This window comes from Cibotium barometz, chromosome 29 (genome assembly GCF_041138505.1).
Source record: "Cibotium barometz isolate CiBa-2024 chromosome 29, ASM4113850v1, whole genome shotgun sequence".
In the NCBI taxonomy this organism is placed as follows: Eukaryota; Viridiplantae; Streptophyta; class Polypodiopsida; order Cyatheales; family Cibotiaceae; genus Cibotium; species Cibotium barometz.
Window position 1 is genome coordinate 54,911,791 of NC_141074.1, and position 72,089 is coordinate 54,983,879.

Sequence of the window (72,089 nt, forward strand, 5' to 3'; positions counted from 1 at the left end):
AGTTTATTCAACTTGAGAATAAAAGAGTATTTGAGAATGACAAATAGTCGGGGATCAAAAGGAACATAGGCTAGAGCATGATTGATGTCTCAATTGATTTGTGACCCTAACAGAGTGAAGCACATGGATTCTCTCTCTTTTTTTTTCGTAACAAGAATATGTATTAATGAGAAATCACTATACAATGGCCACTTGGTCCCAACTCATCCCATGGATTCTCTCTCTCTCTCTCTCTCTCTCTCTCTCTCTCTCTCTCTCTCTCTCTCTCTCTAGGTCTTGTTTTATGGAAATATATATGTGCATAAGGGCCTACATACCAAGATAAGATACGGAGTGCAAGTTAAAAATGTCTTACTGGGGGGAGAGATATATATTTTCCTATTTCCATATGTGAGGTCTCATTATTCATTGGAACCATACGTGCCTTATTCTTGGGCCGTCATCATAATCATTACCTCATTAGTCACCAGTACTGGTCATTGGGTCTCATCATAAGCATATCCACCAATCTCACCCACTTCATGAGCTTCTTCATTACTATTTTATTGATGTTGTATTAATTGGAACCTCCTTGCATTCACTAGAATATTCTGTCACCTCCTCCCCTTCGTTCAAGCAGTTATCTCTTCCTATCACCACATGTCAACCATTTTTAGCCCACCATTGCCATGTTGTTCATGTGGTTGGCTCGAACCTCCAAAGATGTTCAAACGGTTGCCTTGATCTTCCCATGATCCATATTTGGAGCTCCTTAGCATCCCTTCAAACTCCCTTCTGTATGTCGTGATCTAACTTGGTAGCACAAGCATTCTAATCTCCTATCAACCTTGTTGCGCCCCATGTTAGAGCTCCCTCCTTTATCTTGAATTGATATTGTTACACCTTGCAATGAGGCCTCTAATTTGAAGGGTTAACCCATTATTTCTTGTCTGGGGGGTTCACTTTGAAGAAAACCAATAATCACAAGCGTTTAAGGGATATATTTCAAATCCCTTGTCTATGAATTTTGAGTATTCGAAATGAATGCTTTTCTTATACAAACTTTCAACTTTTTTTCTGATTTATAGAATTAAAATTTTGTAAAAATTTCCCAAAACAAGTCAATGAAAAAACATTTTTTCAACTCATGTGAATATATCGCCCTTGAATTTGGTTAAAATTTAGTGGTGAAATGGTGGGAGGCACATGTAGTAACCTTAAAAAAGAGCATGTAAAAAATTAAAGAACATAGGATTTTTAAAAAATGTGGAGGCTCAATGAACATTTGAGAAGAGTCTCATCGACCTTAGCAACCACTATAAAAGCATTCCTAGCAAAAGTGAGGCCTAGGGAGAGAGGAAGGGAAGGGAAGGGAAGGGGAGTATGAAGAGGAGGAAATGAAGGAGAGGAGCAAGGCCTAGAGGGAGAGGAAGGGAAGGCAATTACAAAAAATATCCTTTAAATTTGGGCTTTATTTTGAAGCGCAAATTTTTTCATGCTCAATTTGAAAGGTAAAATGCCTCAAGGAGGATTCTTAAGGTTGATTGCCTGTGTTTAGGCTCCCTCCTTTTAGTCCTCAGGAAGCCCATGTTAAAGCTCTTGAGTCTTGCGCCTCTCGATCCTCCTTGGCACTTCCTTCCTCTATCTTGAGGTCCCCTTTGAGTCTATGCATTACCCTACCTCCCATGTCCATTATCACGAGCTATTATGAGTACAATGGCATCGGTGCAAGTTGCGCTTGCTCTGGTGGTGGTGTCCTCTGGTCATATTTACCTTGTTGTTGGCTATTCGATTTCGCTAGTTAATAGTTGTTGCAGAGGAATCTCGTTAGAACTTGGATGTATAGTGGGACAAGGCTACATATGATTATGTGAGATTGAAGGAGTAGAAACTTGCCACGTTGAAGAGAGTGCTTGGCTAATTGGGACACCAATGGTGAGCTTTGTGTAGTGCTCGACGATCATGGCCAAGCCGCTATGGCAAAGAAAAGGATGGAAGCTCAATTGCCATTGCCACAATGGCACACTTGTCTCTTCATGTGTAGAGCATGTGGCACGATAGAGATTGTTCACACGGTTCCTGATGGCAACCCCCCATACGAACTATGCAAGACACGTGTGTGTGGGGGGGATGAAAACTCAAAATTGGCCAGGTATCAATGGGCAACAGGTGATTAAATGAGGGATCAGGAGGGCCGCAGTCATGGTTTTTTGTGCAAATTTATGAATATTTGAACATCGTTTTTGGGTAGAGAAGGGTAGCTATCGGCCCACAAGTTTTCAAGTCTTCTGAGGTTAAAGATATATAGGGTTTATTATTGCAATGGAAACAGTTGTTTCAAGTCCGACCAAATCTGATATCCTAGATTCAAGTGTGATACCTCGACCATCGTGCCCAACTATTTAATTTCTTATTGCCACCATCAACCCAACGCATACAACATACCCTTAGTAAGACTCGCTTCAAAATCGTCCGAATAGACGTTCAAGCCATTAACGTGGCATTATTAACATGGCATTTACTAACATGGATGTCCATCGAAAAACAATTCACATGACCTCGAAACGGACGCATATGATGTCCTCTCCGCCGAATAGATATTGTGTCCGACAAGACAAGGTCACCCATGAGATAAAATTGCAGAATTTCAAGCTCGAACCACTTACAGAATCTATTGCTCTAACCACAAGACCATCCAAACTCATATGAAGAAACATATCGACAAGATTCAAAAATAGCAAATCAAATAGCGGACACAACGACCACACAGCCTGCGCCAGTTTTTGAAGCCCCCTATTTACATTAATGTGCCAAGTAGAATGAATGCCATATGCACTCGGGGCCCTGTCCTTCATGTGTGCTCACTAAACCTCTGCATTACGTCTGAATCCAAGTGGCCAACCGCCAACAGGCAACAGATGAGGTGTGCCGTGCTAGTCGTCATCCTGTAGTTTTATTTTGCCCCTCATTCAAGGCATCGTTAGCGCTTGGCCATCACCTTGTTTCACTAACAACTATCGCAGCCTATCTCTGCTGCATATCGTAGTCCTAGCACTGAGTCTTATTAGAATGCCAAGCTCAATCCAAACAACCATCCATAGAATGAACGCAATAGAGTCTTGGAGATTTTATCAGAATGTCAAGCACAATTTAGACAAGGCGCATGGATGCACACAAGCACTGCCCTTGAAGATTCATTTATCCACGTACTAATATATCAACATATCAAGTATCAAGTATTTCAATGCCTCAAAAGGCATACATATGCACTTATAGAGATACATAGTATCACATGCTACATGCATGCATCACATCATGACTCAAATACCATCATGCTCTCACAGCTTTCTCTCTCTCCTATCAAAGCATTTAAGATCAAATATCATGTAATTGGATAAGGAAAGGATAAAACTAAAAAAATGCAGAACCTTCATCAAGGATAGTGCACATGCCTCTAATTGTTGACATATAATACTAAAATTGCTTTAACAATGCAGAACCTTCATCAAGGGTAGTGCTCATGCCTCTAATTGTAAGACATATAATAGTAAAAGTGCTAAAAAAAGAAGGGAATTTGAAACATATGTACATTGGAAATCAATCTAACCAAAAATTGTTCCTGGCTGCGCAGCGGCTGCACCCACTTGTGGCCCCTTGGCTTCTCTAGAGCTGAAGATGAAGTTGACACTATCCATCATGCTGCATCAAAAGAGGAGGGGTAAAGATCTAAGAAAAATGGCGAACATGGCTCATTATTGTGCTTTACAAGGCAGGTTTTGGCCATGGAATAGTTTGAAACAGGTTCACCCATGGGCCTCATAATACGAGACCACACACGGGTCCCACTGCCAGGCCGTAGACTGAAAACCTGGTCTCTTGTCACCTCTGTGTGCTTCATGGTCAACACACTAGCTTTGCCTCCTTTGAGTTGCCGAATTCCGCTGCAAGATGAGGTTCCTAGAGACCTCATTTGTGCACAAACACACACAGTTTCTGGGTTGCTGCAGGGCCCAGCCTTAATATAACAGGGGCTGGGCTTAATATAAGGATTAATCTATGGTATTAGCTGGCTAGCTGCTCAATGAATGAACAACTACAATAAACACAAGTATCACCATGCTCCCTAAACCAATTGAATAATTCCATTGCACTGGATTTCTAGTTCACAAGGCTTGTCCAAATTCTAGTATGCAAGGGCGGGAATTGTTGAGCAATTTGTACCATTCATCCACATCTGCTGCACACCGCTGATAGTGAGCATCATGATCTTCAAATGCAATTATCACTAGGAACAATCAGAAAGATTTTACCCGAACACGAAGGTCAACTTGGACTAACCTAAACAGTCGTACTCACAGTTGGCAGGTTCATCTAGGTCATCTTCTTCTTCGGAAGCCCAGCTTCGCCCCTTTATTTGCCGGCCACTCAAGGATGCCACCTCACTCACGGCATTACAGATGGCATGAGCATGTTCAACACTGTCCATTGTACCTCCACTTGAAGATGGTGAAACAAATCCTGCAATCCATATTAATGTCATTTTGGAGGTGCCATTTACAGCGCATGTTTTAATGGCAATTACAGACAGATCATGATGCCCACATATATATAAGGAGTTGGACGAGGACTTTAATCTTCCATAGTTTGTCCAAAACTTCTTGTGCTTTCACAAGTGCATCACAATTCGCATACATTTCTAGAAATGCATTGCCAACTGCAGCTTGCCAATCTGTCAACAGTCAAAGACTTGCTACAAATCATGCATATTTCCTACTGTGCCCAGGCATTAAATGAGTTGGACAAGAGGACTTGAATCTTCCTCCCAAGACGTCCCAAGCACATGCAACAGATTGTACATCAGAAGAGCAATATTGATGAGAGGTCAATGCAACATTGGCTTTTACTTAGCGTTAATCAAAGTTTAATTAGCAACAATTAATCATGCTCGACAGTCCATGTCACATTGGTATCAGAGCTTTATAGATTCCATACATCATTGACCAATAAAAATGAAGTATCCAGTGCAAGACAAGGTATTGAAACTCCTTAAAATCAGTGGCAAAATGCGATGTGTTTGACGAGAGGGAGCTGAATGTGATTCCACCCACATCATCACCAATATTCAACAAGGTACATGCATCTCAATTGCACACCACCAGTGCGTGAACAACATGAAATTGCAATCCCCAGATCAGTCCTCAAAAGCTTCTAAGTTGATGTTTCGGATCCTACCTTTGAGCTACGGGAACATGACTATTTCAGAAGGTTGATCGAAAAGCAAGGTTTCTCTGAGCCACACCAACACGACTGTTATAGGGGGCTAATGGTCAAACTAGCAGCATTCAAAGACAACTCACAGTGGACATAGAAAGGTGCGAACTGCGTCCCCCCCCCTCCCCCTCCTCTGCGCCTTCCTCCCCCTGCTGCGCGCCTCTCCCGGCCAGCGCCCCCCCCTGGTTGCGCCTCTCCTGCCAGCGCCCCCCCTGTTTGCGCCTCTCTTGCCAGTGCCCCCCTCCCCCCCTGCCTGCGCCTTTCTCACCAGCACGCCCCCGCCCTGCCCGCCCTGCCTGCTCGACCCCCCCCCCCCCCCCCCTGTTTTTCACTCTCCCCCCCGCTGTCCTCTCCGCCCCTTTTGCCTTCTGGTTTTCTTCTTGCCCTCCCCCCCGTTTCCCTTTCCCCTGCAGCTTGCAGCTTGCAGGTCCTTTTCCCCTCCAGGTGTTTTGGGCAGTTTGCAGCTTGCAGGTTTTTTTCGACGTGTTTGGCGTTTATTCTGGTCTGCCCCAGCAGGTGGTCTCCATGGAAGACTCCCCGTCATTCTCAACCAATTCTGGCCCATGCCTGGTCTTGAGCGTCAACAGTTATTACGCACGACAGTCTCTTCTCTCGAGGCGACTTGACTCTGGGTGGGCTTCTCATCTTCTGGGCAACGATTAATGTACTGCTTCATCCTATTTACACAGTCTCTAACACTCTCAGTCTCGCCTTGCTTGAAAGAGTAGATGTTTGCTACCGTGTCATGCTGAATCCCCATCAAGGAAAAAGCAGCAATGAATCTCTCTTCCAAAACTCGTAAAGAAAATTTGTCTGAAGCCTCTAGTGCCTGAAACCAAGCAAGGGTCTTTTCCTCAAGAGTGAGCCCAAATCCTTCAATTTGCGTATGCTTGTCAGTCACTTGCTCAGCTCAAACTGCTTGCCTAAATGCTGCTACATGGTCATATGGATCTCCTGACCCTTCGTACTTCTTTACCAGTTCTAAAGAGTTGATGGCCTTACTTGTCTTGAATAATCATAGGGCCTACGGCCTCTCACTCTCAGTGGTTCCTCTCTTTGGTAAGGTGGTCCATATGCATCCCAAATTGGTGTGGGTCCCCTATTACCTGCCTCACCAACCCCCTCCAAAGATCTTGTTACCCGCATTTCAGGAGGTGCATTTATGGGAGGCCGAGTTGGCTCCTCTACCCTCCAATTGTCACTGGTCTGCAAATTAGTGGGAAGCCGTCCAGCTCGAGGCCTTCTCCAAGATCTTCTACAGGGCAGCCTTATTGGCGAGCCAGGCTGGATCACGGACACTCAGCCTCTAGGTGACAGTTACTATCAGCTAGAGTTCGACTCCCTCAGGCGGCTACTCGAGTGCTGGCTCGGAGCCCCGAGCGTTCCTGGCGCGATGGAGTCACGGCTTTGACCCATCGACTGACCCGCTATCCGGGGCCACGGGCTTTCCAGTCACTATCTGCTTCCCAGGACTCCGAAAGGAGTACCTCCCTTTGCTACCGCTGTAGGGCCAGGAAAAATTTCCAATTGGATCGATTTCCAAGGTACAACCCTGCATTATTAGGCCTTTATGCTTTGTGGTTAAGCCATGAAAGTGTGTGAAGTTCTGCAATGTCCGACCAATTGTGAGCCAATTATTTCAGCTGTTGAATTCTGCATATCAACACGCCATTCAACAACATCTAGAGTGGCTCTTGTACTTGTGAAGTGATTCTACACATGTGAAATGGCATACACCTCCCATGGTTTATGGGTACATATTAAAAAAAAGAATGTTGATGTAACTATGCATGTGACCCTTGATGACTTCCTTCACTATGAGTAACCTGGTATTTGCCTAAAAGGCATCAAACGCTGACATATGGCTAGAATAAACTGTGAACCATCTCTTACGGAAGGCCAAGGCTACTGACGCATGGTAAAAAAACAAGAACTTTTAAAAAAGAAGAGAATGTAATTTGAGCAGATGCAACAACGATCGTTTGGAACGGTTGGAAGGAAGGAGACCCTTGGATTAGGGAGAGACGAAGGGAAGGGAAGGGGAGTATGAAGAGGAGGAAATGAAGGAGAGGAGCAAGGCCTAGAGGGAGAGAAAGGAAAGGCAATTACAAAAAATATCCTTTAAATTTGGGCTTTATTTTGAAGCGCAAATTTTTTCATGCTCAATTTGAAAGGTAAAATGCCTCAAGGAGGATTCTTAAGGTTGATTGCCTGTGTTTAGGCTCCCTCCTTTTAGTCCTCAAGAAGCCCATGTTAAAGCTCTTGAGTCTTGCGCCTCTCGATCCTCCTTGACACTTCCTTCCTCTATCTTGAGGTCCCCTTTGAGTCTATGCATTACCCTACCTCCCATGTCCATTATCACGAGCTATTATGAGTACAATGGCATCGGTGCAAGTTGCGCTTGCTCTGGTGGTGGTGTCCTCTGGTCATATTTACCTTGTTGTTGGCTATTCGATTTCGCTAGTTAATAGTTGTTGCGGAGGAATCTCGTTAGAACTTGGATGTATAGTGGGACAAGGCTACATATGATTATGTGAGATTGAAGGAGTAGAAAATTGCCACGTTGAAGAGAGTGCTTGGCTAATTGGGACACCAGTGGTGAGCTTTGTGTAGTGCTCGACGATCATGGCCAAGCCGCTATGGCAAAGAAAAGGATGGGAGCTCAATTGCCATTGCCACAATGGCACACTTGTCTCTTCATGTGTAGAGCATGTGGCACGATAGAGATTGTTCACACGGTTCCTGATGGCAACCCCCCATACGAACTATGCAAGACACGTGTGTGTGTGGGGGATGAAAACTCAAAATTGGCCAGGTATCGATGGGCAACACGCGATTAAATGAGGGATCAGGAGGGCCGCAGTCATGGTTTTTTGTGCAAATTTATGAATATTTGAACATCGTTTTTGGGTAGAGAAGGGTAGCTATCGGCCCACAAGTTTTCAAGTCTTCTGAGGTTAAAGATATATAGGGTTTATTATTGCAGTGGAAACAATTGTTTCAAGTCCGACCAAATCTGATATCCTAGATTCAAGTGTGATACCTCGACCATCGTGCCCAACTATTTAATTTCTTATTGCCACCATCCACCCAACGCATACAGCATACCCTTAGTAAGACTCGCTTCAAAAACGTCCGAATAGACGTTCAAGCCATTAACGTGGCATTATTAACATGGCATTTACTAACATGGATGTCCATCGAAAAAACGATTCACATGACCTCGGAACGGACGCATATGATGTCCTCTCCGCCAAATAGATATTGTGTCCGAGAGGACAAGGTCACCCATGAGATAAAATTGCAGAATTTCAGGCTCGAACCACTTACAGAATCTATTGCTCTAACCACAAGACCATCCAAACTCATATGAAGAAACATATCGACAAGATTCAAAAATAGCAAATCAAATAGCGGACACAATGACCACACAGCCTGCGCCAGTTTTTGAAGCCCCCTATTTACATTAATGTGCCAAGTAGAATGAATGCCATATGCACTAGGGGCCCTGTCCTTCACGTGTGCTCACTAAACCTCTGCATTACGTCTAAATCCAAGTGGCCAACCGCCAACAGGCAACAGATGAGGTGTGCCGTGCTAGTCGTCATCCTGTAGTTTTATTTTGCCCCTCATTCAAGGCATCGTTAGCGCTTGGCCATCACCTTGTTTCACTAACAACTATCGCAGCCTATCTCTGCTGCATATCGTAGTCCTAGCAATGAGTCTTATTAGAATGCCAAGCTCAATCCAAACAACCATCCATAGAATGAACGCAATAGAGTCTTGGAGATTCTATCAGAATGTCAAGCACAATTCAGACAAGGCGCATGGATGCACACAAGCACTGCCCTTGAAGATTCATTTATCCACATACTAATATATCAACATATCAAGTATTTCAATGCCTTCAAAGTTTAATTAGCAACAATTAATCATGCTCGACAGTCCATGTCACATTGGTATCAAAGCTTTATAGATTCCATACATCATTGACCAATAAAAATGAAGTATCCAGTGCAAGACAAGGTATTGAAACTCCTTAAAATCAGTGGCAAAATGCAATGTGTTTGACGAGAGGGAGCTGAATGTGATTTCATCCACATCATCACCAATATTCAACAAGGTACATGCATCTCAATTGCACACCACCAGTGCGTGAACAACATGAAATTGCAATCCCCAGATCAGTCCTTAAAAGCTTCTAAGTTGATGTTTCGGATCCTACCTTTGAGCTACGGGAACATGACTATTTCAGAAGGTTCATCGAAAAGCAAGGTTTCCCTGAGCCACACCAACACGACTATTATAGGGGGCTAATGGTCAAACTAGCAGCATTCAAAGACAACTCACAGTGGACATAGAAAGGTGCGAACTGCATCCCCCCCCCCTCCCCCTCCTCTGCGCCTTCCTCCCCCTGCTGCGCACCTCTCCCGGCCAGCGGCCCCCCCCCTGGTTGCGCCTCTCTTGCAAGCGCCCCCCCTGTTTGCGCCTCTCTTGCCAGTGCCCCCCTCCCCCCCTGCCTGCGCCTTTCTCACCAGCACGCCCCCGCCCTACCCGCCCTGCCTGCTCGACCCCCCCCCCCTTGTTTTTCACTCTCCCCCCCGCTGTCCTCTCCACCCCTTTTGCCTTCTGGTTTTCTTCTTGCCCTCCCCCCCGTTTTCCTTTCCCCTGCAGCTTGCAGCTTGCAGGTTCTTTTCCCCTCCAGGTGTTTTGGGCAGTTTGCAGCTTGCAGGTTTTTTTCGACGTGTTTGGCGTTTATTCTGGTCTGCCCCAGCAGGTGGTCTCCATGGAAGACTCCCCGTCATTCTCAACCGATTCTGGCCCATGCCTGGCCTTGAGCGTCAACAGTTATTACGCACGACAGTCTCTTCTCTCAAGGCGACTTCACTGGTCTGCAAATTAGTGGGAAGCCGTCCAGCTCGAGGCCTTCTCCAGGATCTTCTACAGGGCAGCCTTATTGGCGAGCCAGGCTGGATCACGGACACTCAGCCTCTAGGTGACAGTTACTATCAGCTAGAGTTCGACTCCCTCAGGCGGCTACTCGAGTGCTGGCTCGGAGCCCCGAGCGTTCCTGGCGCAATGGAGTCACGGCTTTGACCCATCGACTGACCCGCTATCCGGGGCCACGGGCTTTCCAGTCACTATCTGCTTCCCAGGACTCCGAAAGGAGTACCTCCCTTTGCTACCGCTGTACAGCCAGGAAAAATTTCCAATTGGATCGATTTCCAAGGTATAACCCTGCATTATTAGGCCTTGTGGTTAAGCCATGAAAGTGTGTGAAGTTCTGCAATGTCCGACCAATTGTGAGCCAATTGTGAGCCAATTATTTCAGCTGTTGAATTCTGCATATCAACACGCCATTCAACAACATCTAGAGTGGCTCTTGTACTTGTGAAGTGATTCTACACATGTGAAATGGCATACACCTCCCATGGTTTATGGGTACATATTAAAAAAAAGAATGTTGATGTAACTATGCATGTGACCCTTGATGACTTCCTTCACTATGAGTAACCTGGTATTTGCCTAAAAGGCATCAAACGCTGACATATGGCTAGAATAAACTGTGAACCATCTCTTACGGAAGGCCAAGGCTACTGACGCATGGTAAAAAAACAAGAACTTTTAACAAAGAAGAGAATGTAATTTGAGCAGATGCAACAACGATCGTTTGGAACGGTTGGAAGGAAGGAGACCCTTGGATGGTAAATATGGCACAAAGTCGAGTGCTAATGCAGAGATAGATTTCCTATTTAGGCATGGCTAATCAGAATGTAGATGCTACTTCTCTTGGAATGACAGGCTAATGCAATGTGATAATGTATGGAAAGAATGGCACGTTCGATGCAATAAGTCGGACAATTGCATGTGCTATCTTGAACATTAAGAGCTGAGGTAGATGAGCGACCAAAGAATTTGCAATAACTCTGTGTGTGTCTCTGTGTGTGTGAGATATATATATATATATATATATATATATAGAGAGAGAGAGAGAGAGAGAAGAGATAAGAGGAAGACAGAGAAAGAAAGAAAGAGAGAAAGAAAGTTATATTTACGTCTTACTAAAAGGCCCGATGGGCCTATGAGACAAAAGATGAGTACAAGTATCCATGGAATATCATCCTCATGGAAAACTGGAAAGGAAATATGAAACAAAAATGAAGCTGAAACTGGAAACCTAGTAACTGAAGATGAGTCCTAGGTAAGAGATAAATGCAGTATGCTGTACAGTATACAAGAATGAACAATGCATGCCGGGATAGCTTGCTTTTGCACATTTATGCAGATGATATAACCCATCCTTATGTGGTCAAGCAAGCCAAGCTCAAGTGGCAGACTCTACAAATAGGCATCTGGGATGCTCTGGAGCGCTTTTGCCCTAGGTCCGACTGCCACTAATCGCCCTCCAAACCGGCGCCGAAGTTCTCACGAGCACGGGAAAGCAGCCCCTACAAGTCTTCACCATCCGGATTGTTTCCGGGAACATCTGAGGTCTTGGAGGAGCCCGCATCTATCGTCAGCGTGGCCTCATTCCTCAAGGGCTTCAGAGAGCAGTTTTGGATGGGACATCCTGTTTCTCTAGGAACATCACCTCCCGACAGGCAAAGCGAGATGTTGCGGGAAGATTCTCCCGAGTAGGAGCCACATGTTTTGGTCTGCAGCTTTTGGCCCCTTGGGCAATCAGGAGAGAGTGTGCATCTCGATCAGCTTCCAGATTTGATCGACTCTGGCACTCCTCCTTGGATGAGCTCAGTGGATCATTCTTAGAGTTGGGGACTCTTGCATTGGTTTCCTCAACTTTTATGCCCCTTTGATTGCTTCTAAAACCAAGTGCAACGCTGAAGAATCGCTTGTGGGAGTTGTCATGGAAATGAAGATACTTTAGTACCTATGGAAGTCTCAATTCAAATTATTATGTAATGTACATAAGAATCATTTGTGAGAGCCAAACAGCTCAAGGGAGATCTCTATGAGGTATCTCACGGCCATACCTCTGGGGATCCACTGAAAAACCTCAACTGGACACCAAGTCGGAGTGGTCGTAGTGGCCACCTTGAAACCTGTCACGTAGGCTGTAACGCCTGTGTCCGACGGCGGCAGACCGGATGGCCAAGGACGTGGCCAACCGGGGTTCAATGGGAGAGGACGCCCATGCGGAGTCATGGGCGGCCAGGCTAGTGTGGACACGGCAGGCCACACACTATATAGCCTGGGGGATGAGGGGCAATCCTCATTCTTCCTCTATGGTTGGGTGGTGAGCCAAAGGCCGTCCCCTGCTGTGGTAGCGCCCGTAGCGGCGTTACGGGTATCTAACACTGGTATCAGAGCGTCGGTTCGATTGGGTCGTCAGGGTCCGCGCGTGACCGGGGGACCGGAGCCCACTGAATGGTTTTCAACCATTCAAAATCTCATCCTTATCTCCACAATGGAGTGTGTGGAGGGAGGCAGCCATAATTGAAAGGAAGAACTCTCTCTCTCTCTCTCACTCTCTCTCTCCATCGCACACAACAAAGCGAATTGCAAGTAAGCATTTCGTTTTTTTCCTGCTTTGAAGCTTGTCTGTGAAAAATGGTGGAGAGACTGTAACATGAGTGCCGCTGGAGCCTACATTGTGCAGAGGGGGGGGGGGGGGGGGGGAAGAATGCTGCTGTGGGCATTGGCCTACGTTGTGCAGCATAGTAGCGCAGGCTTAAACCTACGCTGAACAAAGGAAGGCGTCATGCTAGACCACCGCGCACGTCGTATGTCGTGCTGTCAAAACGATGCACGCTGGTCTCCGTTAGCCGCCAAGGAGAAGCTTGCTGTGAAGGACCCTCTGTTTGGGGGGGGCGAAGAGAAGCTCAGGCGGCCAGGAAAAGCTCAGGCAGCCAGGCCATACCCGGCCAGCCAGGCCAGCACAGCCAGCGCGGCCAGCGTGGTGAGCCAAGCGGCGGCGACAGCCAGCCAGCCAAGCCAGCGTAGCAGGCGGCCACCAGAGGAGAAAAAAAAATATTTATTTTTTTAATATTTTAATTATTCATTTTTAATAAAATTAAAAATGAAAGTAAATTCAACGGATCCTCTCTCTCGGCTGGGGAGGGATAATCCTGGCAAGGGATAATCCGAGTGTTTCAGGCAGAGCCTCCCGAGCAAATTAATTTTTGTTATGAGTTGCAGGCATTTTTTCTCTTGGATCGGAGCATTTTTTTTGAGTTGCAGGCATTTTTTTCTCTTGGATCGGAGCATCCCAGAATGGCGACGCTTGTAGAGGCTCGCAGCGCAACACAAATCGACAAGCGACCGTAAAGGGGGGTGACTATTCTCTCTCCACCACTGCTCATTTTATTAGAGTTTTTTTTGTAATTTCCGAGTTCTCTCATTGTTTTTTGCAAGAATTAAAGATGTCTGCTAGGCGTAGTGTGTCCCCACCGCCTTCTACTTCTCTAGGGTTTTCAGGTCTCTTGTCCTCGGTCGCGGGTTTGACCCCGATCGAATTGTCAGGCCGTACACGCCCGACCATTGTCCGGTCCGGAGTGCGCACATCGATCACGCGTGATCCGCCAGCGCCCTCCTCGTCTATTGATCCCGCCTTAGGACCCAGCGAGCCCGCAACGGCCGCATTGGCAGATGACCCCTTTCTGGCCGATGAGCCAGAAGACATGAACACCGACGTCACCGAGGGAACCGAGAAGGACCTCTTCGATTATGACGACGACGATTATGACCTATTGGACCCTGCCGACGTCCTGACAGAGACGGAGCTCTCTAGTGGACTTTTTAAATATCTTAATGCCAAACTAAACAATATGGGTAAAGTCCAGGCTGACTTAGTCACGATGCTACATAGCATCTCCACACGGTTAGATGCACTAACAGCCGCCTCGGCTAGTACTCCGACTCCTCGTGGTAGCCGAGCTCCTGCGGCACGGGTGAGTGTAGCCTCGCCAGTGGTTGCAGGAGTACAGGCTGATGCGTCTGCGGGGCCGTCCGTAGCGACAGCTTCGTCGTTATTAAAAGACTTAAAGCCGCCTAGTTTTGGTGGCGAGGAGAAGGAGAGAAACAAGGACTCGGTCAATATGTTTCTAGCAAAATGGTCAGATTTGCACGCGCTGCGACAGCAGCCTAGCCGTATACAGCCCGTAGAGGCTAGCCTCTCATTAACCGGCAAAGCGTACAAGTGGTGGATGAGTTTGACAACTCATCCTGCCACTTGGACGGAGTTTGAAACGATGTTTCAAAAAGAGTTTTTGCCTGTTAATGAGGCAGAGAGAAGCTGGAAGTTATGGAACAAGTGCTCGATGGAGAACCAGTCCCTAACTCAGTACATCTCAGACTATAGGGAGATAGTACTCAAGCTAAAGGGAATCGATGCATTCCAGACATTGCGAGGCTTTAAAAGAGGCCTCAAAGATGATTACCTTGAGTACGTAGAGCCCTTACAGCCTAAAGACTTAGCAGAGGCAATTAAGTATGCGAGAATATTTGATGACATCAAGCACCGTAGTGCGCGTGGTGGTTCTAGTAGGGCCGAGGGTAGTGAAAAGAGAAGGTCAGGTCTTAAAAGAAAAGGGTTCCGCAGTGATAAACAAGGGGATAGGACGGACCAAGAAGGACAGGGCGGTCATTGGTCTAAAAAACCGCAACCATCCAAGAAGAAAAGAGACATCGGAATCCAAAAGAAAGAGCAGTATATTAAAGCGCGAAAGGAAAATCGCTGCTTTAATTGCAATGATGTAGGGCACACGAAGGCTGAGTGTCCAAACCTAAAGCCAACACGAGGGCAACGAGCCTAAAAAAGATGGTAAATCCTCTAGGCAGTTGCATACAGTGCAGAGACTCCCTCTCAGTTCCGCAGAGTTCAGAGAGGTGACAGTGTGTCATTGTGATGAGCATCACGCTTGTTCAATGACACCAGCGATGTGGCAGCCTACTGTAGGTCCGCATGACATGGTGCGCATGTATGGCACCATAGGTAGCCGTAGAGTCACAGTTTTTATTGATGATGGAGCTAGTCACAACTTCTTGAACTACTCGTTAGTCAAGAAGTTGGGGTTGACTGAGACCCGGAGTGATCATGAGTATACTGTTGGCCTAGCCAACGGATATGACAAAATGGTATGGAATACCGTAGTATTGGGGGTCCCATTATCTATGCAGGACTACGAGGCTCCGCTTGACTTTCAGGTCATGCACTTAGCCAGAGCAGACGTACATCTAGGCAGAGAGTGACTGTATGGCTTGGGCCCTAGTCTAGCTCGGAATTACTTACATAATACGCTATGTTTTGAGCATGGAGGTAGAGTCATTACCTTGCAGGGCAACCGTACTATCCCAGCCACACCACTTATTTCCTCCATGGAGCTGTGTACAGCGGTCCGCAGAGACCAGATAGCAGAGATATATGCTTGTTACCCTCTTTTGAATTCTGTTTCCGTAGATGAAACAATAATTGATGTTTGCGTAGACAAACAAGGAAAACAAAATGGCCTTGGACGAGACCCACTGTTTGAAAACCCTGTTTGGCATGCATGTGATTCAAACAAGAAAAAATCCAAGGTGAAAGAGACATTAAAGAAAAAGTACGTAGATACTTTAACGAATTTATTAGAGGAATTTTAGGATGTTTTTCCTGATGATTTACCATATGGTTTACCACCATCTAGAGAAGTAGACCATGGCATCGAAGTTATGCCAGGATCAAAACGTATAAGCAAACCTGCTTATAGATTAAGCCACTCCGAGGCACAGGAGGTGGAAAAACAATTAACGGAATATTTGAACAAAGGCTTTATTCGGCCTAGTTCAAGTCCATGGGCATCGCCTATTCTTCTAGTAAAGAAGAAAGACGGATCTATGCGGATGTGCATAGACTATAGGGCTCTTAATCAGATAACGATTAAGAACAAGTATCCAATGCCACGCATGGATGAGTTGTTTGATCAACTCTATGGATCGAGATACTTTACAAAAATAGACCTGAGATCAGGATATCATCAGGTTAGAATTAAACAAGAAGATGTTGCGAAGACAGCATTTAGGACCCATTTCGGGCATTTTGAGTTTTTGGTTATGCCATTTGGGCTAACCAATGCTCCAGCGACGTTTATGACGTTGATGGACAGTATTTTACGTCCATATCTGGGAAAATTCGTAGTAGTTTTCCTAGATGATATTCTTGTGTACAGTAAGACACAAAAAGAACACATAGAGCATTTGCGTCTCGTGTTCGACTGGTTGCAAGAGCACAAACTATTTGCAAAGAAAAGCAAATGTGAATTTTTTGAAACAGAAATTCACTACCTTGGCCATATTATATCCGCTGATGGTACGCGGATGGAGCCAAAAAAAGTAGAGGCTATTCTTAAATGGCCAGCGCCGAAGAATCTCGAGGAACTGCAGATTTTTCTTGGCATGTCGGGGTTCTACCGACAGTATGTGAAGGACTACGCGAAGATCGCAGTCCCGTTGAGACTGACCAGTTACGGTCAAAAACTAAAAACATTAGTTGGGGGGAATCTCAATAGAAGAGCTTTGATAAGCTCAAGGTGACGGTAGCAGCTGCACCTGTTTTGACTATTGTTGATCCAAATGAGCCGTTTGTTTTGGAAACAGACGCTAGTAATGAGGCCATTGGGGCCATACTTATGCAAAGGGGACGCCCAATTGCATTTGAGAGTAAAAAGTTAGATCGTGCGTAGCGTAACTACTCGGCTTATGAGCGAGAGTTACTAGCGATAGTTCATGCACTGAAAAAGTGGAGACACTATTTATGTGGTGCTACTTTTGAGGTCCGGACAGACCATGAAAGTCTGAAATGGCTTTCAAGTCAAAATGAACTGAAGGGTAGAAAAGCTCAGTGGGCGGAGATTCTACAGGAGTTTGACCTTCAGATACGTTACCAGAAAGGTAAGTATAACGTGGTGGCAGATGCACTTAGTCGCATGCCACAGATTAATGAACTTAGTTTCACAGTCTTCAAGAATGATTTCTTGGAGTCACTACGTGGTTTATGTGAGCATGATCCATCTTTTGCAGAGGTCTGGCGCGCTGTACGCGTACACTTCTTCACAGACGCGACCACCTCCCTCGTTGGCACACGGATTGCTAGTCCGGAGAGACTGGCCGAAGGTGCAACGGGAAGGGAAGTGAGAGTTAGTTCGGAGAGACTAGCTGTGTCTTTTGGGTATAGTTTGGAGCCGGAGAGCTCTGACGTAGGCCCTTCATCACCTTTGACTGCCACGGCTTCAAAGGGGAGTGATAAACTTCGTCGAGGGGAGAAATATACTAATTACTCCATTGACGACGGGTACTTACTTTACAAGGGTAGAGTATGTGTACCAATTATTGGTGACTTTCGGGTCCAAATTCTTAAAGAAAGTCATGATAGTCCAAGTGCAGGTCATCCAGGGATTCAAAAGACCTATGCACTAGTAAAAAGATAGTTTTATTGGCCTAGTTTGTTTAAGGACGTCCAGACTTATGTGCTGAAATGCAGTAAGTGCCAGGTCAATAAACATGAACGTCTTAAGGTTGGAGGACTACTCCATCCGCTGGAGATTCCTCAAGAGCAATGGGAAAGCATTTCCATGGATTTCATCACCGGTTTACCCAAGACGAGTCGAGGGAATGACTCGGTGTGGGTGGTAGTGGACAGGTTAACTAAAATGGCAAAGTTTATCGCCACGAAGAAAACTGTTAAAACGCCAGAGTTGGCAAAACTCTTTATTGAACATCTCTACAAGCTATATGGCCTCCCTGCAGATATAGTGTCGGATAGAGATAGAAAGTTCAACAGTCATTTTTGGAGGGAAGTCTTCAAAAAATTGGATACTACTCTGAGTATGAGTATGGCAGATCATTCGGAGTCTAATGGTCAAACTGAAAGAGTTAACCAAATTCTAGAGGATATGTTGCGTTCTTATGTTAGTAAGAAGCAATCTAATTGGGAAGAGTACTTGCCCTTATTGGAGTTTGCCTATAAAAGCTCCAAACACTCAGCGACTTGATTTACACTATTCATGTTACTGTATGGATTCCAGCCAAGATCTCCGATGGCTGTAGACCTAGAAAACGAGAAGATTCAATCTGTCAAGGATTTCCTTGAAGATATGAATGATATGCTCAGAGCCGCACGTGAGAGCATTCATAGCGCTTAGGATCGCGCTAAAACTTATGCGGATAAAGGACATAGAAAAGTGACCTTTGCAGAAGGTGACTTTGTATTCCTCAAGGTTCCTGCGCAGTCAGAAACCATGAAAACGGGTAAGTGTGATAAACTTTCTCCGCGATATTGTGGTCCTTTTAAAATCCTTAAGAAGATTAGGGACGTAGCATATAAACTTGAGTTACCGGAGAGTTCTCAAGTCCATCCTGTCTTCCATGTCAGTAAACCGAAGAAATCAGTTCACGGGTTAGAGAACGCAGTTTCTCCAGAGATTTTGGTGGACTTGATAGAACCACCAAAGATACCACATGAACCTGAAAAGATTCTAGAGTATCGTGACAGACAAACCCGACATAAAGTGTACCAGGAGGTACTTGTTAAATGGACAGATAGGAGCTACTTGGGAACGCCGTAGTGCAATTTCCAAGAGGTTTCCCCAGTTTGTTTTCGAGGACAAAAACTCTTCTTAAGGGGGGGGTAATGTCACGTAGGGTGTAACGCCTGTGTGACCGACGGCAGACCGGATGGCCAAGGACGTGGCCATCCAGGGTTCAATGGGAGAGGACGCCCATGCGGAGTCATGGACAGCCACGCTAGTGTGGACGGCAGGCCACACACTATATAGCCTGGGGCATGAGGGGCAATCCTCATTCTTCCTCTATGGCTGGGTGGTGAGCTAGAGGTCGTCCCCTCCTGTGTAACGCCCGTAGTGATGTTACGATAATCTAACAAAACCACAGGACTTGTATCAGTTAAGAAAGCCTCGGAAGCATATGCATAGATATTTAATTAAAAGAAAAGAGAAATTTTTTATAAACTTATTTTTATGCGAAAAGAAAAATTTTCATGATAATTGAGATCCAAGTAATTAAATGATAAAAGAGAAATTTTTGGTATATTAAAATAATGGATTCTTTTATTTAATTTAAAGAAGAATTTTAAACAAATTTATTTTATGTATAAGAAATTTTTAAGTGATAAAAGAGCACTTCTTATGATATTCAAAATTCAATCATTTAAATATAAAAAGAAAAAATTTAAGCATATTAAAAAAATAGATATTTGTATTTAATTAAAAAAAGAATTTTTATGGTATTTTAAGTAGAGAAAAGTTTAAATTAAATTTTGGTGACAAAAGAGAAATTTTCACCATAATTTCACCTAGAAAATTAAGGTTGATAATAAAATTGGTAGAAAGAATATTCTTACATATTTTATGTGGATAAATCACTAAATTGATATTTACCCAAAATCATATTAATGAAAGAAGAGTATTTTTATAAAAACTTGATATTCTCGTATAGAACCATTTCTTAATTTATTATGGTTAGGAAGTAATGAAATTCATAAAGTCAGAATTTTTCTTATAGTTAGAAGTACAGTAGATGTTTATCTGGAGAAAATCTTTCGGAATAAAAAATAAAAGTAAACCGAATAATTTTGGTTAAACCATGACTGTAAGAATGGTGGCCAATAAACTACTTGCCCATCTCTCGATCTGAATCAAGCAAAAATCTCGTGATCAATTCCAATTCTTGATACAAAGAATAGACTACCGCTGAATTAGCGTAGTTTTTTCTTAACTGAAATCACGAAGAATCTAGTTGAAAATTCAGTCAAATGATGGGTAGATTACCTTGATGAGAGATCAATGACTCTCATCAAGAAAATATGGATTAAGAAAAAAGAGTTTTGTGAAACCAATCTCCTACTGGGAATTCTACTTGCGTAGAACCTCTGTTTTTTTTTTAAGGACTGTTTTACGTCAGAATGATGGAGGAAGCATTTGGTATGTGTTTAACTAAGAAGAGACTCGTTGCAACAGGTGGCGGGGAGTCGTCGAGGGATGTCGCTCGCGACAAATCTTACCGAGGTCTTGACCAACCTCATATGATTAAAATGGTGCGCTTTCGGTACAATAGGCGAGGATCGAAGAAACGGTCCCTGAGTGAAGTGCTAGGACACCTAAGTAGGATCCTAGAGGATTCTGACTAGGTGATGCACTGGCTCGCGGTTGCTAGGACACCCATGCGTACTCGAGGAAGATACGGATGAACTGAAAAGAATTACTTTTGTGAATTGAATTTTGATATTGGATCTCGTTGGTTGTCTAGCTGGTCTTCAACGGAGAGTCCAGATGATAAATCTTTGTAAAACAACTGACTCAATATTTTGAAGGATTATGATCAGTAATACTATGATTTCATTGAAAGATTTTTTTAAAGCCAACCACCTGAATCTGTTAAAATGGCAATTTCATATTGGTATGACTACTTTAAATTTTACTTGAACCGCCGGTTAGGGAGCATGGGAACTCTTTTCCTCGGTACCCGGGTAAAATATAACCAAATTTTTATGAAGGAAACCCACGAATACAATGGCGGTTGGCTCACCCATGGGTCGGTTCGGGTTAGGCTGAATCGGGGGATTCATGCATACAAATAGTTACGATTAAGTTACGTTAGTTAGATTAAGTCTTAGGAAGACCCTTGTTCTGTGTGGGAAGGAATCAGGGACTGTGCATCGCTAAAGGAGGAAAAAAGCAGTGATTCTGTGGACTAAGTGCAAGTCTCTTCCGTGATCTGACTATGTGACTTTCGAGTTCGGTTGGATTAGTTTGGTTAGTTAAGACCTTGACTCGTTAGATCAATTCTCCCGTTAGATGATTTTCCTGGTGGAATCGCATGTGCCTTCAGGGTGAGGGAAGTTTTTTCGAGCTCAGTTTCGGAGGACCCACCGGGCTAGTCTCTTGTCCGGATATCTTGGGCGAGGCCCCGAGTGTGGATCGTTGTCCCGCACGAGAGACTGACGCTGCTTCCATTGCCAGGGTCCTCGGAGGGGGCATCACGGAGGGGGCGAGGATCTCAGAGCTCGTGTTAGAGCTTTGTTGAAAGCTAATAGGAAAAAATGAATTCTTATAAGAAATTTATAATAAAAACTCAAAAAGAGCATTTACATATTGTAATTTCATTCTTTAAGCTTCATTAATAAAAATTTTTAATCAAAGAATTTAGTTTTATAGATGGAAGTTCTATGCTTATCCAGTATTCCCGATCTCACACAGTTCACAAGATATGATTGCTTTCGTCTTCGAGCATATTATCTCTTCCGCTACTACAACTCGAACGAGCCGAGCCAGACTCGCAAGCCATTTCGAGGATTTATATTTCTCAGACCAGCGAAGAGATGGTAGCACAAGTGGTTTGCAGGGCAGTACGTCCACGCCTCTTGTGACCAGCACGTGATGCTGTGGAAAAATATCTCGTTAGCCATGATTCTGATGAGACTAAAAGTGATTCATGGTGTTATTTTATATGAACCTCGCCTCGAGATTTCAGACTTTCCTACCATATCTACAAACTTCTTAGCTGCTTTATTCCAAAAAGGATAAGATAGCTCCCTTAGCAGTGAGAGAACGTTTGTATCGGGGCATGTCTGTAGCCCCAGTATCGCTGTCTTATACATTTCTTGAGAAGATTTTGACTTTGTGAAGTTGAGATACTATATGTATATATTGTAACCTTTATATAAATAAAGAAATGTTTTGTGAAAAAATTCTCTATTATATAAGTGATTGTTTATTATATGACGAATTGAAGAAGCAAGATTTATTACTCAGACATTCGTCACATATCTCCAATAAGATCGTTTATCTTGTTTAAGTAATTATTTTCCGAACCTCTTAAGTCTTAGGATCTTGTTGACGAAATCAAAATAAAAATTTAATAATGTATCATTTTTGAAAGAATTATGAGGCGAGTAAATTGTGGCCGACAACCAGATCCTCTCACTGATTGTGGAAGAGCTTGACCCCGACGTTCGCAAGGCTCTTCTCAGAACTCAGCCAGGACCCTTCAAAGGTGAAGGAGAGAACTTGGGCGAGACTGCGGAGAAGTGGGTTAAAGCCATGGAGGAATATTTTGATGTCACCGGATACAACGAGAGGAGCAAAATGGCTCTCGCTAGGCTGAAGATTGTGGAAACAGCCAAGGTAGCATGGAGAAACCATTGCGACACTAACCATCTGGATAGGAATTCCCAATCCTGGAATGATCTCAAAGCTTATCTAAGGAAGAGATTTTATCCCCCCAAATTTTTAGAAATAAAGATGAATGAATTCTTAGAGCTTAACCAAGGGTGCAAAACTATTGAGGAATATCATCAGGCATTTGCTCTTCTCCTCAATTACTCACCACCGCGCTAGACGAAGAGCAACTTATGGCCAGGTTCATTTGGGGAATAAATGAACCTTTAGACATCCTGGCCAAGAATGCCAAGCCAGTTTCCATGGCTAAAGCTGTACGAATGGTGAAGGACTTCGCCAAAGCCTTCATCGTCAAAGTCCCGCCAAAGCCAGCTCCCTCATCCCCTTAAAGAAATTCCAGACATCGAGAAGTTCTTCCAACTTTCCGCCTCCAAAGAGACACCAAGGTCCCAACCAGAATCTGGAGTCCGGAAGTTTCAAGAATGAAGTAAGGCCTTTTCCTTGAAGCTCTTTCTTAGGAACTCCGACTCTTTCAAGAATGTAGAGGGAAGAGCTTCGAAGTGAGAAGAGGTGCTTCGGATGTCACGGGTTTGGGCACCAGATCAAAAATTGCCCATCTCTTTCTATGGACCAAGGAAGCCACGGTCCCAAAGTTCAGAGACAGACTCCTTCGTATGGATTTGCACGGAGTCTCTTGAGGGCCTGGGAACACCTTAGGCCGGCACTTTTTCAGTCACCTTCCTCGATCGATGAGGACAGTCCACTAGTGTGGAACCTCCTCCTTCTCACTCCCAACGGACACATGATGGGAGCACGGCCGCATCTTTCTGGGGGCCTTTGAGCACCAGCCCAGCTTCTTCCCTCAACAAGTGGTTCTCCTTCCACAACAGCTTCCCTCCATGGATTCAAGGTTTGACAGGGAGAGAGATGATGTGGGCAGACATCCAATCAGCCATCCCACAGGACTCCTGTCCCGGATCCCCTGCCTTCCCAGTGGCTTATGGCCTTCACTCGACACAGGATCTTGCTAGCGGTCTCCGAAGTGGGCGAGAGGACTATGCTCCTTTCTTTCTCGGTAGTAGGGGAGGCTCGCAGGATGCAAAGAGTCGCCTCGTCTCTGGAGTACCAGTGCTGCTTTCTTCAGAGGGTGACAGTCATCGGTTTTCATGGGCATCAGTGGCATGTTAACCATCCCCCTAGTGTAGTAGAGGCGAAGGACACGAGGACACCTGGACACTTTGGACTTGGGCGCGGCACCCCCTTCGCCGGTTGCGATGGGACCCAAGGGAGTGGTTTTGGAGGGACCCCTCGACCGCCCCAGCATCCCATTCTTTCAGTACTCCACACGGCTGGGGAGAAGAATTCAGTCTCAAAGGATTGACAACTTTCCTATGGCTTGCGCTGCACAACGGACTGGCAATTGGAACTTGGCTGGCCCACAGTAGGCATCCTCCTGACTATCCCTGGTGCAGTTTCAGCGAGAAGACTCAACACCATTGTCTAAGGGATTGCCTAGAGGCCTAGCAGGCTTACCAAAGAGCTCTGAGGATGGTCTTGGTGGGTACTTCTGACACCTTGACCGTCACTTGGGGTGCAGTTGCATGGGCAACATCTAGCGGCACGGCACGTAGTAGGATTGGGCTAGGAGCACAGCACTTCAGCTCTCTGAGGAAGCTCTCTCCAAATAATTTCTACCCCGGATTTCTCCTCAACGGTTTGGAACCCTTAAGATGTGAGCATTGCAAGTTGCCTCATTGCTTGGCACATTTAGCGGGGATGCTGCAGGGAGGCCATGGAGTAGTGGCCCACTCCCCTTGTAGAGGCGGTCCGAGCAGTTTGGCTAGAAATCATCCACACCCTTCATGGTCACTGGGAGCGACTTTAGAGAGATTTAGACAGCATGGAGAAGCGCTGCAAGACATTTTTCCGGATCTGGCACCCCGGTCCCTTCTTCTCTCGCGAGACGAAGGGCAAGGGCATTCTTTGGTATTATAGGCCTTCCGTTTGCCCCCCGCCCCCGCCGCCCCCTCCCCGCCCTTCCCAACTCGTTGTACGAGAGGTAGCTATTAGAGAGGGAGCTCACAGGCTATGGAGGCTCATAGATTGAAACCATGGCTTATGGTGATAAAGCAGTCGCAGTGAGATAGAGAGAGATAGTGAGAATTAGAGAGAGAGACTATTGAGCAAGTACACGACTCAATGATAATGATGTCGATTGATTTCTTCACATGAGTACAATACTTTTATAGATTCCAAGGTACAACTCCTGACATCATTGCTTATGTCACATCACATAAATATTTAGATATTATTGTGACCCCTCTAAGAGGTGGTTCACACACAAGTGTTCGCACCTCATTTAGAGTCGGTTCACATACACATGCACAGGTAAGACCTTGATTCCCAACAATCCTCCCCTCAAGGGATTACTCCATAATGTGTCAAAGATGAATCTAGGCACATGGTTGCCGGTTTTCTTAGACAAGGATAAATCACATGGCTCTAGTTTCACAAACCTATGGGATCCGATGGATAGAGTACACATAGGATCAGGTCACAAACTCACACACTAAACCAAGTATATGCCAATATTTGACCAACCAAGAGATATGACCAATCCAACAAAACCCCCTCAAGGACTATCTCTCCTACTATTGTGTGCAAGGGTGTCACTTGGGTAGGGACCTTCCTCAAGAGATATCTCTCCTCACCTGTGTCATGAGTTTTTCTCAAAATGGTGAGTGGCCCTACATGAGAAGGTCAACCAAGGAAGAAGAACCACAAACTCATATTCATAGCACGACTCATATTTGAATAGTACACAACACATAACTACACAACACATAACTGAACACAACACAACACACAACTTGGATTTTAATAAGCCGGAACATATTCACAAACACAACACACTTATTTTCTCACTTGTCTTGGCAAGTTCGAGAGCCCAAGCTGACTACCCACACTTCACATGACATTGCGTACTCATATAGGCCGCAGATACACATGACATTGCGTATTCATATAGGCCGCAGATACAAAACATGTAGCATTTTTTTGCACAAATTTGTGGAATCCATGATATGCTTTGATTTGGGAAGGTCTTAAAAAGGAATGTACCACTGCCAGTGTCTAGTCCCGCACAGATGAAGCCCAGAATTTAGGGTTTTCAAAAAATTAGGGTTTTTTAATTTGATGATACAAGGGGCTATAGTAATGCTTCAATGCTTGTAATGCATCATCAATTTCAGAAAATATCAAAGTAATTAAGTCTGATTAGGCAGGAGTTGCAAAATTTGAAAAGCTCCAAATTGATTTTACCTCTTGATGCTTTTGATGCAAGCTTTCTCCTTCTGGGCCTATGACGACGATGATCTCGCACTCCTCTTCTTTCTCCTTTCATTTATGCTACTGCATAGATGAGATGCTAGCGCAGGACTATGCACCACCTTCGTCGACTGGTACTTCTTCACAGATCCGCCGCCTCCCCTTCTTCTCTTTCACGCACTGGTCTGGTTTGCTGTGCATAGAAGCAATGCGAGTGTCTTTCGTGGACGCGGCGCACTGAAAATGAAAAGGCTTTTAATAAGCCTTAATTATAAGGATAATAAAAGATTTACTAAAAAACCTTTAAGCCTAGCGCATTCACGATGGCGGGCTGGCATCGTGGACACAAAACGGGGGCGAGCAGCTATATGTGCAGCAACAGCACGTGGCAGCGCAGACGGGAAGCTCTTCACGGCAGCTATGGTGCAGGCTGAACGAGTGTGGGTAGACAACGATGAACTAGGGCTTAGTCACGAGGTAAGCTAAAAGATACATTTACATGAAGGTAAAAATTTAATTATTTGCCTATCATATAAACATTAGTAACTTGAGTAAGAACATCATTTCTATCATAACAATGAGATTAATGCTTACTTGAAGCAAAAGGACACTTCACAAAAGTACCATAGATGTTAATATTTTATTTTCAAAAGAAAACAAGGTATCCTATCAATAATTTGAGAAATATAGCAAAGTTGGGTTCTAGGGGCTTCATGAATCAGTGGAACATATAGTAGTTATACCATGTTGTTTTGTCATAATAAAACAACATCGATTTTTTAAGCATAATAGTGGAATAAGCCAAATCAAGGATTACAAATTGATGAGATAGTAATTAATATCATAGATTGAACATGGAATAGAGTCGAATAGTAAACACGAAAATTGAATAACCAAGAGACCCATAACACCAAAGTTTTTAGTATTTCTATATCAAGGTAATTAGCTAGAATATAATAAAGAAAAGTCAAAGTTTTAATAAGGTAATTACTTATCATAGAATAAGTAAAATATTTTTTAAAAAATTCTCTGCAACATATTATGACAAAACTAATAAAAATGTAAAATTATAAATAAGAGCACTGGTGCTAAAATAACTAGATTTTTTGTGCAAATTTAAATGTAATGCATAAGTTTTTGGATTACTTTTCTCCAATAAAATTTTTTTAGATTACTTTTCTCCCATAAAAAAAATATTAAAGGAGTAATTAGATTAATGTTGCTATCATTTGTTGATTGCACTATTTTAGGGTCTGACGTGGCTTAAAAATATGCATCAAATCTCAAATTTTTCATTGCAATATAATGATGGGTTTGGTGTATATATATATTTCACACAAAATTAGGCCAAAATAATATGGGTTTGTGTATATACATATTTACACTGATCATATCACACAAAACTAGGCCATAATATTTTTCCGATGTATCATCTCTGTATTATCTTAAGGAAGAGTTTCACAAAGCTGCCACATGGTAAGAATTTGGAGGTTCGGAGGAGAGAAGGAGGTTTGGGTAGAATTTGATTTTGGAAACCTCAAAAGACATTATTAATCCCATTTTGGATTAACAAGCATGATCCTTTAATCGAGGACATTAATAATTGTCATAAAATGGCACTATAAAAGTTGTACATTATGAGATATTGGCCACCCAAGGCCTAGTAAGTAAGTTTTGGGTGCGCCGAAGTGTAAATAAGGGCCAAATGTATATAAGGCATTTTCTCATAATGTAAAGACACAATCCCCTTTGTGCTATAGAGAGTTTTCCCTTGTGTCTTGAGAGAGATTGAGAGAGAGGGAGAGAGAGGGAGAGAGAGTTTTCCCTTGTGTGTTGAGAGAGATTGAGAGAGAGGGAGAGCATTCTAGCATTGTTCCTCTTTTATACTTGTATGAGAGAGTGAGAGAGTGAGTGATTACCTTATGCGATGGTGTGATCGGCTCTAGGCGGTGACATCGTGGAGATGGAGCTTAACAAGCGAGCTTGGAGACCTTAAGGGACTCAAGTTTGAAACATTGGTAAGTACCCTACGACAGTTGTGATCTACTACTCATCCTTAGGTGAATGTGTAGAGTTCCCTCTTAGAGGTGTGGTAGCCCATAACTTTTTTGGCACCGCTCCCAGGGAAACACTTTTGTTTCTTCCATCCCCTTGGAGTTTCAGCTCCCATTGCATAAGTTTCATTATTGCCCTTGCATTTTGGTAGTGCATTGTGTGGAAAATGAATGGATAAGATGTGTTTGGTAGGAAGAAATTGTGAGAAATTGGTTGTGAAGCAATGCCATATTAGAGAAATTGAAAGTAAGAGAGGGAAGAGAAATATATGGGCATGGGCCTAATCATCTTTACCTTGGCAAGGAATTGGTGTGGTGCTCTATGTGTAGATTAAACCACACTACATCGAGTATCCACAGTTAAGAGCAAGACCATTACTCTATTATGCTCACTATGCAAAATTAGGAAATCATGACTCTTCAATGTCCAAGACTTCAAAATGTTGCACAACTACCAGCACTTAGAGCCCCATTGGCCTTACCTGTGCCACCTGTATAGATCGCTGCTAATGTTGGACAACCCAACTCTTCCTCCTTACCTAGGGGGATGTTTCAAATACAAGACACTTCACCTTTGCCACCACCAGTTCTACCACCACAACCACCACAGGCTAAGATCAATCAAGTATTGATTGAAGAGCTGACAAAAGATGTTGATATGGTGCGAGAAGTAGAACTTAGCAAGGAGTACTATGAGGAAATCGCTGAGGTTATGCCAGAATATTATGTCCCATAGAATAACATGCGAATACTTGTGTTTCAAACCACGGTACAATGGAAAGGAAAGGACATGAACTCAAATATGAGAAGGGGACCGCTACAATGCTTTAGCTATACAGAGGGCCGCATCGAGTCGCCGAGTGCCCAAACAAGAATATGGCTCATACACACCAACCCCAACAAGTGGCGGCTCCACCCACCAATGACATGCTAGTACTCGCATGTACTAAATGTGGGATTGATCATTTGATCAAGGATTGTCCTTACTGCGCAAGTGGTTTGACTTTTAATGCCAACAATCAGGCCACCATCGACGAATCATTAGTGTACAGCCTGGAAATATCACACCACTCAATGTCCTCACAAGAGCTCAAGCTCAATTGGGAGATAAGGGGAAGAATCGAGCGGATGCGACTGTTTCCAAAACTGGCCCGCCGCCACAAGGGAAGAGTGAAAATAGTGGGTAAGGGTGACATTAGAGTTACAATCCAAGATGGATCCGAAGAAGATACAGTAGACATCGGATCAAGGGATCAATCACAAAGGGTCACACCAGGAAGAGCAAAGGGAGAAACCAACAACTCCTAAGGGGGTTGGTGAATATCCCAATGTCGACGAGGAACTAAGGAAGCTCAAAGATGCCAGGGCCTTAGTCGAAGAGCGCCAACGGCTTCATGAAGCCAAGCTGAGAGCCAACCAAGTCAGGGATACAATTTATCCATGAAACCAGCCAACCTGAGATAGGGAATTGGACGTGCCCACCCCAATTCTGGAAGAAACGGAAGATGATTCCTAAGCAAACACATTGACTGGAATATTTGAGGAAAATGGGGGGTCCATGCGTTCCTTCCCTATGGAGGAATACGGGACACATACATGGGAGGAACCTTCTATCTCCAAAGAACCCAGGGACATAGGGAGTCTCGTGGTTGTGCTGTCCACAATTGTACAAATGCCATTAGGGCAACTGTTACGCATTTCACCAACCCTATGGTGGACAGACGTAAAGGAATGGGTAGAAGGCAGCCGATACTATAGATGAGGCTCTACCACCTCTGGCAAAAATTACCTTGAGGCATACTAGGAAAACTAGAGTCATTAAGATACCAGTTAATCAACCTGCACACTACTATGAAAGCGACGACACAAATGCTACAATCTTGATTCATCATAATAGGTACCAGGCGCACTGGCTATCCTGGATGGTGGGGTAGGGGTTAGTATCATCACAAAACGTTGTTGGAAAAATTAGGGGAAGCTTGATCTTAAAAAAATAGATCTAATCATTAAGATGACTGACGGAACATCCTCGAGGCCCATTGGGCTTCTAGAGTGAATGTTAAATTCAAACTCTTTACGTTTTGCTACCATCATACATTTGTGGTTATGGACTTCCTGTGCCAACCAGATTCATATGACAATATTGGGGAGATCCTTCATGAGGGAATCCAAATTGGTGCATGATTGGGCTTAGATCACATGTATGTATGTAGGGATTTGCAAATCTTAAAGATTGATCTGGGAACATGGGAAGCACACCCCATGGAGGGGCAATTGTTTGGTAATGATTCGATCACAAAGAAACGGACCACCTCTGTACATATATGCCAGCCCTTGGTGGGAGATCCCAAGGATGAAGAGGAAATGGAAATGTATGCGTCACTTCCTCCTCCGGACTTCAGTGAAAATTGGATGCATGTGTTGGCACCATTGATGTATTGCAACCTAGGGGGGCCCGGTATGTGGAATCTGGAACCGTTCCCACAACCTCTAACTATATAGTAAATTGGCAGACCATTGATGAAGAATTAGAAGAGGAGACATCAAGTACATAAGGTACCATAGCACAAAGTTGGACCAGTGCTCAATGCCTCATATGGTAAATTGGTAGACCATTGATGAAGAATCAGAAGAAGAATCAAAAGAGGAGACATCAAGTACATAAGGATCGAAAATCACACCTCGGGGTTCTGTTCAAATTGAAACAATTGATAGCATCCTAATGGAGGTTTATGTCAATGGAAGTAAACTAAAAAAATATTTTGGACCACTGACCCAAGAGATGCTCTTACAAGAACATCTCTTAAAACAATAGAAACTGCTTATAAAAGAAAAAAATCTAGCAAGCGTAAGAAGAGGCTAAAGGTAGGGAGCAAAATAATTAATGCACAAAACACTGATACATGTCAACATGGTTTGTGTGACCTTTTTGGATGAAGGGGAACTAAACATTAGGCCAGCATGATTCAAGGTGGGACTTACTATAGCTAAGAGCCATGCAACAAGTATTGCATTAATAGATATGGAGTCAAGTCATAACTTGATCTCATATGAAACTTGGGTAGCATTAGATAAAAACCACACCTTGAACCCAGTGATGCGCAAGTTCGTAGTGTTCACTTGACAAATCACAAAAGCCGAGGGATATTTAAATGTTAATATTTCCATCAAAAATAATTCCTTGGTCGGAAAGGTGTTTGTCATGCCTATAGTTTCCATGGAAGAAGAGATGATACTAAGATGATCCTGGATCTGTGCCAGTAAGCACAGGCAAGAAGGTCATGTATGTACCCTTATGGAACTCGACAAACAAAGGGAAGCACATCATGATAAACAAAAAACAAGTGTAGAGGCAACACCTCATAGAAAAGAACCAGCACCCGCCGTTCCGTGGAGCTTGCCCACACAATAAACCCAATATCTAAGGGTACACAGAATTGGGTGCCCAAGAATCAACTTAAAGAGCAACCAGACAAGAAGGACACCATGAATAGTATAAAGTCCCAAAGAAGAACCTGCACACAATTCAAGAGTCAGACCTTGCCGACACGAACCAAGTGTTAGGACTCCAAGCATCCGAAGAGAACTCAAAGATTCCATAAGCAATGTGTCCAAAAGGACTTACTGCAAGCACAAGGCTACTATCAAGGCAATGCAACAATATGGGTACCTAAACCTAACTTAGAGGGCCAATACCACAAATAGCTTGAATCATCAACAAGAGGGTGGTAAGAGCGCGTAACATCAACTCCCAGCTCAAGTTAGCATCACACCAACTCTTGTGTGGATGTAGGATCCCTATCCCCACCGCGCAACGAATTCAGGGGTGCTAGTAGTGAAAGTAGCACTTCTTGCATGGGGTAGGGTCCCACACTCGGGGCCTCGCCCACGGATATCTGAACAAGAGACTAATCCATTGGTTCTTCCAAAACCGAACCCGAAAAAACTTCCCTTGCCCGGAAAGCACGGGCCATTTCTCCAGGATAACTTTTCTCTAACATAGTCAAAAGCCTTAACTAATTGAACTGATCTGACCAAACCTGTAAGTCCCATAGTCAGATCAAGGAAAAGATTGTACTTCGATCATAGTGACCAACACTTTTTTCCTCATTGAGAGGCAGAGTCGTTGATTCTTTTCCATAGAACAATTTTTGTCCGGGATTTACTTCATCTATCAAACAAGAATAGAATTGAGTCTCAATTTACTTCATCTATCAAACCAGAACAGAATTGAGTCTCAATTTAGGGATCCATCAGTCCAGCCTAACCCCATCCAGTCCTATGGGTTACCCAGCCCCCTAGCCGGATATTCATGCAACATAAAACTAGTCACACCACTTACACACCCAATATGAACTTGTCTTTTTCACAGATTCAACAATCTTTAAAACAATCATTTAATGAAACCATAGTGTTACTGATCATAATCCTCTAATTATCCAGTTGAGTCCTAATTTCCAATTCATTCCTTCATTGGTGTACCTATGGCATCATTGGCAACCAGAACGCTCACCACCTATTCATTTAGGGGCCTTTTCAATAGTTCCTAGCTCATAGTACCCGGCAATATAATCACATAAAAATATCGAGATGGAATCTCCGTTGAAGATCAACAAGATCAACCAACAGATCCATATAAAAGAGCCGTGGATTCATCCGTTGAGGACGAGTAAGGTCAATCAACCAGATCCATGCCCGAATTTAGAAAACAACTCTTACTCCTTGTTCCAATATCTTCCCCAATGTACTTGTGGGTATCTTCGGCGACCCAGAGCCCGAGCACCGCATGGTCAGCACCCTCTAGGATCCTTCGCGCAGGAGGTCACCTAGCGCTTCACTCATAGGCCTCTTTCTTGGTCCCTCATCCCAGTGTACCGGAAGCTCACCATTTAAATCAAACCGAGGCTGATCAAGACCTTGGCCGACCTTGCTACACGAGACGTCCTCCATTGACTCTCTGTCTCACAGCAGCAGTTACAACTTTAACAGATAGGTCTCCACGACCTCATTCACAAGACGGTCGAAATGCTTTCCCAGCATTCTCGACATAAAACAGTCATTTAAAAATAGATTTCATATATAAATATAGTTCTAACAATATTTCCATCTTTTCTCATCACTCCACATCCTTTCACACATTAGTCTCCATCTTTTCTCATCTTCCCCCAATTTTTTTCTTCATCGATCCCTATCACATCACATCAAATCACATCCAATCGCATCATCCACACATCAATCCACATCGTGCATACATCCATCCACATCATCCATACATCCATCCACATTATCCACACATCCATTCACAGCTTCCATACATCCATCCACATCAATCCACACGTCAATCCACATCATCCATACATCCATCCACATTAATCCACATTATCCACACATCAATCCACATCATCCATACGTCCATCCACATCATCCACATCAATTCACATCATTCACTCATCATACACACACCAATCCACATCATCCACATCAATTTATATCATCCACACATCAATCCACATCATCCACATCAATCCACATCATTCATACATCCATTCTTATAATCCACATCAATCCACATCATTCACTCATCATACACACACCAATCCACATCATCCACAACATCAATTTATATCCTCCACTCACATCAATCCACATCAATCCACATCATTCACTCATCATACACACACTAATCCACATCATTCACTCATCATACACATACCAATCCACATCATTCACTCTCATCATACACACACCAATCCACATCATCCACACCAATCCACAACATCAATTTATATCCTCCACTCACATCAATCCATATCATTCATACATCCATCCACATCAATCCACATCAATCCACATCATCCATACATCCATCCACATCAATCCACATTACCCACACATCAATCCACATCAATCCACATTCATTTCATAAGTATTCCCATTCTCATCTAATCACATCTTTTTTTATCTCATCACTTATTTCCTCATTTTTTCTCATCAGATCTCATCCACTTGCATCTACCCATACATCTCATCACTTCACATACATTAACATCTATCCAGTTTATATCACATTTACGTCACATCTTATCACGTCCATTTCACATCACATCTCATTCATTCACATCCCGATTCACTAGCTAACACATTCATTCATGTCCCTTATCGTTCATTCACATCTCGATTCACATCTTATCACGTCCATTTCACATCCCTTATCATTCATTCACATCCCGATTCACATGCTATCACATTCATTCACATCCCGATTCACATGCTAACACATTCATTCACATCCTATATCATTCATTCACATCCCGATTCACATGCTAACACATTCATTCACATCCTATATCATTCATTTACATCCTATATCATTCACATCCTATATCATTCATTTACATCCTGATTCACACGTCATCACATTCATTCACATCCTATATTATTCATTTACATCCTGATTCACATGACATCACATTCATCTATTTATTCACATTTATATGATTCACATCACATCTATTTACCTCTCATTCTCATCACTTCTATTCTCAATTTATTCTCATCTATCTAATTCATATCACATCTTATCACATCTATTTACCTCTCATTCTCATCACTTCTATTCTCAATTCATTCTCATCTATTGGATTCATATCACATCTTATCACATCTATTTATAGAATGTAAGAGAATTCTTATTTTTGATACATATCACATCTATTTACCTCTCATTCTCATCACTTCTATTCTCAATTCATTCTCATCTATCTGATTCATATCACATCTTATCACATTTATTTATAGAATGTAAGAGAATTCTTATTTTTGATATAAAGATTCTTTACGCATCTATTTATGCATAATTTTAATTTTAAGGAAAATAACACTTTCGAAATAAAAATAAATCTTTTATGCATCTTTCTATGCATAAAATCAAAATTGATGAGAATAACTCTTTTGAAATAAAAATAAATTTCTTTATGCATCTTTGTATGCATAAAATCAAAATTGATAAGAATAACTCTTTTGAAATAAAAATAAATTTCTTTACACATCTTTTTATGTATAAAATCAAAGTTGATGAGAATAACTCTTTTGAATTAAAAATAAATTTCTTTACGCATCTTTCTATGCATAAAATGAAAATTGATGAGAATAACTCTTGAAATAAAAATAAATTTCTTTATGCATCTTTCTATGCATAAAATGAAAATTGATGAGAATAACTCTTTTGAATTAAAAATAAATTTCTTTATGCATCTTTCTATGCATAAAATCAAAATTGATGAGAATAACTCTTTTGAATTAAAAATAAATTTCTTTATGCATCTTTCTATGCATAAAATCAAAATTGATGAGAATAACTCTTTTGAATTAAAAATAAATTTCTTTATGCATCTTTCTATGCATAAAATCAAAATTTGATGAGAATAACACTTTTGAAATAAAAATAATTTCTTTATGCTTCTTTCTATACATAAAATCAAAATTTGATCAAAGTAATGCTTTTATAATTAAAAAAAATCTTTTATACATCTATTTATGCATAAAAATTAATTTTGATGAAAGTAACACTTTTATAATAAAAATATTTCTAAATATGCATCTTTCTATGCATAGAATTTAAATCTAATTAAAATCACACTTTTAAAATAAAAAAATATCCAATATGCATCTTTCTATGCATAGAATTTTAATCTAATGGAATACACACTTTTATAATAAAAAGAAATTATCCAATATGCATCTTTTTATGCATAGAATTTAATTTTAATAAAAATAATACTTTTATAATAAAAATATTTCTACTATGCATTTTTCTATGGCTAGAATGAAAATAACACTTTTAGAATACACAAACGGTGGGGATTACTCTTTTTGAATAATAAAAGATAAAACTTATTTCACAAAATTTAAGAAAATTTTGCCATAACCTCCTTTGTATGGCTAACCATTTTTGAAAATTTTCTATCCTCAAGTTACTTAAAAATTATCCCAAATGGATTAAAGCATTCTAAACTAATCAAATTCCACTTTTAAAAGAGAAATAATATGAAAAGTTTAATTCTAACAATTTGATTACATAACTAGGATAAAGAAAGGCTGAATTCAAGAATGAAGAGAGGGGGAAAGCCTTTCCAACAAGGCATAACATCATTTTTCATTTTAAAGAAAATAAAAATTAGAAAACCATTAAATGGAATAAGAAAAAATAGGATTTCTAGCTTACATGAATTTTTGTAAGCTTTCCTTTGGCTTAATGATTTGAGAGATCTACTCTTGTTTGCAACAAGAGTGGCTACCAATTCTTTTGAAGAGGAAAAGGTCAAAAACTAATGAATTATCAACGCTTTTTTCCCTATCAAGAGACACAGCCGTTGATTCCTATCCATAGAACAATTACTATCTGGGATTTACTTTATCTATCGTAATAACAAAAATTGAGTCTCGATTTACGGATCCATCAGTCCAGCCTAACCCCATCCAATCCTATGGGTTAGCCAACCACCCAACCAATGTAGTGATGGGATCCAATTTAGAATTTGATTTTTTTATCCCGGGTACCAGGGAAAAGAGTTCCCAGGCCCCCTAGCCGGATGTTCATGCAAAAATAAAACTAGTCACTCCACTCGCACACCCAATATGAAATTGCCTTTTTACAGATTCAACCAGTTTTAAAACAACCCTTTAATGAAACCATAGTATCAATGATCACAATCTTCCAAATTATCCGGTTGATTCTTAATTTCCCATCATTCCTTTATCAGAGTATCTATGGCATCATTGGCAACCAGAACGCTTACCACCTGTCCACCCAGGAGTCTTTTCAATAGTTCCTAGCCCATAATACTCGGCAATATAATCACTTATAAAAATCAAGATGGACTCTCGTTGAAGATCAACAAGATCAACCAACAGATCCATATAAAGAGCCATGGACTCATCCATTGAAGACCAGCAAGGTCAATCAACCAGATCCATGCCCGGTTTCAGAAAACAACTCTTACTCCTTGTTCCAATATCTTCCTCGACGCACGTGTGGGTATCCTAGGCGACCCAGAGCCTGAGCACCGTATAGTCAGCAGTCTCTAGGATCCTTCGCAGGTGACCTAGTGCTTCACTCATAGGCCGCTTCCTTGGTCTCTCATCCACCGTATCGGAAGCTCACCATTTTAGGTTGGTCAAGACCTCGGTCGACCTTGCTACGCGAGACATCCTCCATTGACTCTCCGTCAGCAGTTGCAACTTTATCAGTTAGGTCTCCACGACCTTAATCACAAGACGGTCAAAATGCTTCCCCAGCATTCTTGACATAAAACAGTCATTTACAAACAGCATTTACAAACAGTTTACAAATACAGTTTCTATATTAACACTCATTTTTCCACATTATCCCTCATCAATCCACATTACTTATTCCACATTCCATTTATATGTGTACTCATCCCATCATATCATTTTTCATCTCCTCACTTCAGATTCCTTCACATCACATATCATATATCACATCCATATATATATCCACATCCACATCCACATTCACATCCATACATCCATATATCACATCCATATATATATCCACATCCACATTCACATCCAAACATCCACATCTACATCCATGCATCTATTTTCACATCCGCATCTACATGCACATTCATGCATCCTCATCCATACATCTACATCTACATGCATACATCCACATCTACATCCGTGCATCTACATCCACATCCTCATTCACATCCATACATCCACATTCACATTCACATCTACATGCATACATCCATACATACACATCCACATTTACATCCATGCATCCACATCCACATCCTCATTCACATCCATACATCTACATCTACATGCATACATCCACCTCCACATTCACATCCACATCTATACATCTACATCTACATGCATACATCCACATCTCCATGCATACATCCACATCCACATTCACACTCACATCCATACATCTATATCTACACGCATACATCCACATCTCCATTCACATCCACATCTATACATCTACATCTACATGCATACATCCACATCTCCATTCACATCCACATCTATACATCTACATCTACATGCATACATCCACACCTCTATTCACATCCACATCTATACATCTACATGCATACATCCACATCTACATCTACATGCATACATCCACACCTCCATTCACATCCACATCTATACATCTACATGCATACATCCACATCTCCATTCACATCTACATCTATACATCTACATCTACATGCATACATTCACATCTCCATTCACGTCCACATCTATACATCTACATGCATACATCCACATCTCCATTCACATCCACATCTATACATCTACATCTACAAGCATACATCGATACCTCCATTCACATCCACATCTATACATCTACATCTACATGCACACATCCACATCTCCATTCACATCCACATCTATACATCTACATCTACATGCATACATCCACACCTCCATTCACATCCATATCTATACATCTACATCTACATGCATACATCCACATCTCCATTCACATCCACATCTATACATCTACATCTACATGCATACCTTCACACCTCCATGATTACAATAAAATTCTTTTAATTAATCTAGGATGATAGTTCCTAGAATATGGTAGGAAGTCCTATTTTCATGCTATGAATGAAATTATCTTATGGATAATTTTTATAAAAATTTTGCTATAACTCCGCTGCTATGACTGATAAATCTCAATTATCTAAAAAGATAAAGCTTATCATTAAGAAAATGATTAGAATGATTAGAATGATCCCTAATTAGATCCTTAACCCATAATGGATTGAATCATCAATATTCATGAAATACATAAACTAAAAGCATAGGGAAAGCCATTAATTTGGTCTTAAGCAGCATAGATTAATCTTGAATTAAGAAAAAGCTTTATGAAAAGCTTCGTTTGGATTGAGAATATGTCATGAGTATGACCATTTCTTGAGTGTGAGAGATATTACATAAAAACCATTAGAATTAAGCATAAATAAAAATTTATGTAATTCTTTACTATCATTCATTAATTACTTCAATAGCATTTAAAAAAACCATTTCAATTAAGCTTCTCAAGCTTGAGAGGGATTGAGAAGAGAGAAACATTGAGAAAATATAAAAAAGATCAAAATTCACTACACTTACCGTACAAATTGCTTGATTCTTTGTTCACGGTAGAGGCCCCCAACCAATCAATTGGTTTAGTATGTTGATGGAGCCACCAATGGAGATTGAAGAAAGAGGGAAGCTCTAATTTCTTACAAATTGAAGAGAATAGTAAATACTAGCATTATTTCAGTATAGTTCTAGAATAATAAAATTCTCCTCCTTTTTTTTTCAAAGGACTCATGTTCTATTTATAGGAGAGGGAGGCTCTAACTAAGGCTAACTGATTTCTAAAATTTTTCAGATTCAATTTGGTTGAATTTAGACTAGATTTGGACCTAGTTTGGTTCCTTTTTTATTCGGTTTAGTTCCTTTTTTATTTGGTTTGGTTCAAGAGAGAGGAGAGATAAAAATATCACATTATTTTTTAGTTTAAAACTCATTCAAGCATGTGAAATATGCAACTCCTTTAATGGACTCCCCTTCCTTACATATGTGTCAAAATGAAACGATTATACCCAAAATATCTCATATTTTTAATATTGCTCATAGTTTTTTACTAATAAACCTTGTACATTTTCAACTCTTCATCTGATGTGAGCATTTACTTATTTTTGGATATCCAAAATATCTCATATTTTTAATATTGCTCATAGTTTTTTACTAATAAACCTTGTACATATTCAACTCTTCATCTTATGTGAGCATTTACTCATTTTTGGATACTCAATTTATCTCATTTTTTTTATATTACTCATAGTTTTTTACTAATAAACCTTGTACATATTCAACTCTTCATCTTATGTGAGCATTTACTCATTTTTGGATACTCAATTTATCTCATTTTTTTGATATTACTCATAGTTTTTTACTAATAAACCTTGTACATATTCAACTCTTCATCTTATGTGAGCATTTACTCATTTTTGGGTATCTTCTTTTACAAATTGGATTTATCTCCTCCCTACACATGGATTGATGCTATTGGCCCATAGGAACCTTAATTGGACCATAATCCAAGAATTTCTGAAAATCTAGACTCTTAGACTAAGGTTCTTTATACCCTTAGACTAAGGTTCTTTATACCCATTTCCAATTAATTCCAATTGCACATTGGAAAGTTCTTTTTGAATTTCTGTTTTAGGAAAACTTATTTTAATAATATGAGAAATTTTTCTATCTAAAAATATTCAAAATCTAAATATTCTCTCTCTAGAATATTTTCTCTCTCTAGTTTCAAACAGTTATAAATAAGATCTTTTATATTTCTGAAGAGGGATTTAATTACAGGGAAAGATGTTGGACATCTTGAGAGGCTGGGGAGGAATCTTACAATTACAAATAAGCATAAAGATTAACTTTCTCTTAATTAAACATTAAGACTTTTAGAAAAAGCTTGTTTTGAATTAAAACAATCATTTAGAAAACTTCTCAAGCTTGAGAGGGATTGACAAGAAGAACGTTATTGAAATAAATTGGAAAAAAAACTATATAAATCGACTTTACCTCCAAGTTTGGCTTGATTCTCTATTTAGCACTTAAGCCCTGACCAATCAATTGGTCCACCAAAAGGAGAAGAGCAACTCCAAGAGTTGTTTTAGAGAGAGAGAAGCTCCAAGCTCCCAAGAGAGAAAAATTTAAGGGATAATAGAAAATATGATTATTTTAATATAATACTGACATGATATAGTTCCAATATGAAAATACAAAGAAATGAGGGTCTATTTATAGGTGAGGGAGGCCACTAACCAAGTCCAACTAGGTTTTAGATATTTTCAGGTTCAGTTTGACTCAATTTGGACAAGATGGAACATGGCCTGGTTCTCCCCAATAAGCTTTGCTCCCAAATTCCTTGGTACGTTTAACCTTCACTGGCTCTTAGTAGAGACTTTGAGGGCACGGTTAGCACCAAACACAGAGAAAAATACTAACCACACTAGGAATAACTTCTTGAGCATGGTCAACATATACATGCTTTGTTCCTGCTATACACAAAACTTAAAGAATTCTCTGAATTTAAATTAAAAAATTTTAGATTTACACAAATGAGAAAACATGAGGGCACCTGGTACAACAAGTACAATCTGGTACAACAGGTACTATTCTCAGCAAGTACAATCCAAAAACCCTTCCACACATGTGAAAAAGGCACCTACCTCAAAGGTTCCCCTCTCCTTGCCAAGGTGTCAAAAATACATCATTTCTCCAAAATATCTCATTTTTTTAGTAATATCTCTTAATTTTTAACTAATAAACCTTGTACCCAATCAACTCTTCATCCTATGTGAGTATTTTCTCATTTTTTTGTATTTTTTTTAATTCTTTGGATTTATCTCATCCCAACACTTGGATTAATCCAATTGGCCTATTGGAATCTTAATTGGACCATAATCTAAATTTTTTTGAAAATGCAGACCCTTAGGCTAAGGTCCCTTATACCATTTTCAATTAATTCCTAATGCACATTGGAAAGTTCATTTTGAACTTCTGATTTAGGGGAATCTATTTTAGACACTAGGAGAATTTTTGTGTCCAAATATATCTCAATTTTGAATTATCTCTCTCTAGACATTTTCTCTCTCCAGGCCAAAACAGAGTAAAACAAGATCTTTCTTCTATTTCAGAGAGGAGAATAATTACAAGAACAGAAGGGAAGGTTCTTATACCTTTACTCCTTAAAAGTTGGAGGGAGGAATCTTATATCCTACCCCACTTAAAAAATGCGAGATGTCCTCATCTCGTAGAAGGATAATCTCTTAGTTCTCTTTACTTCTTTCTTCAAGGGTGGAACTTCTGAAGTTGAATTTCAAGGGATTGGGTTCCAAGAGAAAGACCTTTCTTCCATTCTGAAACTTCCCATATCCTGAGTTTGACCTTGTTGTCTCTTAGGCGGTCGAAAGTTGGAGTCATCTTCTGTAGCTAGAAATCTTGATGATGGTGCTGGCTTTGGCGGGACCTTGACATCAAAGGCCTTGGCGAAATCCTTTGCCATCCGCACTACTTCGGCCATGGAAATTGGCTTGGCATTCTTCACTAGGACATTCAAGGGTTGGTTCAGTCCCCGAATAAACCTGGCCATCAGCTGTTTACTAGGACATTCAAGGATTGGTTCAGTCCCCGAATAAACCTGGCCATCAGCTTCATCTAGCAGTGGCGCGAGGACTTGAGGAGGAGAGCGAATGTTTGGTGATGCATTTTAATAGTTTTGATCCCCTAGGTTAACTCTAAGAATTCATTCATCTTGGTTTCCAAAAATCCCAGAGGACAAAATCTCTTCCTTAGGTAAATCTTGAGATTATTCCATGTCTAGGTGTTCCGATCCAGACGGTTTGTCTAGTGGTTTCTCCATGCCACTTTGGCTGTTTCTACTATCTTCAGCCTTGCAAGAGCCATTTTACTTTTCTCGTTATACTCGGTGACATCGAAGTATGCTTCCATTGCTTCGATCCACTTCTCCACAGCCTCACCTAAGTTTTTCCCTTCACCCTTGAAAAGGTCTAGGTTCTGATCTATGAAGAGTTTTACAAACATCCGGGTCGAGCTCTTCCTCATCAAGTTGGAGGTTAACATTCCCACCACGATGACCTCGATCCATGATCCCATTAAGACGAAAATTCTTGTTAAGTCTCCCTTTTTTTTTCCAAATTAACAAAAACGCTTAGGTCAAAAGACCACTTTATTTATAATTCAATTTTGACTTTAGGTCTAACTGATTATGGGGTTCTTTATAGTTTGGTCAGCCCCCCATAGAATCCTAGGATAAAAATCCCTTCTACAAGGAGAACATTTTGAACTCATTACCAAAGAATAATTCATTCATATTCTTAACACAATAATGGCCCATCACGCCAAAAATTTCATCTGAACATTCCTCCATGGAAATTTCAGTTATGCAAGTTCTCAATTTGTCATCCCTTAATTAGATCCACTTGGTCAAAGGTCAAACAACACCAATATGTCAGCACAATCCACTAATCTCATAGTGATTTGCTGAAGTCATAATCGTCTTTGAGTTACTAACATCATCACTGGGATTCGTCCCATTCATCCTCATTGTGGCTTTGTTCAACTTATCTTCTTTCAACTAGAATTCAAAAATCATCATCTTTCAGTTAGAATCCAAATCAATTCATCAATTCTCAACGAGAATTCAAAAATCATATCAACCAGCATTCGAATTCATTCTTTGAATAGCATTTTTGCTTATAACTTCAAGGTCTTAGATTTACTACGAATATATTGTAAGTAAAGAGCTGCATATATACCCACGGTATATACGGGTAGTCACGGTCCTTAGAGCTATAAGGTAAATACTACCATATCTAGGCCTCAAGCAAGTCAAGGATTCCATACAATTGTGGTACTTCCATCTGAAGACCCAATTTCCAATTTATAAATCTTCATAAATATGAATATCAATTTGTATGAATTTCATCACACAATTATAATCTTTTACTTGTATTTCATAAATTTTTGACATTTCTTTCTTCTCGGTTGATCCACTTTAGACAATTCTCTCTAATACCATAGCTGAAAGATCCTTGCCCCCTCCGTGTAATGAATTCCGAGGTGCTAGCAGAGCGAAAGTAGCACTTCTTACGCAGGGCAGAGTCCCACTCGAGGCCTCAGCCCACGGATATCCAGAAAAGAGACTAATTCCTCGGTTCTTTTAAAATTGAGTCTGAAAAACTTCCCTCACCTAGCAAACATAGACAATTCCACTAGGAAAAATCTATTCTAACGTGTAAACAGCCTTAACTAACCAAACTGATCTGACCAAACTCATAAGTCACATGATCAGATCAAGGAAGAGACTTGTACTTGGATCATAAAGACCAACGCTTTTTTCCTCATCAAGAGACACAACGATTGATTCGTTTCCATAGAATAAGGACTATCCGAGATTTACTTCAACTATCGTAACTTAACAGAATTAAGTCTTATTTTCAGGATCCATCAGTCCAGCCTAACCCCATTCAATCCCATGGGTTAGCTAACTGCTCAACCACTCTAGTGATAGGATCCATTTAGGAATTTGTTATGTTTTGCCTTGGGTGTACCAGGGAAAAGAGTTCCGAGGTCCCCCTAGCCGACGCTTCAAGAAAACTTCAAGATAGTCACACCACTTACACACCCAATATGAAATTACCTGTTTCATAGATTCAACTGTCTTTTAAAAAATCTTTTAATGAAATCATAGTATCGTTGATCATAATCCTCCAAAATATCTAGCTTGAATTCTAATTTCCAATCATTCTTTCATCGGTGTACCTATGGCATCATTGGCAACCAGAACGCTCACACCACCTGTTCACTCAGGTGCCTTTTCAATAGTTCCTAGCTCATAGTACCTGGAAATATAATCACTCAGGTGCCTTTTCAATAGTTCCTAGCTCATAGTACCCGAAAATATAATCATATAAGAAAATCTAGATGGACTCTCCATTGAAGATTAGCAAGATCAACCAATAGATCCATATAAAAGAGCCATGGACTCATCCGTTGTTGAGGACCAGCAAGGTCAATCAACCAGATCCATGCCTGAGTTCAAAAAACAACTCTAACTCCTTGTTCCATTTTCTTCCCCGACGCACGCGCGGGTATCTTCGACGACCCAGAGCTCGAGCACCGTATGGTCCAGCACCCACTAGGCTCCTTCGCAGGTCACCTAGCACTTCACTCATAGGCCGCTTCCTTGGCTCCTCATCCACCATACCAAAAGCTCACCATTTAAATCAAACCGAGGCCGGTCAAGACCTCAGCTGACCTTGCTATGCGAGCCGTCCTCCATTGACTCTCCGTTAGCTGTTGCAACTTTATCACTTAGGTCTCCATGACCTTATTCACAAGATGGTCAAAATACTACCCCAACATTCTTGACATAAAACAGTCATTTAAAAACCGGTTTCATAAATACAGTTTCTAACAAACTCTCTTCTTTCCTCATTGTTCCACATCATTTCTCATTATTCCACATTCTTCTACATCAATTCACATTGCTTATTCCACATCCAGACATATGTATTCCCATCGTCCTTCATCTATTCTCATCCAATCACATCATATTACATTGTCCATCTATTCTCATCCAATCACATCATATTACATTGTCCATCTATACATTGTCCATCTATTCTCATCCAATCACATCATATTACATCTCATCACATCTATCCACATCTATCCTCATCACATCACGTCACATCCATCCACATCACATCACATCCATCTATATTCATTTAAATCCACATCACATCCACATATCATCACATCACGTTCACATCTATTTACATCACTTCACATCACTTCACATCTATTTACATCACTTCACATCCATTCACATCTACCCAGGTCCACATCACATCACATCTCATCTATCCACATCACATCGCATCTCATCTATCCACATCATATCTCATCCATTCAGGTCTAACCAGATCCACATCACATCCATTCACATCTCATTACATCACATTCACATCTCATCACATCTATTTAGATATCATCACATCACATTCACATCCATTCACATCTCATCGCATCCATTCAGATATCATCACATCCATTCGCAACTCATCGCATCCATTCACATCATCTCATCACATCCACTCATTTCTCATCACATCAATTCACATCTCATCACACCCATTCACATCCATCATATCCATTTACATCCCACATTCATTCACATCTCGTCACATCCATCCTCATTTTATCACATCTTGTGCACATCCATCTACATCACAACACATTACAGCTTGTGCACATCCATCCACATCACAACACATCACATTCATTCCATCCACATTACATCACATTCACATCTATCCATATCACACCACATCCATTCATCACAGCTCATCACATTCATCCACATCCATTCATTCATTCACATTCACATCTATCCACATCCATCCATTCATTCACATGCACATCTATCACATCACATCTCATTCTCATCCATACATCACATCACATCTCATCATATCCACTCTTATCACATCACATTCACATCTCATCTAATCTCATCTAATCACATTGCATCCATTTACATCCCATCACATTCATTTACATTCATTGAGATCTACATCACATCTTATCACATCCACTTTTAGTACCGTTTTCTACTCTTGATACGGATAAGACTTTTCTAAGTTTCTGCCAATTGCTTGGCCTAGTTAAAGGTACTTTTTCTCGATCCCATTGAATCTACGTATCAGAGTGTTGTTGAAGGTTTAAAAGAGGAAATACGCCTTATCAGAATTGAATAGTAAAAACTCAAAAAGAGCATGTACGTATTGTATTTTCATTCCTTAAGCTTAATTAATGAGAATTAATTCTAAACTTCTATTTACTCATTGGATCCTTGATCCTCCCAGGAATTCCAAATTCTCTTTTCTAAATAAGAATTATCCAAGTTTTTGCGATGGATATTTTCACATTCTTTCTCAAATTTCTCAAGTAAGATATATTTAATATTCTTCTTTTTGAATAAAAGATTCATGGGATTTAAAAAATCAATTCTATCCATATTTTCCAATAAAAATAAAAATACTTAAAATTCCACTTTTGATAAATACTCATAATTTGAATTATGCCAAAAACTACTCTTTTAACATTTAATTACTTGGATCTCAAATATCATGAGAATTCCTCTTTTTGCATAAAAATAAATTTACCAAAAAATTTCTCTTTTCTTTTAATTAAATATATATGCATAAATACTAAAAATTTATTTCCCATGAATATGATAAAAATCATTCTTTTTGCATAGGATGTCCAATCCTAGAATATGGTAGGAAGTTCTCTTTTAGCATTATGCATAAAAATAAGATATGTATTATTTTCTAAAAATTTTACCATAACTTTGATACTATTACTGATAATTCTTAAATTTAGAAAGCTTCTCAAGCTTGAGAGGGGTTGACAAGAAGAAAATCATTGAGATAAATTGAAAAAAAAACCATATAAATCGATTTTACCTCCAAGTTCGGCTTGATTTTCTATTTAGCACTCAAGCCCCGACCAATTAATTGGTACACCAAGAGGAGAAGAGCAACTCCAAGAGTTGTTGTAGAGAGAGAGAAGCTCCAAGCTCCTAAGAGAGGAAAATTTAAGGGATAATAGAAAATATGATTATTTTAATATAATACTCGCATGGTATAGCTTCAATATGAAAATACAATGGAATGAGGGTCTATTTATAGGTGAGGGAGGACACTAACCAAGTCCAACTGGGTTGTAGAATTTTCCAGGTTCAGTTTGACGCGGTCATTTATGTCTCACACATGTTACTACCTAACATGCCAACACATAGTGCAACTGGCACAAGCTGACAGCGAGCTTGAATCTCAACATCCCCTCTTAAGCTCATGATGTACTACCATAGATGAAGATGTAGATGATCTTGGGCTATCAAAGCTCTCAACACTCCTCCTCAAGCTCATCCCATGTACATTGTACGGAAGTACTCAAACTTCTCCCTGCTACTAAGTGGCTTTGTAAAGATGTCGGCCACCTACTCTTCAGTCTTCACATATTGCAAATCCACTGTACCATCCAACACTTTCTCTTTGACAAAATGATAGTGGACCTCTATATGTTTGGTCCGCGCATGAAAAACTGGATTCTTGGCCAACTGTATGCTGCTCATGTTGTCACAATGAATGACAACCTTGCCATCAAAATAGGCTCACTCAAATCAACCAAGAGACTCTTTAACCATACTCCTTCACATGTAGCAATGGCTCCATCCATGTATTCAGCCTTTGTACTAGATAAAAGCAACAGTAGGTTGCTTCTTACTGCTCCAACTCACCACTGTACTTCCAAATGTAAAGGCATAACCACTAGTAGACCTCCTGCCACCATACGAGCTACCTGCCTAGTTTGCGTCCGTGTAGCCATGTACATCCACGCCTTTATCGTGCTCATAAAGGAAAGCATTCTGATTGCATTCAAATTGAACTGGCATACGGAGTCCAAAGTACCCTATTTTGGCACACTTTCCAAGGCTTCAAATTACAATGTAGTGGTTCAATCAAGTGTGGATAACTTGCATTGACACCTAAACAAGCTCAATGTTGCATATCAACACCAACCAAGGTGCGTACATTCCAAAAATATCAAATCTCCTTCTCTGTTTTGAGAAAAACCAGTAAAACCAGTAAAACCAGTAAAACCAGTAGGAAAATGCTCTAATTTCTTTCATTCTTGTCCAAATTGAGAGACCATGCATTCATTAGCTTAGCAATGATGTCTACTAACCTCATGTAAAAGTAATTAGACCAATTGTAAAAGTTGGGAGATTAATTAACTAATTAATGACCCTCTATTTCACTAATCACTACATACAACCTATTTAATCAGCTCATAATCAGCTCCAAAATGCATAATTGCTCCAACCAATCACATAGAAACCTTCTCAACTGTTTGTATCACAAAATTTATAAGGAGATTTTGGGCTTAATCAATCACAAAACTTGAATTTGTTCTCCACTTTGCAATGTATTGAAATTTCTGCTCTATTTTTGCCCTTCAGGCTGCGCTGCCTGCTGCTGTAGGAGAGATTTGGTGAGTTTGTAATGGTAATTGAAGGCATATATATAGGTACGCAACACTCTTAGGCATGTAAAATATCCACCAATGAGGTGATTTTTGTAAAAAACCGGCTTCAATTGCATCAACAATGGACCTCACTTCTCTGTTTTTGTGAGGGCTTCAAAACAGTGAATTTCCAATCATTTGAACGCATCAAACTTGCTCCAAATTCATTTTAGGGCTTGCACATGAGTTGGCAACACATTCCCATTTGCCAGATACATGATTCTTTGTCAAATTTGTAACTATTTGCCTCATACATTTACCACACTCAAGCTTCAATGGAGAGCTTACAAAATAGAATTTTTCTTTGATTGGGCAACTCAAATCTGATGTTGTTTGTGTTTTTGCACCTGCAATCCACTCAAGGATGTTTAGTAATCCTTACCCGATAGGCCAAGCTCTCAGATTTGATGAAAATCGGTGTGCTCCAAGCTTCACAGATCCAATGGCAAGCTTCATAGCTTTTCTTCAAGGCTTCTTCTCCCTCTTCTCTTCTCTTCTCTTCTCTCACTCACTCACTCACTCATAAACCCTAATAGAGAGCACCAGGCTCTGATACCATGATGAAAAACAGGTAGAGGGAGGAGACACACACAGGAGCAAACCCTAATGTATTAAGCAAACCCTAATATATTAATCAAACCCTAACCATAGAGGGAAGCCATGTCCCTTCCCACACAATGCATAAAGCCATAATCCATAATCTACAACACACTACATGTGTTGTGTCCACACACTGCTAACCCTAGCTAATGTCCACCCACTATGACTAACTGGATGCGGTCATTTATGTCTCACACATGTTACTACCTAACATGCCAGCACATAGTGTAACTGGAAGCACAGGCTGACATCAAGCTTGAATCTCAACAATTTTTGGGTATTTTCTTTTATTCTTTGGATTTATCTCATCCCAACACTTGGATTAATCCAATTGGCCCATTGGAACCCTAATTGGACCATAATCCAGAAATTTATGAAAATGTAGACCCTTAGGCTAAGGTCCCTTATACTATTTTCAATTAATTCCTAATGCACATTGGAAAGTTCATTTTGAAATTCTGATTCAGGGGAATCCATTTTAGACACTAGGAGAATTTTGTATCCAAAGAAGATATCTCAATTTTGAATTTCCTCTCTGTAGACATTTTCTCTCTCTAGGCCAAAACAGGGTAAAATAAGATCTTTCTTCTATTTCAAAGAGGAAAATAATTACAAGAATAGAAGGGGAGGTTCTTATACCTTTACTCCTCAGAAGCTGGAGGGAGGAATCTTAAAACTAAGCATTTCACGGGTTGAGTCTTTCACGAACTAAGCTTTTTACGGGCTAAGCCTTTCCCGGCCTAAGCCTTTCATAGCCCACACCTTTCACGGGCTAAGCCTTTCACGAACTAAGCTTTTCATGGGTTACACCTTTCACAAACTAAGCCTTTCATGGCCTAAGTCTTTCGTGTCCCACACCTTTCACGGGCTAAGCCTTTCACAGCAGGCCACACCTTTTCACAGGCCAAGCCTTTCACGACCTGCAGATTCATGCACACTCACCTACAAATTCACACCGAAAACTGACTACTAACACAACAGAAAATTGCTTCTACAGTAACGAACTCTCTAATACACACACACACACACACACCAAAAAAAAAAAGAGAAAAGAAAAAGATGATATCAAACCCCACCAGTCATGAGACTGATCCTATGTGCCTAATACAGATGTCAGCCTCGAAGTCTGAAGCCCACGAGACCTTAGCCAAAACTCAAGCCAATAGTGCTACTAGATCCCCGGCAAGTCGGAGAAGAAGGGCCTCACATCGACTGAAGTTGAACTTCTTGGGTCCTTATGCCCAAACTTTCCAAGGGACCATCATCATCAGCAAAACTCACACAGCCCATGGAAAGGTAGCCCTCCACTACCACAACTCGAAATGTCTACAAATACTAGAGGAGGCTAAAGTTAAAGCGAAACTGGACAAAGTCGACAAAACTCGACAAAGTCGGTCTAGGTATGATGGCAAAAATACTCCCACGAAGAATCGACATAGAATTATGTGCAGAGTACCTAAAGACCTACGATACAGGGACCAAGAGAGGAAAAATCACCAAAGCAGATGGTACTATGGAGCAACTCCTCATCATGGAGCCATGCTCAAAAAGACTTCATAGAATTCGAATGGTGCCGAGTATGAAAATATCCAAGATGAGGCAACAGAGAAAGCTTGCAGGGCAATGTCTTTGATGCTATAGATAAAGCCAGTGGACAGATACAACAGAGTAGACCTCAATAGGAGTACCAAAGTACATAAGGAGAAAGGGACGATTGGGCTTACTACCTACATAAGGAGATGGAGGATTACTTGAAAGCCCACCAAACGAAGATAAGTAACCCATACCTCCTCACACGGGTCCTCAATCATGTAGCAAAAAGGCCTCTCAAGGAGCCTGAACCAGAAGAACAAATGCAGTTGGCACTAGTACAAGACCAACCCAAAGTAACAACTAGAAATGTACAAGAAGGGTAGGCCATCTTGATGGAGACCAAGGAGATCATAAAGCGGATCAAGAAAGACTGCAAGAAGAAAATAGATAAAAAGATGAGAGGAGTGCTTACAAATGTTGCTACGGAATTACAAAGACTAGAGGAGGAAGTGGCCACAGAAATCTACACACTTACCATATAGGAACCCCGACAACAAGTCACCCCTCCAACAAGTCACCCCTCCAACAAGCCCAACACAACTCATCTTTACAGACCTCTCTTCTCTCAAGGATTCAAGTCTGGTAAACATGGCAACAGAAACAACTCTAGAATAAGAAACAGCTCCAGAATAAGAAACGCTCATGTAAGCTGAGGAAAGACAAGAAGTGGAGGTGGCCACAGCCCCAATACACGAACCAGAGGCCCCCATGGAAGCAAGTAAAAGACAAAGAACTCCAGTTCCCTCAATTCCAAGCAAGAGGAGAATATCGGGAGATGAAGAAAGACTGCCCTAGCTAGCCTCCCTGCTGCAAAACATCGACTATCAACAATTCTTGCACAGAGACCATGGAAGTGCTGGACGAGCTATTCAACCAACCGTAGACTAGGTTGAAAGATGAGTTAAGCACATATGAAATGTGGGAGCAAGAGCAAAAATTATGGTGATGCCACCTCCTGACAACACATATGCTCCATGACCATAACACAGCTCTCTAGAAGTAGGTAAAAGATGCATCTACACAAGTACAGAGGTTAAACGCCAACTTGGAAGCAGCTGAGGCTACTCACAAAGATGTCATTATCATGAAAATTTTGAAAGATACAGAGGAGCAAGAGAAAAGATACAATGCCCTGGAAAAAGTCAGCTACTACTAGCAATCCAAGGAAGAAGTCAAAGGTCGGAACCGAGCGATGATCTTTGTCTCCTCCGTGAGCGGCCTTCGAGTTGGGTCAACTGCCAGTAACTCCTCAGGCCCTCCTCAGTTTCTTTCCTTGTTTTTGTCCACACTAACGCTCTCTTTACTTCAGTATGATATAAACCTAGCTCAAGAAATAGGCCTAGGTGAACTAACATTAATCAAACAAAATACTGAAAGAGATGCTAACCCTACCATAATCATGGAAATTTTGAGGGAACGACTTAGTATTAACTAATCCCCAGGACATCTTTTTCTATCCTCTACATTCTATCGTGCTAAACCTTTGTAGTTGGTGTCGCATTCTCTAAAACTTAGAAATTCTAGACAACAGTGTCAAAAAATTAGACCTATTTGTCCCAGATGACATTCCAGAGATGCCCGCCAACTATGAGGTGGTAGCACATAGTTACCAATGGGTTATAAGTCATTGGTGGCTAGAGGTATATAACACTCACGAACATCTAAATATATGTGAATCTACTCTATATCACCCTTTTGGCATTCTAAAACTCTACACTAACATCTACAAACATTAAGAAGCCATGCCAATGTGCAATACAATTTTGATGCCGCACACAGAATATCCTACTATCCATGTCGAAGAAATTTCTAACTTACAAGATTTTATGAAGGCACATAAGCCTAGCTAGCTACCCACCCCCTAGCACAGGTCAAGGTCAAGAAGAATCTTCTTCTTCTTTTTCAAAATCAACTTACCCTATTTATTCTAATGTCGTTGTAAGCTACTTGACCCATATCCTAATGCACCACCTACTAATACTTCTCAAGCAGACTGTATTTTCTCATCTTTCTCTCCTCCCGAGATAGATTTTCCCACTAACACCTCACCCATCTCCAACATGGCAATCTCAAGAGGTACAACACACCATCCCCCAAGATAATCTTGAAGCATTTATTGATGATACTATCTTGGATTCTTTGTCAGCTAAAGAGTACGAGGGGTTCATTCGAGCGAGCAACCCTCTGTTGAAGCCAAAGCTAATGTTCAAGGTACTCATGCAAATCATTCCATTTGAGCCCACATGCCAAATCATGCTAGAGGCCTATTCACAAATCACACCAACAAAGCAACATAATGTACCCTACCCTCTCCGTGCCCCATGCCGTGACTTAGATGAACTACTTCCATTGATCGGAGAAGGTACAATATGGACGAATGTGGCAAAGCATACGAAGCTGGCAAACCCTCACTTAGCTAATTTGCTCGAGATACGGATTGTTACATTCATGATCAGCTACTACTATTTCAGAAGATGGAGGAAGGCAAATCTCGTGCACACTAGAGGTGGCTACACCAACATCATCACTAATGAAGAGAACTCCCAATTATCAGACTTTGGAATATAGTAAGACTAGAGGAAAGAGTACCTGGCAGTTCCAGAGTACAGTCAAGTGTACATGAGTACGCCACTAACACTGCGGGTCGATCCACTATACATGCCAGTTAAAAGAAGATGGACCCCGCTGGAATTTTAGGAAGCCAAGAGGCACGACTCAAATGTGTGCTACAACTTCCCCATCTTCATACAGCAATATTTGCACACATTTGCACACATTCAGGAATAAAGAGAGCAGTTGCTTACATGGATTAGGGCATGGCACTGAATTCTAGACCCTGCTGTAGTAGCTAGCATCAGATTTTTGAAATTGGTAGTGGTGCTGATAGACCAACCAAAAGAACCCTATAATGGCTATGAAGTAGAACACCTGATGTTCAACATGAACCAAGGACCATCCGATAGGGAAATCATGTTTTACTACCACACGGACTCCGCTATCTTCCAGGCTACATACACATGACTTTCGAAGACATGGTGGATACTGGCTTTTGGAGGTCACACTCAACATTCCAATGCACCCTTAAGAAGCTACAATCCAGGAGAAACTTCTACCGACATGAGTTCAGACCTACCTTAGGAAGGGGAGGATGTTAATCCCATTTTGGATTAATAAGCATGATCCTCCAATTGAGGAGATTAATAAGTGTCATGAAACGGCACTATAAAAGCTGTACATTATGAGATATTGGCCTAAGTAAGTTTTGGGCGCCCAAGTGTGAATAAGGACCAAATGTATATATGGCATTTTCTCATAATGTAAAGACACAATCCCCTTTGTGCTATAGAGAGTTTTCCCTTGTGTCTTGAGAGAGATTGAGAGAGAGGGAGAGCATTCTAGTATTGTTCCTCTTTTATACTCGTGTTATTCATGCTTGTGTGAGAGAGTGAGTGATTGCCTTATGCGACGGTGTGAGAGACTCTATGGTGACACCATGGAGGTGGAGCTTAACAAGCGAGCTTGGAGACCTTAAGGGACTCAAGTTCAAAACATTGGTAAGTTCCCTATGATGGTTGTGATCTACTACTCATCCTTAGGTGAATGTGTAGAGTTCCCTCTTGGAGGTGTGGTAGCCCATAGAAATGCGAAGCATGGGTTTCCACCAACAAGTTATGATAAAGAGAGAGATGTTGCTAGTTTTTTCTTTTTTAAAAATATCCTAAAGTCTCAATTTTGCAAAACTTGAAGGAAAGGAAAATTATTAGTAAAAGAGAGAGAAGAATATATCCACTTTATACAATCATGAACCTCTCACCATTACTTTTTCTCAGTGAAAAAAAAAACTACCCACCACTACGCCCTTGCCTTTGGTAGGCCAAAAAAACTTATCCCACAAGTGACATGACTAAGCTTAATTGAATCTTAGAAGTTAAGAAAAAAATCATTTATTTATTGGCCTACCATAGGCAAGGACTTAGTATTGGGGGGGTTTCACGTTTTCTTAGGAAAAAAATCATGACTTTTAGGAGAGATGTATGCTTCATGATTTCTCTTGGGCAGTTGGGCTTTACACTCTTTTGAGGCTATGATGAAAGACACCCTTAAAAGAATAATTCTTATCATTGTTTTTTTTAATGTAATGAAAATTTTATATCATCCAAAAAAGGGGATAAATCACCCAAGGGCTACACCTTAGCTTTATCTGACTTCCTAATCAAAGTTCTAGCAACTACTAATCTATAAGTACCACCTTTTCTCCTTGAGAACTTACATGCTTGGACCAACATTCCCCAACTTTCTCAGTGCTAGGATCCCAATCTCTTTTGCTGCCACAATGAGCTAAGGCATTCCTTCTCTCCCAAATCTCATCTAGCATGTATGCCCTCATGGTGTGCCATACCCTGTACAAAGAAGGGCTCATCCTTCCCTTACTTCCTATCAAAACTTATCTCCAATTCAGTCTATCTAGGAATCCACAAGTAAAGAGGAGCTTGCTTAGCTTACACCAAAAAGGGTGTACTGATTTACACTCCCACAATGCATGTAGAATAGATTCACTTTTACATTTACAACCTGCGTACCATATGGGTTGCCCATCAGTTCATTTAGAGGTCACCTCCCTGATAGGGAGCTTCTGGTGGAGAATCCTCCATAGAAACAAGTCAAGCCTGCCTTAGCCAGTTGACTTCCAGGTTTTGGTTGATGTCTTTTTACAGTATCTGTGAGTTAGCCTACAACCAACTCTTGCCCAGGCTTTACCCATTTTGTCAACCACACATCAGTGTGTCTGACGAGTCTCATCCTTTTCCCAATCATCCTTTGGTGCACTTCCCATTCATTAATGGACTGCTCAGTGGTACAGTAGAGAGCAGTGGGCCAAGAAGGTTTGATCTTCCTAATAGTGTTAGACATGAATTGCCTCTCACTTCTACCAAATGATTGCCAAAACTCCATAGGGATGAACCATTCCTATGAATCAGCATTCCAGATATCCCTGAACTATCTTGGTTCTTTGTCACTAATTTTCTTAGCCAATATTTTGTTCCTGAGGATATTAGCTGTGCCATCAGTCATTGCAGCAGCTGTACTAAACCATATGTTATGAGCAAGGGAAGAGTCAGCCCTTCAACTACCCCTCAACTACCCCTCCAGGTTGCTGGCCTCAAGATCACTTTCCAGCTACTATTGACCAGCTTTTGTAGAGATTCAGAACCTCTGATTCTGATGGGACTAGGGAGAAATAAATTTTCCAACCAATGCACTTCTCTCTAGTCTTTACCACCAACCTTAGCCTCTGCAATCTTCCATCTAGTAATATGTGCCTAGGGCTGGTCTGTTTCTAGGTGGCTGCTCCATTTTGCAAGCAAATGACTTGCCTTATCTACTATGTTGGGTATACCCCAGCCTCCCTCTTTCTTCCTTGCACACACCTACTCCCAGGAAGTGAATACCTATGATCTATGGTCTACAAAAGCCCACAGGAAATCGTTGAATAGCTTTTTGACTCTACCCCAGTCAGTCTTTGAGAACTTGACCAGAGTGGTAATGTACATTGGTCGTGCCATCAATATGTGTCCCAGTGTACTCAATCTTCCAACCAAGCTCAGTTTAAGTTATGCTCTCATCCTTACTTTTTGTTTAATCCTTCTGAATAACCACCCAAAGCATTGGTGGGCTGTTACCCCAAGATGAACTAGGCAGCCCAGATGCCTGATTATCTTCCCAGGTCCTATGTTCCCGAGGTTGAAATGGTCCAGGATGTCCTCCTGCTAGATGAAGCTCGGTACAAGGCACTCAGTCTTATGAGGAGCAATCTTTGAACCTGACACATAGCAAAACTCATTGTAGACACCCATTAATGCCTCTATATTGTTTCTTTCATACTTAAGCATATTGCAGCCGTCATCATCTAGCATTTGATTTGCAAAGTACTTGCCTTGTGGTGGCAATGGAAGAGGATTAAAGGATCCCTTTTGGACTAGAAGATCAACATTCCTAATAAGGAGAGGGTCTGTCCTCACTAAAGAAAACAACATAGGGCTAGGCCTGTCTGACAAATCTTCTTAGCTGGAACTGACTTGAGGTGTATCCATTCACTTGAAATGAGGAAAAGGCATTAGAGAACAGAGATTTGACCATATGATAGAACATATAACCAAATCCCATCTTTGAAATCACAACTAGGATAAATTCCCACCCTTCCTTATCATAAGCTTTCTCCAAGTCCATCTTATGTAAAGTTTTTTAACACTCTTTTGAGTAAGATTCTCTCAAGTCTCACATTTACCTTGGTTAAGATGAAGTAAAAGTTATAATTAATGAATAAGATTATTAATACTCTTGATTTTGAAGTAAAGAGAGCAATTCAAAGACTAGGTTTGATATTATTTCTTGATTTAATAATATTATATACTTTGTGTTTATAGGAGGGTGGTTGTAGGACCAAGGTGCCCAGTTTTATCCACTCAAGCACCATGTGAACAATAAAAAATAGGCATTTGTTTACCTTTAGTGGCCAATCTCTCTCTCAAAGGTAATGAAGGAATTTTCTTTCAATTTCTTTTGTTGGAACATCACATGCAAAGTTATGTACATAGTTGCATAATCTTATTAAGTATTTAGATAGTTGAAAGTCCTCATTTCCTTCGCTACAAAGTCAATGTATACACCTTGTCCCAAATTTGGACTGATTCCATAAAATGCTAATATCTTTTATATATAATCTCATAGGAGATTCCCACTTTGGACCTTAGAGATTCACATAATATAGAGCTTAACTTGATTTTTTGAGAAAACTTTAAACTATTTGTCTATTTTCTTTAAATATTTCAAGGTCTTTAAAGTGTTATAATATGTGCCACTTTTTGCACCCACAATAACTACCACTTAAAATGCTCAATCTTGTAGATCAAAAGAGTGGTAGATAGTGAGATATTAGTAGAATGTGGTGGTTAGTCAAAATTGTAAATCCAATGGTTGGATTTTTAATGATCTCTTTTTCAAAATTCTTCTAGGCTATCAAAAGGCCTATAAATATTAATAATATAATTAGTAAAATTACATTTTTGATGTAAATCATCTAAAACCTATAAGGACTAGTGTAATTGTAATGGTGCATCTATGGTTGGATTTTTAATGATCTCTTTTCCAAAATTCTTCTAGACTATCAAAAGGCCTGTAAATATTAATAATATAATTAGTAAAATTACCATTTTGATGTAAATCATCTAAAACCTATAGGGACTAGTGTAATTGTAATGGTGCATCTATGAAAAAAGAATTGATCACTCTAAGTATGGAAAGACCATTTTTAATCATTTCATCATATTTTTTATTAATTTTGATTAATTAGACTAATTTACATAAATTTGAGTTATATTGGGTTAATTTGAGTGCATGTGTATTTTCCATTAGTTTCTTGATCTCATTTGAAGTACCGTGCATTCCCAAATTTACTCTCTAAGCATTGTCCTAGCCCATTATAAACTGGACAAAACTAGACACCCTGATCTTACAACAACCCAAGAGTTATTCTGTTATTGTAACAAGGCCCTAGGTTTGATGTGATTTAATGATTCCATCTACGATGTAAGGAGTACACATGTGTTGTAAAGCAAAAATCTCTCTTTGCTTAACGAAGAATATTGAAATTTTTCATGAGATAATTCAGGAGGAGATGTATCCAAGAATCAAGGAGCAAATGTAGGAAAGAACGTAGAAGACCTCCTTTGATATTGATATATATATATATATATAAAATATTAATTTAGGAGGGTATAAGAGAATCAAGGAGAAAATGTAGGAAATAATGTATGTGAGAGAGAGAGAGAGAGAGAGAGAGAGAGAGAGAGAGAAGTGTGGACTTATAGCCCAGGGCCCCTCACCCCTCCAAAAAAAAGAGACAAAGAAAAAGAAAGGAAACAACCTATCCCAAAAGAAAAAGAAATAAAACAACCCATCCCCCGCATAATAAAATCAATTTCCAATCAAAGTTCAGCCTACAACAATGGTGACACGAGTTTCAAAAGTATGAAAAATTCACTAGAGATTTAGTCGTAACTTTATTACTTTTTTTACATAGAGTTTGTGATGTAAACATAAGCTATAATGACAAGGTACTAGCTCAAAGTTTTAAACGCAACACTGAGCGGGACTGCACTAGGAGCCGCCTCCCTGTGAGGGGACGGGGTCCTCCACCAGAGATGGTTGATCCTAATCTGGTGGTTGATCCTAAACGGCAAAACCGTAGTCTCCAAGCTGAGGTGGTCACATGGTAGACAACGAAAGAATGCATAATCAACTGGGAGGCCCATGATGCGTCTTGGGTTGCCACCCTCGTCTCCCAGAAAGGCAGACTGGGAAGGTGTACACGCCGGTCTCAACCTGTGTGGAGTATCTGTAGGCTAGCTGTCTCGTTGAATCCTTCTTTAACGACCGACGCCCCACTGTGGAGGAGGATTGGGGATACAAAAAAAGGGGGAGAGGGGGAGTGGTGTCGAGGCGAGGAAGGGGTAGAGAAGGTGAGGGGTCATCCGGGGGGCGGGGGAGGGGGTGCGGACGAGGGCGGAGGTGGAGGTGGAGGTGGAGGTGGAGGTGGAGGTGGAGGGTGAGGGAGAAGGGGAGGAGGAGTCAACACCGGGGAACTTGGGCGAAGGAGCACTGGCGGGGAGAGGAAGGGCGAGGAAAAAGAGACTCTAGGCTAGCGTCACGTCGAGGAGCCGGAGTCACCACTTCCACGGTGGGACCTGCCTTGGGGACATATGAAGGGGGGACCATTGCCGAAGGCTCTGAACTGGCATTGTGCCTAAAGCAGGTATTGTAGGTGGGTTCTTCTTCCTCAATGTGGGCCCAACTGGCTACCTGTTCAACGGGGACGAAACGGTTAGAAGCGAGACCCTTGGGGCCAACGTGGGGGTCCAGTGCCGCCTTCCGCCGTCATCGTCGAATGGCAGCCTGTGGCCACTTGCGTCGTCGTACCTCTTGCCATTCCCCGACATCGGGGGCACGTTGCTGACAAGAGGACTCATCTCATCCCCAGGGCATGTAGGCAGGTGAAGATGCATCGGCATGCGGGGACGAACGTCGGCTAGTAGTATCTTGAAAATCCGTAGGAGCATGGGGTTGATCCGGAGACAGGCACGCCTTTTGGAGCATGCGCGTGCAAGATGTCCCATCTCTCGATAGATGAAACACTGGCCTGGTGGGGAGTCACTCCCCCTCAAGAAAATGGAGCCAGTACTTAGTTACGGGAGCTCGATTTTGGACGGGAGGGCCTCCGATGAAGGAATAGTCACTCGGAGCGAAGGGAGGCCGACTGCTTGTGCCACCACTGAGGCTGCTGAGGTTGGTGTCTCAACCACTTGACCAGCATGCGCGCAGGAAGGATCGCCGAAACTCTCGACGACGGTCGGAAAAGCAGATAGTGACTAGGAATCTGTTGGCTCCAGCTAGAGAATCTGATGCCGGGTCGAAGCTGTGAGTCTACCTCATCAGGAACTCCTGTGTAGTGCGTAAGCGCAGGGGGCTACGATCCAGGACACGTTGGGCCACCACAGTTGTGTCGAAGTCCAATTGGTAGTAGGTGTGACCCAGTGGCTGGATGTTAGTAAACTTCCCGGTCTCACTAATGAGGTTGCACTGGAGGATATCTCGGAGAGTATCATGCTAGGGTCGATTTCGCACTATCTTCCAGAGACCAGGGAAGAGGCCTCCAAAACTGCAACAGAACTCATGAGACAAGAGAACTCGTGAGAACCTCTCTCTTAAGCAGAGGTGAATGGAGGAGACGACCGGTATGACGCAGTGGCTTTGGTGGAGTCCTGCTAAGGAAAGGTCCCAAAACTCTCGAAAACTTGAAAGAAACCCATGCAAAGAAACTGCTGGTGGAGCGATAGTCTACCTCCTACAGGAAACAGGGTGCCGCGGGGAAGCGGAAGAGAAGGGTAGAAGAGTCCCGTGAACACCATGGGAGGATCTGCGGAATGGGAGGAAAAAAAGGGGGGGTGGGGTAGACGGGTAGTAGAAAAGAGGAGGGGAGGCGCATAAAAAAGGGGAGGAGCAGGGAGCAGCAGCAAACTCGCAGCAGGTGGCGGCCCGGATTGCTAAGATATGGCAGTCCCTTTCCTTTCGCCTAGGGGAGGCTGCTCAGGACCATGACAGTGGTCTCTAGGAGATCAGCACTTTCCTCTGGGAGGAGGCCCAGGTGCCAAATTTTGCTTACTGTGAGCAGGAGAGAGTTTGAGGCACAGTCTAGCCTGTTGGAAATCATGGATCTAGGACTAGGCTAGCCTATGGAGGCTCAAACATAATGCTAAACATGATTATAAACAAATGACAAAAGCAATACAAAGCAACACAAGATGCACTTACTTGACCAAGAGATTGTGTACTTGAGAATGAATTGTTGTGTGACATTACATTGAAATGACCCTTTATATAGGTCCAAGTACCATATGGGCTTTGCCTTTGCATGTGGGATAACTCCTAGCCTTCACCACATTCATCCACATCCCTTTGACCTTGTCTATGATATGACATAGATCACTTTTTCTAACACCCTTCCTTGATCATGGCATATCATAATGCCCTTCCTTGCTTCTAACATTACATGAAAGAAAAAGCTTAACTCATAAGGAGTATAGCTCTACAGTACATAAAAGAAATTAGCATCGCTCATAGGGAGCATAGCTTCTACATTGCGAAAAGAAAATGACATGACATGAAAACATTCCTACATGAAAACATTCCTCTCCCATACCCCATCATCATCATAGCATCATCATCATCATATCCATGAACATTGTGCCTCATGTGCACCATCATGTGTTGAGCATGGAAACCCAACTCCCATCAATCCCCCCTTGTGGGCTACATGGCCAACGTAGGAGAACTGTGAGCATACATCATATCACATGACCTACATCATCGGTGGTCAGAGGTGAACATACATAAACATTTGGGTAAGAGAGGACATAAATCATTCGTCATTATGACATGTGAGCCATGACATAATAATCAACATAGACAGCATCTTGTTCATCTTCATTGACATCTTCGTCTTTGTCTTCATTCATTTTTGCATCTCTGTCTGCATCTTCATTTTGCATAGCATCTTCTTCGTCCTGACATTGCACACGTGCGTGCATTCCCATCCTTGAGGCATCGGCATAATGCATAGAATTTTCCAAAAAAGAGGTAAAAGAACATCCTTTCTTAAGTGCCATAGGAACAACCTCTTATATTGCTTTAAGGTTTTTAAACCTTAGACTCAAAATAAAGAATAAATCCTTTATTTTCAAATGAAAACGGCCGGATTTTATTCCACCGGCGCTGATTTCGGATTTGTCAGCTGCGCTGATTTCGGATTTGTCAGCTGCGAGAAGCCCTTCGTGTATACCTCAGCTGCGCACGGCTTGAGCTGCTCCAAAGGCGACCTTCACCTCTCTGCTCCTCTTCTGTACAAATACCCAGCCCCAACAGCCTCAGCTCCCTCACGAACAGCAGCAGTGCTTTCTCATGATCACCTCTGCAAGGCGGTGTCTCTGTCTGCAGCATCCCTCTTCCGACTGTTGTGGGTGCTGATGAATGCTGAGTTGAATCGTGTTTGCTTCTTGTACTGTCTATTCTTTAGATGCTCACTACTTTGGATTTGCTCGTTGCCACTTGAAAAATGGTGAGCTCTACTTCCTCCTTACCGCCTGCAGTTTTGGCTTTGGCTGTATCTAAGCTTTTGGCGCATTCGTTGCTGCTCACACCTTCAACACGCCTGGTCCCTTCTGCCTACACTTCTTGGGACGGGCCTCCTCGTCCTTCACAAGCCACAGCTATTCTGCTGTTGATGCGGCCAGCTACTTGCGCAGTGCTCCCTTCTTACTATGGCCTTTGTAGCCTCTTCTTTGGTAGTCTAAAGGGCTCTAAACTAAAGAGACCAACCCAATAATCCTAATGAAAGAGATTAGTGCTAATGATGTGAAAAATACTAAGCTAATGCTAAGAGAGATAGACCTAAGCTATTGGAGAGCTGAACCTACCAGATCCCTAATGGTGCAAAGACTAATGCAATAATTTTGTTATTCCTTCTTCTCAATGGCACTTCCTTTTGCGGGCACCATATTGAAAAGAAATGGCAAAACAACTAATCTAAGCTAAGCCATAGCCTGCCAGGCTCTGATACCATGTTGGAAATCATGGATCTAGGACTAGGCTAGCCTATGGAGCTCAAACATAATGCTAAACATGATTATAAACAAATGACAAAAGCAATACAAAGCAACACAAGATGCACTTACTTGACCAAGAGATTGTGTACTTGAGAATGAATTGTTGTGTGACATTACATTGAAATGACCCTTTATATAGGTCCAAGTACCATATGGGCTTTGCCTTTGCATGTGGGATAACTCCTAGCCTTCACCACATTCATCCACATCCCTTTGACCTTGTCTATGATATGACATAGATCACTTTTTCTAACATAGCCTCCCTCCAGCGGCTCAGGAGAGCTCGCACAACAACCCTTAGATTAGGGAGCAGCCAGAGGTGGCCAAGACCAAGATTCATTCCTTGGAGGAGAGGCGGGAGGACTTCAGGTTTCATGCCTGCGTGTCCTTTTGGACCGAAGGGGGACTCGGGAGTTTTTCGAGATGACCGGACCATGGCACCGTAGGGACGGTGTTTACAGAATACGGCGTGCCGATGGGAGCATTGCAGTGGATCAGCCCTAGGTAGGTGAGGTGGCCACTGCTTTCTACGGGTCCCTCCTTATGGTGGAGGTGGTCTCGGTGAGGATACTGGAGGCACGGGATATGGTGTGGCTTCACACCAGACAGGTGGTGGGTCCACAGCTTCAGCACTATCTCAATTCCCCCTTCTCTGTGGGGGAGTTGGAGAAGGCACTTCTGGTGCTTCCGAGAGGGAGGAAGTGCCCAGCCGAGGACGGTCGTCGAGTGGCCCTCTTCCTTCGCCGTTGGGAGTTGATGTGCCATGGCATGAAGCATTTTAGGAGATCATGGATATGAGCCAGATGCTTGACAAACTTTTAGAGAGACTCATTCTAATGGAGGATCTTCTGGACTCACAGTTAGTAGACGACACGTCAGCCTACTTAGAGGGCAGCCAGGTGAACCTCCAGAGGTTCGTGGCGGTCTTAGAGGTCTTTTGTTATGCTTCCAAGGCTTTCATCAATTGATACAAGTCCTGTGGTTTCTAGGTGGCCACTACGACCACTCCGACTTGGTGTCCAGTTGAGGTTTTTCAGTGGATCCCCAGAGGTATGGCCGTGAGATACCTCATAGAGATCTCCCTTGAGCTGTTTGGCTCTCACAAATGATTCTTATGTACACTACATAATAATTTGAATTGAGACTTCCATAGGTACTAAAGTATCTTCCTTTCCATGACAACTCCCACAAGCGATTCTTCAGCGTTGCACTTGGTTTTAGAAGCAATCAAAGGGGCATAAAAGTTGAGGAAACCAATGCAGAAGTCCCCAACTCTAAGAATGATCCACTGAGCTCATCCAAGGAGGAGTGCCAGAGTCGATCAAATCTGGAAGCTGATCGAGATACACACTCTCTCCTGATTGCCCAAGGGGCCAAAAGCTCCAGACCAAAACATGTGGCTCCTACTCGGGAGAATCTTCCCGCAACATCTCGCTCTACCTGTCGGGAGGTGATGTTCCTAGAGAAATAGGATGTTCCATCCAAGACTGCTCTCTGAAGCCCTTGAGGAATGAGGCCACGCCGACTATAGATGCGGGCTCCTCCAAGACCTCAGATGTTCCCGGAAACAATCCGGATGGCGAAGACTTGTAGGGGCTGCTTTCCCGTGCTCGTGAGAACTTCGCCGCTGGTTTGGAGGGCGATTAGTGGCAGTCAGACCTAGGGCAAAAGCGCTCCAGAGCATCCCAGATGCCTATTTGTAGAGTCTGCCACTTGAGCTTGGCTTGCTTGACCACATAAGGATGGGGTATATCATCTGCATAAATGTGCAAAAGCAAGCTGTCCCGGCATGCATTGTTCATTCTTGTATACTGTACAGCATACTGCATTTATCTCTTACCTAGGACTCATCTTCAGTTACTAGGTTTCCAGTTTCAGCTTCATTTTTGTTTCATATTTCCTTTTCAGTTTTCCATGAGGATGATATTCCATGGATACTTGTACTCATCTTTTGTCTCATAGGCCCATCGGGCCTTTTGTAAGACGTAAATATAACTTTCTTTCTTTCTTTCTTTCTTTCTCTGTCTTCCTCTTCTCTCTCTCTCTCTCTCTCTCTGTCTCTCTCTCTCTCTCTCTCTATATATATATATATATATATATATCTCACACACACAGACACACACAGAGTTATTGCAAATTCTTTGGTCGCTCATCTACCTCAGCTCTTAATGTTCAAGATAGCACATGCAATTGTCCGACTTATTGCATCGAACGTGCCATTCTTTCCATACATTATCACATTGCATTAGCCTGTCATTCCAAGAGAAGTAGCATCTACATTCTGATTAGCCATGCCTAAATAGGAAATCTATCTCTGCATTAGCACTTGACTTTGTGCCATATTTACCATCCAAGGGTCTCCTTCCTTCCAACCGTTCCAAACGATCGTTGTTGCATCTGCTCAAATTACGTTCTCTTCTTTGTTAAAAGTTCTTGTTTTTTTACCATGCGTCACTAGCCTTGGCCTTCCGTAAGAGATGGTTCACACTTTATTCTAGCCATATGTCAGCGTTTGATGCCTTTTAGGCAAATACCAGGTTACTCATAGTGAAGGAAGTCATCAAGGGTCACATGCATAGTTACATCAACATTCTTTTTTTTAATATGTACCCATAAACCATGGGAGGTGTATGCCATTTCACATGTGTAGAATCACTTCACAAGTACAAGAGCCACTCTAGATGTTGTTGAATGGCGTGTTGATATGCAGAATTCAACAGCTGAAATAATTGGCTCACAATTGGTCGGACATTGCAGAACTTCACACACTTTCATGGCTTAACCACAAAGCATAAAGGCCTAATAATGCAGGGTTGTACCTTGGAAATCGATCCAATTGGAAATTTTTCCTGGCCCTACAGCGGTAGCAAAGGGAGGTACTCCTTTCGGAGTCCTGGGAAGCAGATAGTGACTGGAAAGCTTGTGTTCCCGGATAGCGGGTCAGTCGATGGGTCAAAGCCGTGACTCCATCGCGCCAGGAACGCTCGGGGCTCCGAGCCAGCACTCGAGTAGCCGCCTGAGGGAGTCGAACTCTAGCTGATAGTAACTGTCACCTAGAGGCTGAGTGTCCGTGATCCAGCCTGGCTCGCCAATAAGGCTGCCCTGTAGAAGATCCTGGAGAAGGCCTCGAGCTGGACGGCTTCCCACTAATTTGCAGACCAGTGAAGTCGCCTCGAGAGAAGAGACTGTCGTGCGTAATAACTGTTGACGCTCAAGACCAGGCATGGGCCAGAATCGGTTGAGAATGACGGGGAGTCTTCCATGGAGACCACCTGCTGGGGCAGACCAGAATAAACGCCAAACACGTCGAAAAAAACCTGCAAGCTGCAAACTGCCCAAAACACCTGGAGGGGAAAAGGACCTGCAAGCTGCAAGCTGCAGGGGAAAGGAAAACGGGGGGGAGGGCAAGAAGAAAACCAGAAGGCAAAAGGGGCGGAGAGGACAGCGGGGGGGAGAGTGAAAAACAGGGGGGGGGTCGAGCAGGCAGGGCGGACAGGGCGGGGGCGTGCTGGTGAGAAAGGCGCAGGCAGGGGGGGAGGGGGGCACTGGCAAGAGAGGCGCAAACAGGGGGGGTGCTGGCAGGAGAGGCGCAACCAGGGGGGGCCGCTGGCCGGGAGAGGTGCGCAGCAGGGGGAGGAAGGCGCAGAGGAGGGGGAGGGGGGCGGGGGGGGACGCAGTTCGCACCTTTCTATGTCCACTGTGAGTTGTCTTTGAATGCTGCTAGTTTGACCATTAGCCCCCTATAACAGTCGTGTTGGTGTGGCTCAGAGAAACCTTGCTTTTCGATCAACCTTTTGAAATAGTCATGTTCCCGTAGCTCAAAGGTAGGATCCAAAACATCAACTTAGAAGCTTTTGAGGACTGATCTGGGGATTGCAATTTCATGTTGTTCACGCACTGGTGGTGTGCAATTGAGATGCATTTACCTTGTTGAATATTGGTGATGATGTGGATGAAATCACATTCAGCTCCCTCTCGTCAAACACATTGCATTTTGCCACTGATTTTAAGGAGTTTCAATACCTTGTCTTGCACTGGATACTTCTGTCAGAATATGCAGCGGAAATGATGACCAAATCTGGGAACACAAGAGCAAAAACGCAGGCAGAAAAAACAGCACAAAAAGAGAGAGATGTAGGCGTGTAACTCTGCTCTATATACACAAGAAGATCCCGAGATATGATACAAATAAGGCATGGGGGCTGAGGAGCTATATATACTCCCCTAGAGGGCAGTCGGCCAGCATCAGGAAAGCCCACGACTGAGAAAAATGTACACGACTGCTGAAAATAGCAGTCGGCCAGCTAAAGATGCCTACGACTAGTCAGAACAAGTCGGCCAGCACTCTGACAGCCCACGACTGATGTAGATCCACTCGGCCAGCTACTACAGAGTGCTCCTGGCATCACCTGGCAGCCCTCCCAAGCCTCAGAAAAAATGGGAAAAAATGGGGAAAAATACGGAGAGTGGGGAAAAATGGGAAAACACCTCATAAGGGCGGGCACACCCACAACAAAGGCCCTGGTGTATAAAACTGGACAGGAGATGACTTCTAACACCCCCTCTCAGCTCCTGGCTGTGTAACCAACCACTGGGAGCTGGGGTGCCGCCTGAGCAAATCCTGAGAGCGACTTCGTGAAGAGGTCCACCGTACTGTCCTCCGTTGAACAGAACTCCAGCAAGATGTCATCAGCAACAATCTGTTCACGAACAAAGTGCCTCTGGATGACCAAGGGTTCCTCCAGTGGAAGCCCAAACCTGCAATGTAACCTCCTCATGCTCCGTAAAACTGCTCCTCGGGCATAAGTAGATCTCCTCGTGTCCGGATCTCCTCCCCAAACCGAGTCACTCCAACCGCAGAGTCGGACTCCATCCAACAATCCCCCTCCTGTGTACAAGAGTCCATGATCCTTCGCATGCCGCAGAAACCACAGGAAACGCAATCCTGCCTCACAAAGAGACATCTGCAACCAAGAGCTCAACTGCCTCATCAGGAAGCTCCCGTCCAATCCGGTGTCCATCAACCAGATCCATGAACCATACAGCTTCTGAATCACAGAGACATCACACTGCTCACAAGGATCAACACCTGTTACAGTGCACAAACAAGTCCTGGAAACCTGATGAAACCTGTCAACCACCCCCTCTGAATCCGGAACCACAAAGCCTGGAGAAACCACCTCCTTCTGCAAGTAAGCACCTGTCACCTGCCTGGCTTTCCGAAAGGTCCCCGTGGAAAGAACATCCTCAACTACTGGAAGTTCTATGTCCCGAACACGACGAGACATCAGAGCATAAGTGACCTGTTCAGCTTCCTCTGACTCACGAACACAAGAACTACCAACCTCAGTACTGGAAAGTTCCTGCCAACTGCTGCCATCTACTGGTAAGCTATCCACCACCTGGTCTCGGAAAGCCTGTACCTGCAGCGTATCCACACCTGAGTAGCTATTACCACACTGCCACTCATCACAATCTTGAGGATCCGGGAGAGAGAGTGCTGAAAGCCTGTAGACTCCATTCTCCACTCCACCTTCCCAAACCACTTGGCCTGTTGCTTTGTCCCGGAGAGCAACAAAATGCTCATCAAACTCCACCCGTACGCCAGTCTTGCAAACCTGATGCACTGACAACAGATGAAAACCAAGTGCCGGAACATACGACACCTGGGAGGAATGCTTCCCCCCTCTGCCATCGGGAACTATCTCCATCCTGCCCTCACTGTGAACTGGGATAGTGGACGTATCCCCAGTAAGAATATGACCAGAACACCTACAGAGATCCTGTAAACCGGAACGGGAAGGAGTCATGTGCCTGGAAGCACCACTGTCGAGAATCCACTCCCGAGTATCCGTTGCGGAGAATCCTCCAATCTCCTCCCTGCCTGAAGAAAATGAAGCATCGGTGTCCATCACCTCCAGGTGCACAAAAGCCGGAGTCTTCATGATTGCTGAGGAGTCTTCACCCTTCTCGGTCTTCCGCTTGGGACACTGCCTCCAGTAGTGGCCTTTCTCGCCACAATCATTACAGGTCCTCTCTGCCTTCAGTTTCTCGCGGTCACTAACGGACATCTTCTCAGAAGACTTCTCCGACGAAGCCTTCCCCTTGCCCGTGTTACGGCCTTTCGACCGTTGGCCAGTAAAGGCCTCCGAACCTCCACCCTGAGGAGGGTTCGTGAATCGTTCCTCCTAGTCCAGGACCATGGGCACAAGCTCCTCCCACGTGATGGTGCTGAGCCTGCCACTGGTAATCAACGACGAGTAGAATGCTGAGTACGAAGAGGGCAAATGTGACAGCAACGTTATGGCCATGTCCTCTGCCTTCCCAGCCTGAAGAACTTCCTGCTGAAGAGCCTGCAGCTTGTTAATATGCTCCCGCATCGTCGCCGACTTTGCAGGGCTCATAACCCGCATCTGTACTTCCAAAGAAATCCTCTTCATGGGTGATACCCTGTTGTACAGAGAAGCCAAATGCTGCCATATACCTCTGGCCAGCGTCATGTGCTTGACATGATTGATTACCTGCGGTGTGCAGTTGAGGAAAATAAACGAACGGACCCTGGCGTTGACGCGATCCCACATCTGCGTCTGGGCCTCCCGGTCCTTTCGGGTTGACGGTAACTCCCCTTCCTCTACTTCCGGCCGTGGAACACCAACAACGACAAAATCGGCGAGGTCGTAAGACTCCAGAACGGATTCCATCATCACCTTCCATATGCCGTAGTTGCTCCCGTCTAACTGACGGTCCACCGGAAACGTGGGGAGTGTTGGGATCTTCACATGTCTCTCGGCCATCTCATACAGATCTGCCATAGCGGGGATGTACTCTGAAAAGGGTGGGTGGGTGGGAACAAAAAAGAATTGATACCTGCAAGTGGCTGTCCAGCAAATCAGCCCGCCTTCCTCTTGCTTCTCCTCTTCCCGAACAGTCCACCAATCAGCCACAAAACAGCCCCCTCTTGCTCACACAGATCCCAAGACCTATCTAGAGCCTAGGCTCTGATACCATGTCAGAATATGCAGCGGAAATGATGACCAAATCTGGGAACACAAGAGCAAAAACGCAGGCAGAAAAAACAGCACAAAAAGAGAGAGATGTAGGCGTGTAACTCTGCTCTATATACACAAGAAGATCCCGAGATATGATACAAATAAGGCATGGGGGCTGAGGAGCTATATATACTCCCCTAGAGGGCAGTCGGCCAGCATCAGGAAAGCCCACGACTGAGAAAAATGTACACGACTGCTGAAAATAGCAGTCGGCCAGCTACAGATGCCTACGACTAGTCAGAACAAGTCGGCCAGCACTCTGACAGCCCACGACTGATCTAGATCCACTCGGCCAGCTACAGAGTGCTCCTGGCATCACCTGGCAGCCCTCCCAAGCCTCAGAAAAAATGGAAAAAAATGGGGGAAAAATACGGAGAGTGGGGAAAAATGGGAAAACACCTCATAAGGGCGGGCACACCCACAACAAAGGCCCTGGTGTATAAAACTGGACAGGAGATGACTTCTAACAACTTCCTTTTTATTGGTCAATGATGTATGGAATCTATAACGTTTTGGACAAACTATGGAAGATTAAAGTCCTCGTCCAACTCCTTATATATATGTGGGCATCATGATCTGTCTGTAATTGCCATTAAAACATGCGCTGTAAATGGCACCTCCAAAATGACATTAATATGGATTGCAGGATTTGTTTCACCATCTTCAAGTGGAGGTACAATGGACAGTGTTGAACATGCTCATGCCATCTGTAAAGCCGTGAGTGAGGTGGCATCCTTGAGTGGCCGGCAAATAAAGGGGCGAAGCTGGGCTTCCGAAGAAGAAGATGACCTAGATGAACCTGCCAACTGTGAGTACGACTGTTTAGGTTAGTCCAAGTTGACCTTCGTGTTCGGGGAAAATCTTTCTGATTGTTCCTAGTGATAATTGCATTTGAAGCTCATGATGCTCACTATCAGCGGTGTGCAGCAGATGTGGATGAATGGTACAAATTGCTCAACAATTCCCGCCCTTGCATACTAGAATTTGGACAAGCCTTGTGAACTAGAAATCCAGTGCAATGGAATTATTCAATTGGTTTAGGGAGCATGGTGATACTTGTGTTTATTGTAGTTGTTCATTCATTGAGCAGCTAGCCAGCTAATACCATAGATTAATCCTTATATTAAGCCCAACCCTTGTTATATTAAGGCTGGGCCCTGCAGCAACCCAGAAACTGTGTGTGTTTGTGCACAAATGAGGTCTCTAGGAACCTCATCTTGCAGCGGAATTCGGCAACTCAAAGGAGGCAAAGCTAGTGTGTTGACCATGAAGCACACAGAGGTGACAAGAGACCAGGTTTTCAGTCTACGGCCTGGCAGTGGGACCCGTGTGTGGTCTCGTATTATGAGGCCCATGGGTGAACCTGTTTCAAACTATTCCATGGCCAAAACCTGCCTTGTAAAGCACAATAATGAGCCATGTTCGCCATTTTTCTTAGATCTTTACCCCTCCTCTTTTGATGCAGCATGATGGATAGTGTCAACTTCATCTTCAGCTCTAGAGAAGCCAAGGGGCCACAAGTGGGTGCAGCCGCTGCGCAGCCAGGAACAATTTTTGGTTAGATTGATTTCCAATGTACATATGTTTCAAATTCCCTTCTTTTTTTAGCACTTTTACTATTATATGTCTTACAATTAGAGGCATGAGCACTACCCTTGATGAAGGTTCTGCATTGTTAAAGCAATTTTAGTATTATATGTCAACAATTAGAGGCATGTGCACTATCCTTGATGAAGGTTCTGCATTTTTTTAGTTTTATCCTTTCCTTATCCAATTACATGATATTTGATCTTAAATGCTTTGATAGGAGAGAGAGAAAGCTGTGAGAGCATGATGGTATTTGAGTCATGATGTGATGCATGCATGTAGCATGTGATACTATGTATCTCTATAAGTGCATATGTATGCCTTTTGAGGCATTGAAATACTTGATACTTGATATGTTGATATATTAGTACGTGGATAAATGAATCTTCAAGGGCAGTGCTTGTGTGCATCCATGCGCCTTGTCTGAATTGTGCTTGACATTCTGATAAAATCTCCAAGACTCTATTGCGTTCATTCTATGGATGGTTGTTTGGATTGAGCTTGGCATTCTAATAAGACTCAGTGCTAGGACTACGATATGCAGCAGAGATA

General features: G+C 42.3%; 1 protein-coding gene and 1 long non-coding RNA gene across 7 annotated transcripts; one reads left to right on the forward strand and one right to left on the reverse strand.

Moving 5' to 3' along the window:
- Positions 1–3,538: 3,538 nt before the first annotated feature.
- On the reverse strand, positions 3,539–26,180 carry LOC147622376 (uncharacterized). 6 transcript variants are annotated; one of them, XM_086823720.1, is made up of 4 exons: positions 26,029–26,168; positions 25,701–25,943; positions 4,336–4,497; positions 3,539–4,246 (listed from the first exon to the last, which is right to left on the reverse strand). In XM_086823720.1, the coding sequence occupies exons 2-4, from the start codon at positions 25,780–25,782 to the stop codon at positions 4,143–4,145; spliced, it is 348 nt and encodes a 115-aa protein (XP_086679846.1). In that variant the 5' UTR covers positions 25,783–25,943; positions 26,029–26,168; the 3' UTR covers positions 3,539–4,142. The 6 variants fall into 6 exon arrangements, with proteins under 6 accessions (XP_086679846.1, XP_086679845.1, XP_086679849.1 ...); XM_086823719.1 differs by having other exon boundaries at positions 25,701–26,180; XM_086823723.1 differs by having other exon boundaries at positions 3,539–4,216; positions 25,701–26,178.
- A 44,449-nt stretch (positions 26,181–70,629) lies between these two features.
- LOC147622377 (uncharacterized) lies at positions 70,630–71,665 on the forward strand. The gene is made up of 2 exons (XR_015269740.1): positions 70,630–70,776; positions 70,881–71,665. It is a non-coding gene; the product is annotated as an uncharacterized LOC147622377 (long non-coding RNA).
- Positions 71,666–72,089: the final 424 nt, after the last annotated feature.

Excerpts from the sequence above, each read along its gene's own strand:
- LOC147622376 (XM_086823719.1), bottom strand. The coding sequence starts at position 25,782 with ATGAAAGGAGAAAGAAGAGGAGTGCGAGATCATCGTCGTCATAGGCCC. Across the intron at positions 4,498-25,700 it reads TGCATCAAAAGCATCAAGAG|GATTTGTTTCACCATCTTCA; the intron begins GTAAAATCAATT and ends TATGGATTGCAG. Across the intron at positions 4,247-4,335 it reads CCTAGATGAACCTGCCAACT|ATCATGATGCTCACTATCAG; the intron begins GTGAGTACGACT and ends TTGCATTTGAAG.